At 36.7% G+C, this 59,277-nt stretch overlaps 7 protein-coding genes, 6 non-coding genes and 1 pseudogene across 17 annotated transcripts in view; 12 read left to right on the top strand and 2 right to left on the bottom strand.

The window, feature by feature from the left end:
- Positions 1 to 7,262: 7,262 nt before the first annotated feature.
- LOC141644397 (uncharacterized) lies at positions 7,263 to 8,430 on the top strand. The gene has a single exon (XM_074453922.1). It carries the CDS (start codon positions 7,370 to 7,372, stop codon positions 8,117 to 8,119), a length of 750 nt encoding a protein of 249 aa, XP_074310023.1. The 5' UTR covers positions 7,263 to 7,369; the 3' UTR covers positions 8,120 to 8,430.
- Positions 8,431 to 9,217: 787 nt separating this feature from the next.
- LOC141644396 (65-kDa microtubule-associated protein 8) lies at positions 9,218 to 14,699 on the bottom strand. The gene is made up of 11 exons (XM_074453921.1): positions 14,338 to 14,699; positions 13,429 to 13,632; positions 12,370 to 12,627; positions 12,080 to 12,292; positions 11,302 to 11,457; positions 11,062 to 11,221; positions 10,811 to 10,962; positions 10,625 to 10,712; positions 10,151 to 10,224; positions 9,965 to 10,039; positions 9,218 to 9,809 (listed from the first exon to the last, which is right to left on the bottom strand). Exons 1-11 carry the CDS (start codon positions 14,419 to 14,421, stop codon positions 9,456 to 9,458), a joined length of 1,818 nt encoding a protein of 605 aa, XP_074310022.1. The 5' UTR covers positions 14,422 to 14,699; the 3' UTR covers positions 9,218 to 9,455.
- A 5,501-nt stretch (positions 14,700 to 20,200) lies between these two features.
- Positions 20,201 to 25,365, top strand: LOC141644395 (large ribosomal subunit protein uL22y). Its single transcript, XM_074453920.1, has 7 exons — positions 20,201 to 20,289; positions 20,418 to 20,454; positions 20,548 to 20,588; positions 24,411 to 24,641; positions 24,723 to 24,825; positions 24,914 to 24,981; positions 25,069 to 25,365. The coding sequence occupies exons 1-7, from the start codon at positions 20,287 to 20,289 to the stop codon at positions 25,114 to 25,116; spliced, it is 531 nt and encodes a 176-aa protein (XP_074310021.1). The 5' UTR covers positions 20,201 to 20,286; the 3' UTR covers positions 25,117 to 25,365.
- LOC141645283 (small nucleolar RNA snoR74) lies at positions 20,802 to 20,906 on the top strand (annotated as a pseudogene).
- On the top strand, positions 21,031 to 21,160 carry LOC141645282 (small nucleolar RNA snoR74). Its single transcript, XR_012544864.1, has one exon. It is a non-coding gene; the product is annotated as a small nucleolar RNA snoR74 (small nucleolar RNA).
- LOC141645281 (small nucleolar RNA snoR74) lies at positions 21,463 to 21,594 on the top strand. Its single transcript, XR_012544863.1, has one exon. It is a non-coding gene; the product is annotated as a small nucleolar RNA snoR74 (small nucleolar RNA).
- On the top strand, positions 21,719 to 21,848 carry LOC141645277 (small nucleolar RNA snoR74). The gene has a single exon (XR_012544859.1). It is a non-coding gene; the product is annotated as a small nucleolar RNA snoR74 (small nucleolar RNA).
- LOC141645280 (small nucleolar RNA snoR74) lies at positions 22,528 to 22,657 on the top strand. The gene has a single exon (XR_012544862.1). It is a non-coding gene; the product is annotated as a small nucleolar RNA snoR74 (small nucleolar RNA).
- Positions 22,789 to 22,918, top strand: LOC141645278 (small nucleolar RNA snoR74). Its single transcript, XR_012544860.1, has one exon. It is a non-coding gene; the product is annotated as a small nucleolar RNA snoR74 (small nucleolar RNA).
- On the top strand, positions 23,587 to 23,716 carry LOC141645276 (small nucleolar RNA snoR74). The gene has a single exon (XR_012544858.1). It is a non-coding gene; the product is annotated as a small nucleolar RNA snoR74 (small nucleolar RNA).
- Positions 25,366 to 32,002: 6,637 nt separating the features above from the next.
- On the top strand, positions 32,003 to 34,773 carry LOC141644394 (signal peptidase complex subunit 1-like). 4 transcript variants are annotated; one of them, XM_074453917.1, is made up of 3 exons: positions 32,003 to 32,092; positions 32,193 to 32,559; positions 34,407 to 34,773. In XM_074453917.1, the coding sequence occupies exon 2, from the start codon at positions 32,257 to 32,259 to the stop codon at positions 32,536 to 32,538; it is 282 nt and encodes a 93-aa protein (XP_074310018.1). In that variant the 5' UTR covers positions 32,003 to 32,092; positions 32,193 to 32,256; the 3' UTR covers positions 32,539 to 32,559; positions 34,407 to 34,773. The 4 variants fall into 4 exon arrangements, with proteins under 4 accessions (XP_074310018.1, XP_074310017.1, XP_074310020.1 ...); XM_074453919.1 differs by having other exon boundaries at positions 32,008 to 32,092; positions 32,228 to 32,559; XM_074453916.1 differs by lacking the exon at positions 34,407 to 34,773 and having other exon boundaries at positions 32,193 to 32,694.
- Positions 34,774 to 34,924: 151 nt separating this feature from the next.
- On the top strand, positions 34,925 to 47,965 carry LOC141644393 (F-box/kelch-repeat protein At1g67480). 2 transcript variants are annotated; one of them, XM_074453915.1, is made up of 4 exons: positions 34,925 to 34,977; positions 45,075 to 45,448; positions 46,139 to 46,959; positions 47,072 to 47,965. In XM_074453915.1, the coding sequence occupies exons 3-4, from the start codon at positions 46,427 to 46,429 to the stop codon at positions 47,697 to 47,699; spliced, it is 1,161 nt and encodes a 386-aa protein (XP_074310016.1). In that variant the 5' UTR covers positions 34,925 to 34,977; positions 45,075 to 45,448; positions 46,139 to 46,426; the 3' UTR covers positions 47,700 to 47,965. The 2 variants fall into 2 exon arrangements, with proteins under 2 accessions (XP_074310016.1, XP_074310015.1); XM_074453914.1 differs by lacking the exon at positions 34,925 to 34,977 and adding an exon at positions 42,022 to 42,116 and having other exon boundaries at positions 45,358 to 45,448.
- A 6,766-nt stretch (positions 47,966 to 54,731) lies between these two features.
- On the top strand, positions 54,732 to 56,857 carry LOC141644401 (uncharacterized). Its single transcript, XM_074453926.1, has 3 exons — positions 54,732 to 55,184; positions 55,465 to 55,542; positions 56,409 to 56,857. Exons 1-3 carry the CDS (start codon positions 55,010 to 55,012, stop codon positions 56,690 to 56,692), a joined length of 537 nt encoding a protein of 178 aa, XP_074310027.1. The 5' UTR covers positions 54,732 to 55,009; the 3' UTR covers positions 56,693 to 56,857.
- Positions 56,858 to 57,333: 476 nt separating this feature from the next.
- The window catches only part of LOC141644400 (uncharacterized), a 2,875-nt gene continuing 931 nt past the window's right edge, over positions 57,334 to 59,277 (bottom strand). The window contains exons 4-5 of the mRNA XM_074453925.1: positions 58,045 to 58,079; positions 57,334 to 57,829 (exon numbers count right to left, since the gene is read on the bottom strand). Coding sequence (XP_074310026.1) covers positions 57,762 to 57,829; positions 58,045 to 58,079 — 103 coding nt within the window. The 3' untranslated portion in view covers positions 57,334 to 57,761. The remainder of the gene's footprint in view (positions 57,830 to 58,044; positions 58,080 to 59,277) is intronic.

Here is a 59,277-nt window from a genome sequence, read left to right as displayed (position 1 = left end):
CCCTAAACCTATAACGTACAACTAATCCGGTACCATCACATAAACCATGTAACCGATCAATAATGTTCATAAGAAGCATCCCAATATCAAAGACATTCAATCTCAATTGATGGTTCGAAAGGCCAAAATATCTGATACTGGAAAGTATTTTTGAAAAGCATAGATCAGACTCGCCTATAGTTGTGTAATCTTTACTAACTTCATCGTAACTTAGATATAATTTATCCTCCACAAGAATAAGTGACAACACGTAGTCGTTAAATCTCCCTCAAATACTACCATTTTGCCGCCAAATGACTTGGTGACATTCCTCTTGTTTAAAGCACGCATCACATCTTTCAGACTTCTAACAAGAGCCTTAAGGCTATGTTTACGAGTCATCACACATCACCTTAATTATATTATGAGTTTGCCATTATCAAAAGTTTAGTTAAATTACTACAGGTTTTATTCGAGGGAAAGTGAAGTTCTCGGTCACATTGATCAAGATGCCAAATCTATAGTGGGTTGTTCTACATCTTTCGAGTCCTACCTTGGCTATATACAAAGAATACCGTAATAGTCCCCCTCTATGTTATTTAAAGCACCTTCCATAATTTTATTATACATCGACCTCTGTTCATCAGTCAGTAAAGATAATCGATTCTCGTGTCCTTCAGACAATGACTCTCTCTCATAAGATAACTCATCTATTATTAATGTGTTTAAATGATGTGACGTTGCATGCTAAGGTACGGAAAGGGCATGCCTTCAAAACTACTTTTCAAAGAGATGTTTCGATCCATCACTGCCTAATATTTTAACACTCAATTGGTTAGCGGTTAGCTTGAGAAATGTAATGTATTTCTCAAATATTAGGTATCGTTTGGTTACCCCATACAAAACGTAAGAAAATAAAAATCTCATGAATTGCAAAATTGAAGGTTGTTTGGTTACTCCTCTTTTTTGGCAAAATGTAGGAGTTTGAAAATCACATGATGATACGAAAGTTAAGAACTTTCGTTAATACGCGGAAGCAATATTAATAACGTGAACAAGAACGAACGAAAAGGGGGGGGGGATATTTGCTCAAAACAGACCTATGCTTTGAACAATGGTGACCGATGTAGCAAAGCGCGTGCTAATCGATCTAGTTTAAGCCTGAAAGCGCGTCAGACAGAAACCGTTTTGGAACGAAAACGCGTCGATCCGAGATAACAATTGCAAGGCAAAAGCTTAGGTTTTTATTATAACTTGAATGAATTAAAAACCATACATAAGATCCTTATTTATAGTATTAGAATCCTACCTATTGCTAGCTATTGCTAGCTATCACACGCCTAAAACAATAAGGAAATAGTACTCTTATTTTCCTAAAACCGACCTTCCTAAATATAATCTAATTACCTTGCCTTATTTGTAATTAAGCTAATTTCCATAAACTAAATAACGATATACCAAGGACATTAAGCTATTCCGAGATTTATTAGAACTCCTCGAGCTCTACTGTAACCCACGCCCAAGTATGTGACGTGAGCAGCTCCTCGTTCCTCGACCAACGTTGCATCTTCAAGCCCTTTTACATCCAACACGACCTCATCACTTAAGTTTGCTATTTTCGGATCATCCCCTCCCCCTTTGAAAGGAATTGTCCTCAATTCAGCAATACCATCATCGTCAAGATAAGGAGACAAATCCCCTACATTAAATGTAGCATGAACACCATAATCCCCAGGTAACTCGACTTTGTAGGCATTGTCGTTTATTCGAGCTACAATCTTGTAAGGTCCTTCCGCTCGAGGCATCAGCTTATTCTTACGCTTACTCGGGAATCGTTCCTTCCTCAAATGCAACCAAACTAAGTCGCCTGGTTCAAATATTTTAGGCCTTCTATGCTTGTTTGATTTCTTCTTGTAAGATTCATTAACGGACTTAATTCGTTCCCGAACTTGTTCATGTAACTTAATCATCGATTTAAGCTTAGCCTCGGCATCTTTATGTACTAACTCGTCCTTTGGCAATGGAATCAAGTCCAACGGCAGATATGGATTCAAACCGTATACAACTTCAAATGGGGAGTGCGTAGTAGCGAAGGTAGGAGAACGATTATAAGCAAACTCGGCATGCGCAAGCTTTAAGTCCCAATCTTTCTGAGTTTTGCTTACCAATCCACGCAATATAGTACCCAAGATACGATTTGTTACTTCTGTTTGCCCATCGGTTCGAGGGTGATGCGATGTACTAAACAAAAGCTTGGTTCCCACCTTTCTCCATAATGTATTCCAGAAATAGCTTAGGAACTTCGAGTCACGATCAGAAACAATCGTTTTGGGCACTCCATGTAATCGAACTATTTCACGGTAATATAAATCAGCCACATTACTCGCATCATCGGTCTTATGACAAGCCACAAAATGCGCCATTTTTGAAAATCGATCAACGACCACCATAATAGCATCCTTACCTCGTTGAGTGCGAGGCAAAGCAACGATAAAATCCATCGACACATCCTCCCATGGCCTGCTTGGTATTGGTAACGGAATATACTCGCCTGGTTTAAAAGTACTTTTTGCAAGGTGACAAGTGACACACTTGCTCACGACATTATGCACATCGCCTTGCATCTTCGGCCAATAGAAATGCTCTCGGAGAACATCCAATGTCTTCTGAACACCGAAATGGCCAGCCAAGCCTCCTCCATGTGCTTCTCTAACTAGCAATTCTCGAATTGAATGTTTAGGAACACAAAGACAATTACCTTTAAATAGAAAGCCATCTTGTAACACGAAATCCTTGAATGCACCCGTCTCGCACTCGGCATATATCTTATGGAAATCCCCGTCCTCCACATAATAATCCTTCAAAGTTTCGAAACCAAGCAACCGAATATCGAGTGTAGAAATCAACGAATAACGGCGAGATAGAGCATCAGCAACAACGTTACTCTTACCATCCTTATACCTTGAAGAAAAATGAAACGATTGCAAAAACTCAACCCATTTAGCATGCCTCGGGTTTAGTTTCTGCTGTCCGTTTATATGCTTCAAAGATTCATGGTCCGAATGCAAAATAAAATGACTCGGACGAAGATAATGACTCCAATGATCAAGAGCTCTCACAATAGCATAGAATTCCTTATCGTATGTTGAATAATTAAGTCTCGCTCCTCCCAACTTTTCAGAAAAGTAAGCAATGGGACGTTTACCTTGTATAAGCACGGCTCCAATTCCAACACCGCTAGCATCACATTCAACTTCAAAAGGTTGTGTAAAATCAGGTAAGGCCAATACAGGAGCCTCACAAAGCCGCTTCTTGATCTCCTCAAACGCTCCTTGGGCTGCTTCACTCCAAACGAATGCTCCTTTCTTCAAACACTCCGTGATAGGACTGGTTATGGTGCTAAAATCCCGAATAAACCTTCGATAAAACGAAGCAAGACCATGAAATGATCTCACCTCAGTCACGGACTTAGGACAGGGCCAAGACTTGATTGCCTCGATCTTTGATTGATCGACTGAAACTCCTTCTTTTGAAACGACATAGCCAAGAAATACCACGCTATCCACCAGAAACGTACACTTCTCCATTTTCCCGTAGAGTTGTTGTGCTCTAAGGGTCTCGAATACTTGTCTAAGATGGACGAGATGATCCTCCAAGCTTCTACTGTAAATAAGAATGTCATCTAGATAAACAACAACGAATCTGCCCAAGAATGGTTTAAGCACCTCGTTCATTAACCTCATAAAAGTACTCGGAGCATTTGTAAGACCGAAAGGCATGACGGTCCACTCATATAATCCATGTTTAGTCTTAAAAGCCGTTTTCCATTCATCACCTTCCCTCATTCGAATCTGATGGTACCCGCTTCTTAAATCAATCTTGGAGAAAATAACGGACCCATGGAGCTCATCTAACATGTCGTCCAAATTTCGGAATTGGGAATCGATACTTGATTGTAATGTTATTCACGGCCCTACTATCGATGCACATTCTCCAAGTTCCGTCTTTCTTTGGTACAAGTAATGCCGGAACAGCACATGGGCTTAAACTTTCACGGACATAGCCCCGACTCATGAGCTCATCAAGTTGCCTTTGCAACTCCTTTGTCTCCTCGGGATTACTCCTATAGGCTGCTCTATTAGGAAGCGACGCACCTGGAATTAAATCGATTTGGTGTTCGATTCCTCGAATTGGCGGCAACCCCGGTGGCAAATCATCTGGAAATACGTCTTTGAACTCGTGTAATAACTCTTTGACGGGTCCTTCATTTACAATTGTTGCAGCGACATCCCTTTTCTCATCAGCAATTAACGCATATACGGGCTCACCATCGTCTAGAGCTTGCTCAATTTCTCGTTCACTAGCAAAAACAGATAAGCTAGGTTTCTTAGCTCGCTTGGCACTCATAACTCGAACCTCTTTAGGTGACATTGGTCGTAGCACAATCTTCTTACCTTTGTCATGTAGCTCATACTCGTTACTCCGACCATGGTGCACTACATCTCGATCAAACTGCCATGGACGCCCCAAAAGGATATGGCACGCGTCCATTGGAATAACATCGCAAAGAACATCATCACTGTATGAACCCATTGCCAACCCAACTCGGACCTGTCTGGTTACCTTTACTTTATTACCGTCATCGAGCCAATGCAAAGAATAAGGCTTAGGGTGAGCCGTTGTCTCTAACCCAAGCTTAGTAACCATCTCTGTTGATGCGACATTCGTACAGCTACCACCGTCTATAATCAAGCTACACCACTTGTCTTTCACCTGGCACTTAGTGTGGAATATTTGATCTCGTTGTTCCGTCACGATGGGCTCGGATTTAGTTTGCAAGGAACGAAGTACCAACGTGTCATAAATAGGAGCATCATAGGACTCAACGTCCCCTTCTTCTTCGTCCTGTATACTGAGATTAAACACGCCTCCCAATGTCTCATCTTCTTGCTCAAATAACTCGTCCCTAACAGCCATGGCTTCTCTTAAGGTTATGTTTCGTTTATTCGGACAAGAATTCTGAAGGTGGCCAAATCCTTGGCATTTAAAACAACGAACCCTAGAAAGGCTTGTTTCCCTCGGAGGTGGAGTAGCCTTAGGAGTCACGGTCATTGCAGGGGTATTCACGGCCGTCACCACCGTATTAGAATTTGAGCCCGAAGTCATAGCTTTGGATGGGTCAGACTTGCTCCAATTGTTCGACCTACTTACTTCACTCGTCCCATACTTGTTCTTTCCTTGTGCCTCAAGTTTCAAGCACAAACCACATAATGTATCGAAATCTGCATACGGATACATCTCAACGGAACTAGCAATATTTCGATTCAAACCACGAACAAATCGTGCCATCTTTTGCTCCTGATTTTCCTCTATCTCTCCCATTAAAGAAAGCTTCTCAAATTCGTCAATATATTCATTAATACTCATCCTACCCTGTAACAAATCAGCAATTTTCTTGTATAGGGTAAGTCTATGCGTTGCCGGTACATACCTCTTCCTTAGTTTTCGTTTCAACGTATCCCACGAAGCAAGTTTCTCCTTTCCAGTCCGTGCTCTTTGAGCCTTCAAATTCTCATACCACAATGAAGCCCCTCGAGCAAGTTTGAGAATTGCATACTTACAACGTTTATTGTCATCAAGATCCTTGAAATCGAACAACCTATCGATCTTTCGTTCCCATTCCAAGTAATCTTCAGGATCGGTCCCACCAACGAATTCCGGCAACTCCGTGATTTTGAACTCATCCACGGGTTTCTGTCTCGGTCCACTCCTGGGTCCCGTTGGCCTATTACGTAGGTAATCTCGCACTTCACCAAGATGGTGTCATCATCGAGCTCGAGCCATCGAAATAGAATCAGTAACCTTTGCTCTGATTACCACTAATGATACGAAAGTTAAGAACTTTCGTTAATACGCGGAAGCAATATTAATAACGTGAACAAGAACGAACGAAAAGGGGGGGGATATTTGCTCAAAACAGACCTATGCTTTGAACAATGGTGACCGATGTAGCAAAGCGCGTGCTAATCGATCTAGTTTAAGCCTGAAAGCGCGTCAGACAGAAACCGTTTTGGAACGAAAACGCGTCGATCCGAGATAACAATTGCAAGGCAAAAGCTTAGGTTTTTATTATAACTTGAATGAATTAAAAACCATACATAAGATCCTTATTTATAGTATTAGAATCCTACCTATTGCTAGCTATTGCTAGCTATCACACGCCTAAAACAATAAGGAAATAGTACTCTTATTTTCCTAAAACCGACCTTCCTAAATATAATCTAATTACCTTGCCTTATTTGTAATTAAGCTAATTTCCATAAACTAAATAAACTAAATAACGATATACCAAGGACATTAAGCTATTCCGAGATTTATTAGAACTCCTCGAGCTCTACTGTAACCCACGCCCAAGTATGTGACGTGAGCAGCTCCTCGTTCCTCGACCAACGTTGCATCTTCAAGCCCTTTTACATCCAACACGACCTCATCACTTAAGTTTGCTATTTTCGGATCACATGATTTTCCAACTCCCCCATAATGAAGGAGTTGAATTACCTAGCCCCTCCCAGGTAGTTCTAAACTCCTGTGTTAATTAAATTCCTATGTAGGTAACCAAACGGATTTGCTAAATTCACGTGAATTTCATGCTGGAACTTAATTCCCATGAATTCGATATTTCTATGGAGTTGTATTCCCGCGGGCAACCAAACGAGGCCTTAGATATTGCAACGGTAAATGGAATAAACGGATGCATACAAAATATAACGATACAAAATTTGAACAACTTTTTTTAACTAGATGCGCTAAAATCGAAAATATAGACGATATTATAATTCCCATTAAGAAAACATAGGATCCATTTATGCCTTAAGAAATAATTTCTTAAACAGTTTCGACTGCAGATACGATGTGTGTCCGACAATATTATCAAACGGCCATTTTATTGTCAGCTCGCGGATGTCATATATCCCTTTGAACAACCGAAATACCACAATTCAAAACATTGACAAACAATCATAAAGGGCATTTATTCATACTTGAAAGAAATTGTCTCACATAAATATAGGAGAATGATAACGCTAAAGAGTAGATATATTATGATTTATGCAGTCATTGCGAGAAGTCAATAACATTATATCAATATTTTAACTTTTGAAAAGTATTTTTATGAGTGAAAATATAAAGTACATTATTGAGTGACGTTATAATTACCCGAAATATTTGTCATCTTAAAAAATTTGAGCTTTATATCAACACATGGGCTAAATGGTCTTTTACAACACATAGAAAACCAATCTCCCGCCCTTTTACCACCCCCAAAATCCAAATCCCCCAAATTCCGAAACCCTATAATCACTCTTTCTCCAATTTCCAAGCTCACACAAAAATGGCGGGAGAAGAAACCACCGCCGATACAACCTTCAATCCGTCGTTTCCAGTTTCTAGAGTAAAGAAAATCGTTAAATTCGACAAAGATATCTCCAGAGTAACCTCCGAAGCACTCTTTCTCGTTTCTGGAGCCGCCGAACTCTTCCTTCACTTTCTCGCCGAGAAATCGTCCGACATCGTTACGGCGAAGAAGCGAAAGACTATCAAACTTGAAGATCTCAGAATCGCCGTAAAACGTCACCAACCGGCTCGCGAGTTTTTGCTCGACTCGCTTCCGATGCCGACTGTCTCTCAGCCGGTGGATCGTCCTCGTGCTGATCGTATGGTTAAGGAGAAGCCTGTTCCGGCTCATACGCGTCGTATTGATAGCTTTTTCAAGAAGCCTGTGAGTGAGAAAGGTTCAATTGGTGGTAATGGCGTGGATGATGTAATTCAGGAGCGTGTTGAGGACGTGGATGATGTAATTTTGGAGCGTGCTGAGAATAATGAAATTCCGGAGGGTGCTGAGGATGTGGATGATCTAATTCCTGAGCGTGTTGAGGATGTGGATGATGTTATTCCGGAGTGTGTTGAGGATGATTTAATTGTGGAGCGTGTTGATGATGTAATTCTGGAGCGTGTTGAGGATGTGGATGATGTAATTCTGGAGCATGTCGAGGATGTGGATGATGTAATTCCGGAGCATGTCGGGGAAGTGGATGAAGTAATTCCGGATGCGGATGACGTAATTCTTGTTGATGAAGCTTAGTGTGAGGAATTTTTGTTTTGTTGTATTATTTATTATGTTGAAGATCTATCTTCTGTGTTGTCTGTTGATGATTATGTTTTAATTTGATGATGACTAATTTGCATTTTAGATAAGCTGATATGTTTGTTGCTTTTCCGAAGATTATACTTTCTATGCAAGTGGCTTGCGTTGGTCAAAGCGTAACATTAGCTTCTAATCTTAATAATTATGATCACGAAGTATGTTGATTGTGGTCTGTATGGATGATAATGTTCTGTTGTTGAGGCTAAAATTGTGGAATTTGTTGTGTAACTTGTGTTAGCACTTAGCATTCACATGGTGTGATGTTTGCAGACGGTTAAGTTTAAGTCTGACAGATGATTATATTGATTGTGTTCATTTTATTGGCTGAACATGTCTGTCAGTTTGAACCTTCTGGTTTGTGTACCTTATAAGAGGCTATGTATCGCTATCTTGCGATTTCAATACATGTGAGAGTGCAGGGAAGTTTATGGATTTCAATTGTAAGGGGGGCAACTTTGCTTCAAACTAGAGAAGTTGATATATTAGAACTCAGATGCTATGGTACTTGAGTGGGTATGATCGGTATATTCTATGATCTATATTCAGATTCTGCATTTGTAACTACGCGTGTTTGATTTCTGAGCATTTAGCAACTTGATGCTAGATGGTGTCTTGAACTCTTGATGCACCTTCACTGCTTCACATTTGTGTGATCATAAAGTGCACTGTTTTGCTACCTGTTCCAGTCCAATTCAGACGGTCTGTTATATCTGTTAGTGTTAATCCTGTCAGTAGTCTTGTGGCAAACTTTGTTATGATGCTATATTTCATATATATGAGCAGCTTCCGCTTCACAAAAGAGAAATAGAAAGCACTCATTAATTATACTAAATGGCTCTGTTTTACTCCGAGTTAGTTGGGGTAGCCCTTGTTTGACATGTATATAACATTGTAATTTAAGGGTCTTCTTAGTTGCTTGCATTGAAACTACATGCTCTCGACGACATTTGGAGTGTCTGGGGGTAATGTTTCATATACCGGCTCGAATTATTTACAATGGTCTATGGATGAAGAGTTAAGTAGCCTAGACATATATTGTCTCGCAAACTAACACACTGAAACTTATCATACATTTCTGAAAAATGTCGGTAACTTTACAAACCAGTAATTTACAAGGAGGGGAGAGAGAGAGAGAAAAGAAAAGGAAGGGGGGGCGGGGGGTATCAGAATATCTGATTTTATTCTGTGCAGAAGTCTCAAATCTATTCTATTTCACAAACTCCAGATGTCTCAAATCTATCCTATTTCACAAACTCCTAGCTGTTTAGTAGGGTCAAATCTCAGGAGATAACGGCCCAGAAGAAAAGGTGGAAACAACTGAAGCTGTTTCGTCTCTGAGGTGAGAACCAAATTCCGATTGAGTATACATTTGTTGTCTCAGTGTTCTTGTTCCGTCCTTCATAAATGAGGTGCCTAGACTTCGTGGACTGAAGCTGTTTGATCCTATTTGTTGTGCACCCAACGAGGATCTTCTGTTTGCAGGATTTCCACTTAGGTTCCTATGTGTAGGAGAACCACAGCTGAAACTGTCATTTAAGTTCCTGTTTGGGGCTCGTCGAGCGCTTGTTCCTGGTCTTGGGCTTAATGACAAGTTTCGCTGTACAGCAACTGGTTTTTTCTTTTCCAGCTGAAATTTGGAAATAGAGATCATTAGCAGGCTAGCATCTATTCGGTCTGTAGATTATATCCCTATTTTGTCCATATATCTCTAATCGTTGCTAATTCTTTTCATTTCCAATGTAGATGTTTTTTATACACCATTGCATATTGTATGAAACTTACTCTTTGTCTCTGCTTCTCCTCTTCCTTTTCTTGCCTTAGTGCTACGTACTCTTCCAACATGGCTAGTAGAGGCACCTGAAGCAACATATACAATGAACCTTAGCATGAAGTTCTGAAGCAATTTTATCTAATGTTTGCTAATGTTCTCTGACTGTTGACCTGAATCACCTCTGGATGAAGTCTTACCTCATCATACAGAAAATTTTTCCTTCTTTGTTCTTCCCAATCCTTTGTCAATGAGATTATCATATGCACCAAAGCTGTAATTAAAACATTGCGTGAGATGCCTTTTTTTTTGAGTAGTAGTGTTTATTATTTCTGATAAGTTTGATAAAAGACAGAGAAAAGATGCTCTTAAAATTGTAATATGATTCTGTTAAACGAGGCATATCTAGAAACCAGCTATTAGAGTGGGTAGAAACTCAAGTAAATTCAGTTCTACAATAGGGTAGGGTGAAGTTTCATGCTTTTGAAGTGAGTTTTAACACTTCAAGTTGAAATCTCACCCAACGCCTTTCATGCTCACCACTTCCTGCCATAGGATGGAATTATCCAAACTTTTTGAAGAAACCGTGAGCAATTTATGTGTACTTGGTGACTACTATGTTTTGGGATTTTGCGTGTGTGTATTTTGTCTGTTAGAACAATTAAATACGTTACCTGGGATTTTGGTGACTGTTGCACGGGCTCGTTCTGCACGTTTTAGGTTCCTGTGAGCAGTTCTGCTTACTGAATATCGATTTTCATCCTGGACACACAAATAGATATATTTTTGTGTAATGAGATAGATGTCTAGGGGTAATTATATAATCTATGAAGTTTCTGTTGGTGTGTATGATAAGTTACCCTGTTATATTCTTCTAACCAGCGTTCTTCATCACATGCCACCATCCATTTCTCCACTTTCTCCATAATTGCCTTCCTGCTATAAGCTTCATCTTTTGCTCTATCAATGTGTTCATCCATGCTCTTTAGTAATTGGACGAGGTCTATGTCCCCTGCTATGTGCGTGACCAAATTTGAGGTCAGTGAAGTTAGTTTTGGATTTTTGCAAGTTAGCTTTCTTAAAACACTGAACAGTATGCAACATGTCTGACCTGTGTCGACAAGATGTGTAATGTTTTCTATCTCAGGTGGTGTAGTAATTTCCATGTGGGAGTAACGACATATTTCTTGAAGCTCAAACTGTTTCCCAAGAAAAAGTTCTTTCATCTTGCTCACTTTCAAATGATCCAGTCTCTTTACTTCTGTCTCAGCCTTAAAATAAACATTCAGACATTTGCATTCGGTAATACTGTAATAATAATGCTTTTCGAACAATCTAATCATGCGCTGACCTGTTCGATGATGCTGGAATTAAGGGCGCCGGGTTTTGTTATTTCTTCATGTGAGAGTGCCAATAAATTAGTAACATCAAAGAACTGATGGCGTTGTCGTTCAGGTATGTCCATAAGCTTCCACATGTCTATCAGTTCTTTTCCTAATTGATGTAACTGCAATGACAAAGACAGCAGTCATTAGCCTTTTCTGATAAATTGGCTGATTATAAAATCACCATTTCGACTGATAATCAAATTTGCTCTTATTTTTTCTTCAGGAATCTTTGGATAAACCAGCTTAGTTCAGAGATTAATGGGTGATGCAGGACCCCTGAAACTGGCTCCACGTAGTTGAGCTCATGCGCTGGCTGGCACTGCAGAGGTCTTGTCCAATTTGTGAATTGCTACTCGACTAGGTCATCTTAGTTTCATTGTTACTCCTATTTCCTTGCACTAGGCAGATCCATTCTAAAACCTTCACTTATTAGTGTAACGTTCTATTTTTACTAGTGTTTTCCTAAGTAGGTGTGCTTAAAAACAACACTTTAAATTAGTCTCTTGCGTTGTTACATTGACCCATTAGCAGTTCGAGTGTCAGATACGGCTATTTGTGAAAAAAAAAGAGTTTGATGTTTTCGAGTGTCCTTTTTAATATTTCATTACAAGTCTACAACAGTTACTATATGAATTTTTGGCTTGTTTTTGAGAGGAAAGTCAGAAGAAAGCTATGAATAAGATTATTGACTCCCATGACCAAAGCTGCCCCTAATATAATATCAAAGGAGTTATATCTCACCTTTTCAATGCGCTTCTGCTTTTCTTCCTCAAGAGATTTCACAGTGTCATTAAGTTTATCCAAAATGCTATCACTAATGTTTTTTGCTATGCCGCACAACTCGTTCAAGCTTGGATGAATCTTCGTAACTGTCCTTGAGGACTCCATTCCAAGCAACGCAGCCAAGTCATGTATTTGTCTAGTATACATCTCCACCTTCTGGATTCTATTGCTCTTCATATTGAATGACAAGAGAAATTTAGTTCCACGACTTTGGCTATGTTGTAATTCATATTTGATTTCTACATTACCTTTTCATTCTGGAGTTTTTGCAGGTCAGCTTGGTATTCCTCTAGTTTCTTCATTGAAAGGTCATTCTCATTTACTATGTAAGCTGATGCCGAGTCGTCATACTCTGATAGGCCTGCAATTTCTGCTTTGATTTTCTGTATTTGCCCTTGAACTGCTAGAAATTGGTTCATTCTTTCTCGTTTCCGTTGCCTCATTTCTCTTAATGCCGGTGCAATTGAATCAATCTGCTGCCTTAGAGTTCCTGCCTTCTTTTCTGGCTGTGTTTCCAATATGAGGAAGAGTTGGTTTAGAAGAATTTTTTTTATTTAATTTCATATGTCAAGGATAATACTTCAACCATATTTATTATAAACTACTCCCTCCGATTCACTATGATCTTCCACATTACCTTTTGGGGAGTTTTTAAGAGGAAGGAGATTTGTGGTGGAAAATAGAGGAAAATGAAAATAAGAGAGAGAATGTGGGGTCACAAGTCATTTTAACCACAAATAATAGATTAATAAGGAAAGTGGAAGAACTTAGTGAATTTGCCATTTTCGGAATTGTGGAACATCTTAGTGAATAGGAGTGAGTATAATTTTGCGAGTTTTTTTGATAGCAAATGCAAATAGTTTAATACGCCATTCTTAATTGTTAGAAAATATATTAATGGTTAATGTTTTGAAGATATGCCCTTGAAAAGTTTAATGGGAAGTTTAGTGTGACACAGACTGACAGAGTATTGCATATTGTATATGGTAGATTGTGCCAAGGTCACCACAACAATTGTCATGATATTCATGCAATTTGTGTATAACGGGAATGCTTAGCTACGCCTAATTGCCTACTAGCCAATCCCAAGTCCTTTTCGGGACTAAAGTCTTGTTGTTGTTGTTGTTGTTGTTGTTGTTGTTGCTGTTGCTGTTGCTACAGTTGTTAGGAATACATCACTACCTGCCCTGATAACAGCTTTCTTATAATTACAAAGTAATTAATTTGAGTTAACTAATTGTTTATTTTCAAGCAAGTTACCAAATAACAGCTTATGACGAGTTCAAGTCAATTGAAGTGTAACATACCCTTTCTGGCAGAGAGCGCTCGCCCAGTGACAAAAGAAGGCGTGTGAATTCAGATTCCGATTCAGCCAATTCTTGATGGAGGCGTGATCTTGCCATGTTAGCATAGTCCACTTTCTTGCGGTACACCTCCATGCACTCCTGCTCAATGTCTACCAAAACCTTCTCCCTTTGGTATGGATCTTCTCCTACTTCATCCCATATTTTCTGTTCTCATGTAAAATAAATACAAAATACACCAATAGTTGTCAGAATTCTCGAAGGGTGGTAATTGGTAAATAATAAACTGGTGCATAATTTTTGAAACAGTTTTAACATACAATAATATTTTTTAGGTAGTACCCCAAGGAATTGAATTGCCTGGAATTGGTGTAGTTGTTATGAGCTAATAGAGAGCAGAAAAAAGGAAAATAGGGAAAGTGGTGGTAGTTGACGGTGGCTTTGAGGAAAGTGGTGGTAGTTGATGGTGGAAATGAGGAAGGAAGCATAGTAGTTAGTTAGTTACTCCTCTAAAGTAGAGTAAAAATCATCCATCTCTCCGTCGGATAATGCAATACTCCCACCTACGAGTAATAGCTCCTTAATTACCCTTTACTACCACCACTTACAACTGTTTTTCTTCAATTCACCTCTATTTTGTGCTCTACTAATTCCAATAACAGTTAACCTCTTCCCTAGGACCGTACATGCTGAACGAACACTAGCGGTGCTAGAATATAAGATTAACAGAGAAGACAAGGTTCAAGTTTGGGTTAGGAAACTACGAGTGTAAACACAAAGAAAACTAATTACTAAAAACAAAATTACAAGTAATAACACGTGTTCAAAGTTGAGGATGCAGGGTGCCCCTGTTACCCCTCACTCCATTGCTGAAAATTTTACAAGTAATGTTTCATCGTAAAATAAACTTGCCTGCAGCTCTTGAAGCAGATACCCACATGAATTTTCGAGTAGGGCTGAGCTTCTGACAGTGATCGGAGCCTGAAACGACCCCATTGTATTTTCTTTAGATGGTGATCAATGGAGCTCAACTAGGAACTTTAATACTGTCGGTACTAGAAAATGGAGGCAAAATTAAGGGGTAAGTGTTATCTTTCTCTACAGTGCAGGTTTCATTTTCCTGATGGTATGGTTTGAGTTGTGAGTGTTTTTTTTTCGCTTAAAAGAAAAGGTTGAGGTGAAGTAGGTGTAACGGAAGCTTTTTGTTCAAGGGTGGTTCAAAGTTGTGCTTTCCTTTTTTATTTTTTTATGGTGATCGTCCAGCTGTGTCTTTCATGTTATATACTCCTACTATATATTACAAATATATTACCCGTGTCCCTATTGCCAATTTGCCATGAAGGTTTTACAAGGGGTTAGATGTACGCAACTTTATCCTATGTTAAATAAACATTATGCTCTAAATGTCTAATAATGAAATGTGCCGAAAATTGTATTGACCGACTCAACTTCGTAACCTAAGAAGTAGCTATTGTCATGAAGGCTTGATAAAGGGGTTAGATGTACGCAACCTTACCCTATGTTAAATGTAAATTATGTTCTAAAGTGACTAATAATGAAATGTGTCGAAATTGTACTGACCGACTCAACTTCGTGACACAAGAAGTGCACTATTAATGAACCATTTGCTTTAGTAAGGTTTACACAATTTAGTGGTGTATTTGACTCTTTTGGAAATGGAACATAATCATCCTACTGTATTCTATAATAAATTAACTTTAATTTATTGAAATAGGGAAATATATTAAAGTATAATGTCTCTTTCCCTTAACAGCACCTGCTTTTACACGCCCATAATTTGTTCTTATTATATGATGTTTGTTTTATGTATTGGTTTGGTTGCTATGCTTTATACAGCATACAGGGACTTGATACTAAAGCAATGCCTATAACCAAGTAAGGAATCTGCTTCAGCTACAAGCCTACACGCGCCTACAAACTTTGACCGTGTCAGCACTTGCGCAATCAAGGTTCTCTTCTAGTCCCTACAAATGTCTCATTTAATCGATAACTTAAATTTAACACAAATTCTTGTTTGTGACCAAACATATCCGTCATTTTTGAGTGACGGATACCATTTTACCTCACAAAATACACACTTTTTCTCTCTCTGCAACACTATTTATGTGGTCCCTTTTCTCCACTAACCCATTTTGTTACCATTTTAACTCACAAAATATCCGCCACAAATGGTAACCCGTCACAAGGGAGACCAATTGTAAATTTAATATCATGATTTTCTGAAGTACACATTTCTTTACAAAAAAAGGACGATTAATTCTAATCCTGAAATGATGTGAAGTCGGCTAATAAATCGTTATATGTAACTGTGGCCTGTGGATGTCTCTCGGCGATTAATTCTCCACTGAAATTCAATTAACAATTGGTCTCTCTTGTGACGGGTTACCATTTGTGACGGATATTTTGTGAGATAAAATGGTAACAAAATGGGTTAATGGAGAAAGGGGACCACATGAATAGTGTTGCAGAGAGAGAAAAAGTGGGTACATTGTGAGGTAAAATGGTATCCGTCTTCAGCTTGTGACGGATATGTCATGTCTTCAATGAGAATTTGTGTTCAATTAATCATTGGTGTTTTACTGTTTTTGTAATAATTGGTTGATCATAAATTCTTGTTTAAGAGGAGCATATCAGTCTTGAGCTTAAGACATGTCAAATAGTATGAATAATGAAAAAGCAAAAGATTCGTCTGATATGCTTAAATGGGATGATTTTGACCCATTTTAATGTTAAGATGGATATCTCCGTCTTAAGGAATACTAACTGGTGTTCGATTATGTCGGCCTAAACTAGAGGGGAAGAATCTGAAAGCAGGTTTAGAGCAGGAGACTTTAGAGATTACATGATTGGGTATTAGGAGAATTTATGTAGATATTAAGCTAATTATGAAGTGGATGTTCTTCGTAAATGATTTGAGGGCATTATTACTTTAAGTCTGGATAAGTATCCTGTGTGGTGGGTGGGATCCATTTAATTATTGTTTGGCTTAAAAGTAGATGTTTATTTGGATTATTTGAAACTAGTGGATGATGGAATAAATTTACAGTAATAGTATTAACCAGATTTCCCTTAATCAATTGGTCTCCCTTGTGACGGGTTACCATTTGTGGCGGATATTTTGTGAGTTAAAATGGTAACAAAATGGGTTAGTGGAGAAAGGGGACCACATGAATAGTGTTGCAGAGAGAGAAAAAGTGGGTACTTTGTGAGGTAAAATGGTATCCGTCACTCTTCACTCAAGAGTGACGGATATGTGCCGTCACAAACAAGAATTTGTGTTCCTTAATTAATCTATGGCCCTTGCCCCATTTTCAGGGTCTAATGTCCAACTGAAACTCTTATTTTTTGCACGGCACATCTTATTAGTTGGTAGTGTTAGCATTATTTTTTGTTTCAATAATGTCTCTAATCTTACCATTAATAGAAAACAAATAATTGAGACGAAGGAAGTATTTTTATTCTCTTTTCAGAATGCGAAACATTTTTTTAGTGTAAAGGGAGCCATAAGGGCGATTTTGCTGTTGACGGGTTTTGAACCCAAGTCACGAGCATCACCTCTCATGAGTCCTGACTTTCGCAACTAAACTAATTAATTAATATCTGCTCAGAATGCGAAATATTAAGGTGTTTAAGTCCATAGTAGAGGGCGTATTTTCATTATTGGTGTATTTAGGCGCCAATTTGTAGGAGTATTTGATACTTTGTAGTTTGCATGTTTACTTAACATCATCTGATTTGGTACGAGTATTTTTCTTTGCAATATAAGAATCGATAGTTTGATGGTGAAGTATGAATGTATGATATGATATACAACCTTCTAAATCTTGCTGAATTGAACCAACAACTAACACCTCGCTTCATGCAAATAAACACTAATTAATTTGTTGATTAAAGTTGGGTTTGAGTGCTTTTCTTTTTCTACTAACATACGCTCACCACCACATAATTAATATAATAATTAAAGTAGTAATATTAGTGCTTGATGATTAGTACATGATAAGGTCGTCTCACCTATACGGCTATACCTAAAATTAATCAAGATGCCAACCAAGTCACCTTTCTATCGCTATTTATATACAGTGTTACTACTTTACTAGTAGCTTTGTTGTATTGTGATTTGCATATCATTAACACACGGGTTAGGTAAGATAATTAGCTTATCTAGAGTGTTGATATACATTAGAAACTAAAATAATTTAGCCGAATTGTTAAATTATGTTCTGAAATCCCTAGTGGGTTTTTTTGTCATTAGATTGGTTTTCGATTATGCATATTCTTTGTAAGTGCATGAGTCGTTCTATTAATGAATCATTTTTTTCTTTAAAGAAAAAATATAATATAGATAGAAGTTTTACACATTTTTCTGGTCAACATTTTATTAATGGTCGATAATTGTTTTACATGCTAGAGTACATGTTAACGAGCAAAACTTGAGAGCCTACGAAAAATGACAATTTAATACAAAACAAATATGGTAAATGTGTAATGTATACTGCAGTAAACTAATTTGTGTGTATATTTTGTGACATTTAGCTTATGTAGTTTATTTTGGCAGTATGTAAATTTTATTTGACTAAACGACAATTCATTGATCGTGTATCTGAAAACATATTACATAGTACTAGCTTAGTTGATAAACTAGCTTATACTCATGACCCGGGTTTAAATTCCGTAGGCATCAAAATAAAATCAATTACTCTATGATCGTGTAATTTGAAGTACTTGTGAGTTATGATATCCACTCATTTAAACACTTAACACATAGTCTAAATAAAATCAATTACTCTATCAAATAAATCATCAGCAATAGTCTTTGATTGTTTAGCGAAATGATGGTAGTGATTAGAATTGTTTGGTGAAATGATGGTAGTGTTTTAGAGTTCTTGGCATTATTTGCGGAAGGAACAAAAACAGGGAAAATCGTACAGTTTGGAAGTGATGCCTTTCAATTGGCATTTCCTGGGATCCTGAAAAATGCCCGTTTAGGCTGCTTATTGGAAATTGTAGTGACGTTTTCTTGAACTTTGAAGCCCGAAAAAGGAGCCCAGATCCGTCATTTTAGCCAGCTCATATGGGTATTAAGTCATAGATAAGGCCCCGCCAGCCCGCCTTTCGGCCCTCCTCATCGACTAGTCTTCTCGTACACTTGATTGGTGACACAATATACTATTTCGGGTGGAGCTTTAACAAGGCCTTTGTTGATTTTGTGTAAAGCGATTTTATATGAAAATAGTGTCAGACGAAGTTAAATACTCCCTCCTATTCACAATAAACCTCCCATTTTATTTTGACACAAAAATTAAGAAAACACACTACCCCATCATATAAATAAATTTGGATCACACAAATACACTACCCTACCATACAATTAAATTTGGACCACACAAACACTTACCAAAAAAGGAAATAGGGAGGTTATTGTGAATAGACGGAAAAGAAAATAGGGAAGTTTATATTGAATAGGAGGGAGTATAATCATGGGTAAAAGTAATTATAAAAGGAACTTGTTTTACAATAAATTGAGTAAAACCGTCTTACAAAAATATTTGTGTTTTACCTTTTAGGTGAGTTTGGATAATTTGCATCATCTAATATGATTATGTGGAGATTTAGCCGGGCTTAGTTTAGTGAGTCATCGATTAAATATACTAAGGGCATTAGCAATAGATGAACCTCTAAGAGGATTGTTCTCATGCCACATAAGCTAATATACAAATCCATTTACCAACAAACTATATCCCAACAATAGATAAACCTTTATAAAGTTCATAACGTGGCCCACATTATTATTCCTCCCCTTACTCTCTCTCTACAAACCAGCATACAATCTAGTAACCCTTCTTAACTACAAACCTCAACACCTATGTCTAGCAATAGAAGGTTTATAGACAAACCTAAAAAATAGAGGACATATCATCATACAAACCCTTGACAAACCTTCTATTGCCAATGCCCTAACCAAAATGGCCTTAAATTAGAATAATCCCCCTTATACTAAAAGAATAAAAAATCTCCAAAATTTTTCCGCCTAAATGAATTTGATTATAATTGGACCTTCATTATATCATATCTATAATTGGGCTTTCATTATATTATATCTACAACTGGATTATAATGAACTTTCCCCTTTCCAATGAATAATACAAAATATTAATAATAATTAATTTTACAATTGAATTTCAAATTGAGTTAAATATCAGTTGTATAATTGTTATTTTCTTTAATATTCCTATTTAAAAAAGCCGCGCATTCACGCGGGATCTATACTAATTTACATTAAGTAAAGAACTCAAAATCGTTGTTGATAGAATGTTTGTTTCTATATTCTCTCTGTCCCGGTCATTTGTTTATCTTTTGGTTTTGGCACAACACAAAATCTCATTGAAGACGACACGTGGATTTTTGTAAAGAAATCGCGAGAAAAAGGTAGAAAAACCTAGGAAACTGCCTAGGGACGCACAACCCTCCCAAGGAAGAAACCCTAGAGGGAACACTTTTGTTTAGTGTTACACAAAAGGACTTCATAACTCTTCATGTCATTATTTTTTTTTTACAACAATAAACTTTATAGAAATTAAAAACATGTCCAAGGGTCCAACTAAAATACAAACGAAGGGGGCATTGTAAACTAACAGAACTAGAACACGTAGTCACAACTCTTCATGTCATAAATCAGCCCACATTGTAAACTATAAAGTAAGCCCAAATAAAAGCCCAAGATGGGTCTTAGGGCTGATTCAACAACATTCAACAACTTTATTTAAAACCCTAACTCTATAATCAATCACAGCCTCCTCTTCTTTCGCATTGTCACTAATCCTTAAACCCTATCAATCGAAAATGGTGATTTCTCTTTATTCTTCTTCTTCTCAATTTGCAATGCTTCGTTTTATTCATTCTTCTGCTTAATTCTCTGATTATTTACCGTCTAATTTATGCTAATTATCTTCCTCATGTTTTTTTTTTTTCAGGTGAAGTACTCTCAAGAACCGGATAATCCTACCAAATGTACGTAATTACTCTCGCATCTTTATCTTAAATTAGTTTGATTTTTTGATTTGATTTTCGTAGTTTCTGATGTTTTTTTTGCGTTAATTTCAGCATGCAAGGCTAGGGGATCAGATCTTCGAGTGCATTTCAAGGTATATACATGATTTATCCAATTTTTGTTAATTTATTCGGATTTCTGGAGCTTGATGTTTTAGTAATGCTTTGTTAATTTATGATCGTTTAGTTAATTAGTCTTAACGATGTGTTATCGTACTTTTGATCAAGTAGTAGTAGAGTTTATTGCAATGGATTTCATTTAAATTGATTGTTTGATGAAATATTGGAGTTTATGTTCTGAATTCGTGAATAAAGCAGGGGTCTATTGCCTACTGTGAATAGGTTCCCATTGTTATTAGGTGAACCTCTTGAGTGTTCCAATGATGTGAGGTTCAGTAAACGATGCTACATTTCTGATTTGTCTAATGTTGTGCTTAAATTAACGCTAGTTCCGTTTAGGATTGACTGAAATATGTACTTAGGAGCTATAAATATTGTATTGGTTCTTATAGTGTTGAGCAAATAATTAAACCTGATGAAAAAGCAAGGCTTTGTTTTTATTTATGGACAAGGCTTTCGTAAACTTCAGGGACAGTAAGTTTCATTGTTCTTGGGTGAACCTCTGTTGTGTTTAGTGGCTGATGGTTCAGTAAATGATGTGACAACCAGTTACTTGGGTCAAATTGTGTGCTGTATTGTGTTATATTTTAATTTGGTATATCTGGTCTTCGAGATTATAACCCGATGAAAAACAATAACTTGTCTTATGTACACTTGATGCATTTTTCTTGGGTGAGCTTCTGGTGTGCAACTGTGCATTGGTTTTTAATGTATGACTGTATAAAGTATGACGAGTTTTTTGATGAAGGAATTTGTTTGAGTTTATTTGCATTGGTTTTTTAATGAGAATCGAAATGTTTGTCAAAAAGATGTATGTGCTGCATTTGTAATTTCACATGTAGCCTGATAAAAAAAGCAGGGGTCTATTACCTACTGTGAATAGGTCTCTCGTAAACTTCAGGGAAATTTAAGTCTCATTGTTATTGGGTGAACCGCTTGAGTGTTACAATGATGGGAGGTTCAGTAAACGGTGCTACATTTCTGATTTCTCTACTGTTGTGCTTTAAATTAACGCTAGTTGCACTTAGGATTGATGAAATATATACATTTGAGTTAGATTATTGTATTAGTTCTTATGGTGTTGAGGAAACAATTCAACCTGATGAAAAAAGCAAGGCTTTGTTTTTATTTCTGAACAAGGCTTTCGTAAACTTCAGGGATATTAAGATGCATTGTTCTTGGGTGAACCTCTGTTGTGTTTAGTGGCTGATGGTTCAGTAAATGATGTGACAACTAGTTACTTGTGTTAGATTTCTCTGCAATTTCATATTAGATTTTATCTGTTATGCACGGTCTTAAAGATAAGTATGTATGCGTGATGCATTGTTTGTGAGTGAGCTTCTGGTGGGCTTAGTGGCTTAAAGTTCAGCAAATGATGATACACTCTATTAATGCTGTAATAGTTCTCTGTACATTTCTTTGCCTTTGTTCAAGTTTCTTATATCAGTGACTGTGTTGCTCACTGAGTTGATTTGCCTGATATGTTGAGGTTTCTTTTTTTCCTCTTGTAATGGCTCCATAAGAACTACCACCTCCTACCTATTCCAAACTACCCATTCGACTTTTTGCAGTATATGAGACTACATTTTGACCCCGTTTTTCTTCATTTTTATAGTATTTTTTTGTGTTGAAATTATTATTTTCCGAAACCTCCTTTTATAAATTATAAAAAAGGTAAATTTGTCAAGTTTATATTTAATTTTTTAAATTTTGAATAAATATAATTGGGGTCAATATTAGCAAGTTTGACTTTGAAAAGTGGATGGGTAGTTTAGAATGGGTAGGACTTAGGAGGGAGTTCTTGTGACAAAATTCTGCAAATTCTTTGTATCCATTTGGATAGATTTGAGGAGACTATTATGGTTGTAGGCTCCCTATTTGTTAAGTCTTTATCTGTAAGTCTGAAACCTGATGAAAAAAGCAAGGCTTTATTTTTATTTCTGAACAAGGCTTTCGTAAACTTCAGGGACATTAAGATGCATTGTTCTTGGGTGAACCTCTGTTGTGTTTAGTGGCTGATGGTTCAGTAAATGATGTGACAATTAGTTGTTAGATTTTTCTGCAATTTCATATTAGATTTTAATCTGTTATACCTGGTCTTAAGATTTGAGGAGACTATTATGGTTGTAGGCTCTCTATTTGTCAAGTCTTTATCTGTAAGTCTGAAACCTGATGAAAAAAGCAAGGCTTTGTTTTTATTTCTGAACAAGGCTTTCGTAAACTTCAGGGACATTAAGATGCATTGTTCTTGGGTGAACCTCTGTTGTGTTTAGTGGCTGATGGTTCAGTAAATGATGTGACAACTAGTTGTTAGATTTTTCTGCAATTTCATATTAGATTTTAATCTGTTATACCCGGTCTTAAAGATAGTATGTACACGTGATGCATTGTTTGTGAGTGATCTTCTGGTGGGCTTAGTGGCTTAACGTTCTGCAAATTATGATACACTCTATTAATGCTTTAATAGTTCTCTGTACATTTCTTTGCCTTTGTTCAAGTTTCTTATATCAATGACTGTTGCTCATTGGGTTGATTTCCTTGATATGTTGAGGTTTCTTTTTTCCTCTTGTAATGGCTCCTTGAGTACCACCTCCTACCTATTCCAAACTACCCATTTGACTTTTTGCAGTATATGAAACGACATTATTTTGACCGCATTTTTCTTCATTTTTATAGTATTTTTTGTGTTGAAATTATAATTTTCCGAAACCTCCTTTTATAAATTATAAAAAAAGTAAATTTGTAAGTTTATATTTGAATTTTTAAATTTTGAATAAATATAATTGGGGTCAATATTAGCAAGTTTGACTTTGAAAAGTGGATGGGTAGTTTGGAATGGGTAGCACTTAGGAGGGAGTTCTTGTGACAAAATTCTGCAAGTTCTTCGTATCCATCTGGATAGATTTGAAGAGACTATTATGGTTGTAGGCTCTCTATTTGTTAAGTCTTTATCTGTAAGTCTGAAACCTGATGAAAAAAGCAAGGCTTTGTTTTTATTTCTGAACAAGGCTTTCGTAAACTTCAGGGACATTAAGATGCATCGTTCTTGGGTGAACCTCTGTTGTGTTTAGTGGCTGATGGTTCAGTAAATGATGGAACATTCCATTTGTCTGTATCAGAGACAATTTATTTGTTTTAGTATTTTATTGCTTTGCTGTTGTAATATTCTATTAGTTCAATTAAAAATGAGCTTAGAATATATGACTCTTCCCTATAATTGAATTAGCCCGATGGACACAGTTTTCTCCTCACTAAAAGTAGGCCTTTGGGGTAATACAATACTAGTATAGATCCCGCGCGAATGCGCGGTTTTTTAGATAGGAATATTAAAGAAAATAACAATTATACAACTCATATTTAACGCAATTTAAAATTTAATTGTAAAATTTATTATTATTATTATTATTATGTTTTGTATTAATCCAGCTGTAGATATAATATAATGAAAGCCCAATTACAGATATGATATGATGAAAGCCCAATTACAGATATGATATAATGAAAGCCCAATTACAGCAAAATTCATTTAGGCGGGAAATTTTTTAAGATCTCTTATTCTTTTAGTATAAGGGGGACTAGGGAGGGATTAGTAATTTAGTATATACGCATGGTGTTTGCGTTGTTGTGTTATCTATAGATTTGTGGATAAAGATGAATATGTTGGAAATTAGTATGTTTCCGTCGTGTAAATACTCTCTGTTTTGATGGTGAATGAAGTTTCCATTTTATTATTTTACTTAAGGCAACATAAATGTGTAGCATGTACAATTCTCATATGTTTCTTTCAATGTCTGCAGAACACCAGGGAGACTGCATTTTCTCTCCGTAAGATGCCTTTGGTCAAGGCCAAAAGGTACTTGGAGGATGTGCTGGCTCACAAGCAGGCTATTCCTTTCCGCCGTTTCTGTGGTGGTGTTGGTAGAACTGCCCAAGCCAAGAGCCGACACTCCAACGGTCAAGGACGTTGGCCGGCTAAGTCAGCCAAATTCATCCTTGATTTGTTGAAGAATGCTGAAAGCAATGCAGAGGTAGACCTCTTCCCCCCTTGATCAATGTTTGTATGTTTTGTAGATGCTCTATGATGCACTTATACTTGGAACTAATTGCAGATGAAAGGTTTGGACGTCGACTCACTTTACATCTCTCACATCCAAGTGAACCAAGCCCAGAAACAAAGGAGGCGTACATACCGTGCTCACGGAAGGATTAACCGTAAGTTTGTTCTCAAACTCGTTTTGTGCTTTTGATTACATGATTAATGTATGTAACCTAATGCCTGATCGTATGCTTGTCACGACAGCTTACATGTCGCACCCTTGCCATATTGAGTTGGTTTTGTCTGAAAAGGAAGAGCCAGTTAAGAAAGAGGTATGCTATATTTTGTAGCAACATGATCTATATTTGATAGTACATGTCCTGCGTCCTGCCTTGTTAATTGCTATTTGTTTTTTTCAGGCCGAGACGCAGTTGGCTCCAAGCAAATCTAAGAGGTCGCAAGCTTAAGCACTACGAGGTAGCAAATCAAGGACATCAGCCCAAGCATACCTAGGCAATTGATATCATTGCTAGATTTGAGACAAGTTTTGATGTTTATCATGTCGTGAGCTTGATTTTGTGAACACTACAATCTTCATCCCAAACTAATTAATTGTCTTTTTGGTGTTTCCGACAACACTGTAGATTCCTTCAAGTGTTGGCTTTCTGTTCATGTTTGCAAGATTATAGTATATGCTCTTGCAATGTACTCAGTTATATCTTCGTGTTTAAATTTAGTATCTATTGACGAAACAGAGACCGATCAACATTACAATTTACAAGGCTAATCTATTCTTTCTCGCATCCATAATCTAGGCTTGGAGCTGAGCTGAATTATTATATATACTCTCTCTTAACGACACCTTGCTGGTACAAGTTTTTGGACTATTGGAGTACCAATGTACCATCTTTGCGACAAGTCCCAATAATCTACTACTCTTCCTTGACGTTTTTCTGCATCCACGCCAATTTTTTTAAGCAAGTGCTTTCTTTATGATACTTTTAATTTGAATTCTCTTTCGGAACCCGGGATCGTGAGTTATGTATAGTCAAATGCTTTTCTGTTAAAATTGAGGTTACCACGTAGAAAACAAAAAAAATACGGAATGACTGTAGAATATCCCATTATTAAATCACAATTGTCATCAAAATACCAATCGTTGGTTGGCGCAGTGGTAACATGGGGTTGCGCTTGGTAGGGAGGTCTGCGGATCGATCCCCCACAACTGCGATTGGGAGGGGTTTAAATACCGTAATCCTTGGACACGCCCCGAAATCCGGATTAGTCGGCCCAATGTGGTTCGGATTACCGGATGGTTTAGACCAAAAAAAAAAAAATCACAATTGTCATCAAAATTCCAATTGATACTTATTCATCACAAACTCACAAAGTCATCAAACGTCCAATTTAGTGCTTGTTTGGTTCATCCAGACATTGAATTCCCGAATTAATTTGCAACTCACGGGATTTTAACTCCCTTGTACAATTCACATGAAATAGCAAAAATATGTTTGGTTCTAATATTGTGTTTGTTCGGGGTTCGTCCCCTCTATTGTAAAAAAAGAAAAAAAAAAAACTCTGTATTTACCTTTGTTGGCTTTGTATAACTTGGTTCATTAAGTAGGCGATTTTACATTAAACTAGTTTTCTTGCCCGTGCGTTGCACGGATATTAAAATAATGTGTGATAAATTTCACAATAAATGGAATATAGACATATAGTACATCGTTCATGTCTAAGATTTTATGTATGCCGCATGACCAATAAATAATTCCCGTGTTAACATAATATTGACATAAGAATAAAAGAGTGTTTGATTAATAAAATACTTTTTTTTAGGAAAATAAAACCAAAATCAAGTTTATATATATGATACTTGGACTGATAGTTTTTAGAATTTGTTCATTAATAGTTTGTTTTTCAATTGGTCAAGGAAAACAATAATATCTACTCTGCATAATCAACTCAATGATGCAACAATTCTCCTTCTTTCGAATAACAACCATAATTTAATCATTGCTTAATCAAATTGTAATTATGTAAAATCATTTAGAGGTAGGTAGAATGTTATATATCCCGGTCAAACTATACAAGTACGTTTGAATGTGAATCAAATTCCAACACAATATTACACCCCCTCCCCCCTTTTTCTCTCTATAGCAATAGTTTTGGACCTCATCTTCTCATTTGAAACAAAATTTTTCACGCAGACCTCTATTTTTGTTCCCTATTCACACACATGATCTAAAACAATCTCATCCCTTGAAAGATCGATCCTTGTCTCCGAAACTTATCTCAAATTTATCCAACCAAGCGAAAAACTAAACCCCTACTTCTAGAAAAATCCACCATCCAATGGAAACTAACCCTTTCTCTCGACAATGTTTTTTTTTAGGAAAATAAAACCAATATGAAGTTTATATATATGATACTTGGGACTGATGAGTTTTTAGATTTTGTTCATTAATACCTATTTGTTTTTTAACTGGTCAAGGAAAACAATAATATCTACTTTACTTAATCAACTCAATGATGCAACAAATCTCCTTCTTTAGAATAACAACCATAATTTAATCATTGTTGGATCAAATGGTAGTTACGTAAAAACATTTACAGGTAGTTAAATGTTATATCTCCCGGTCAAACTATTGACGTACCTTTGAATGTGAACCAAATTCCAACGCAATACTACATGACTGGGGTTGCTTATGACACATCACTATAACAATAGTCTTGCCCCACATCTTCTCATTTGAAACAAAATCCTTCACGCAGACCCTTATTTTTCTTCCTTATTCACACACATGATCTAAAACAATCCCATCCCTTGAAAAATGGATCTTTGTCTTCGAAACTTCTCTCAAATTTATCCAACCAAGTGAAAAACTAAACCCTTACTTCTAGAAAAATCTACAATACAATGGAAACTAACCCTTGCTCTCGACAATGTTGTTAGAATTAAGATTTTACTTTAATTTGGATTGATGGGGGTCAAGATTAAGTTTATCAGTATGATCTTTTGAGGTTTCTTGTTATTATTCATGTTACCTATATGTTTTAATGCAAGCGATATTTTGCTGATAAATAACCTTATTTATTATCACTATCCTCGTTAAACTCATCACCCTCCACAAATGCACCCTCCCTCCACCCCACTAATTTACTCGCAAAATAAAACATCAGCCACTGTGATTAGTTCTAACTACTTGAAACAACCTCCAATCCACTACCACTATCACTACCTTTCTGCCACATTTTACATCTAAGAAGTCATAAATCACATTCAGCTTCATGAAACACCAATCTTTACTCTAGATAATATGGATCCTCGTCTCCCTTATCGAAGACAATTTATTTCTCCTTCAACAAAGAAAAGTTTAAGAAGCAATCTTCCCTCTTATCCCTCTCCCTTTCCCTTCCTAATCTTTTTCTCGTCCCCTCCCCGACCTCCATTCCAGATACTCAAACAAAGTGTTTGGGTACTATGTTTGTAAACTAAATAAGTTTGAATATTTTATATATACACGAACTTTGCTATTTATTTCATTTTGTATAAATAAATCTTACTACCTCCATCTCATTTTTATTGTCCTTTTTTTCTTCAAATTTTATTTTCTCATAATTATTATCTCCTTTCTAGATCTACTAAGGAAAAACTTTAGTCAATCAACCTCATTCCCACTCGAAACAACCTTTAGCCCACTACTTAATCCCCTCGGTTCACACATAAAACGGTCTAAAATGCAAAGCTTTCATCTTTCTCTTGAAAAGTCCATCTAACTAACAGAAAACTATCCGCTACTTTCTGAACTTCATCACATTTACATCCCGTAAAGATCAAGTTGAACATGAGAAAAAAAATGCAGAAACTCAGGTTTTCTTTGATAACGACAGATTGAACATTTTTTTTAGCATTTTGAGAGTTTTTACACTATTTAAATAACAAATGTGCTATTTTGAGTGTTGATCATCGACATATTGAAATAGTAGACTGTGGTGTAATTTCCTGTTTTACATTATGACCTTTAATTAGTATATTATAAGAAAATAAAAAATTGAGTTTTTTTTTATCTCCGACGAAATTAAAGATCAAACTTTATCTTTATCATATTTATAGTTAATATTCTTCACTTAAAATATATAAATTTAAGCAAGTTCAAATAAGTTAGCTAAAAGTTATAAATCACAAATTGTACGAAGCAGTAAAATCATTTTTTTCATTAATATGAAATAAATGCCATAAACTTCATGAGAATATTAATGCGGTAGAGAACTATAGAAGAGTTGACAAGTACGTGACCCCCTTTTAGGTTTAAATTTTTTCATTTATTTTTATATTTTTGCCTAAAGGTGGTTAAAACATCGTATTATGCATGACGAATATGTCTCACCCTTCCCCAATTCGTATCTCTCCCGAAATTATAGTGATGATGTTCTCAATTTACACCCAAAAAAAATTATAGCATCAACAATAATTAGTTTGTTCCATATAATTGAATAATACCGTTTTTTATGCATGTAAATTTGTCAGAAGAAAAGCTTGAGAGAGACGGTCTTCACTATGTTAGGGAAAGAATACTCTTACGGTCTTACCCTTTTATGTGTTTATCATGACGTTTTTTTTAATGTTGATCGTTGCTTGAATTGAATCTTAACCTTATACATATTTCTATAATAAGTGTATCTAATTTACCTTCAAGCCTCATTCAAATCTATCTTATTACTCGTGGTACCATTTTTACTTTAAATTGTAAAACAATCGCACAATAAAGTTTTTCAAAACATTTACTCATTTGTCATAATATGATATTTCGATTCGCATATTAGCAGCAACTTTCTTTATCTTTTAATACTCCTTGAAAAATATGTTCCGGGTGTAATTCCGAAGCAAGTATTGTTACCACTCGTGGCTTATAGAATGATGTCTTTGATCGAGTCATCCTTTGGCCTCTCCTGAAACAGTGAACAAACTGAGGGCTCGGCTTTTGCCGAGCGTACTCACTCCGACGCTCAAGTCAGTAAACTTAAGAGGATTAAGTTTATGTATTACTTGGCTAAATATATTGTAGAGAGATAAGGAAGATATTACCAGATTATGAGGTGTTTAGGTTCTTTTTTGGGATCCTCTCCTCAATGAGGGTTGAGGAGTATTTATAGACTTTCACCTTTTGTCACGTAGTGGCCAAGTGGCCAAGTGGCTAGCAGGTGGATAGACCGTTCTACCCTCGGCTGAGGGACCCATGGCAGGCCGGCGGGCCCCGTTGACTCGCCGCCGAGGGGCCTTGGATATGAGTACGCGGATATGTTCCCCGGCTGGCTAGTTGTCCCAGCCGAGACCCAAGTGACAGGCCGACAGGTTGCGTCGGCTAGTCTGTCTAAGTCGTTGACTTGCTGTGGATATCTTTGACCTTGCTCAATATGTTGACTCGGTCAGCGGATGCAGAATATGCCCCATCAAAATAGATATCAAACTTTGTACTTATCAATAATTTGTGAATATCTTATTTAATTTTTGATTAATATACTTTTATATAATGACAAATGAATGTAAATAATATAATAATAAATTATATCAATAGAAGTTGAAGTGTATTGTGAGGGAAATAACTTTAAAATTAGTAGGAGAAATACATATGACATTTGAAAAATAAACTTCGTATTATGTATAATTAAATATGACATTAGCAATAACAAAAGACGTAGGGGCATATTTCAGCGTTCATTTTACTCTTTACACGAGTAAATTACATGTAGTACGTATTATGCATGCACATTTGTCACAACCCAGTTCGGCCTAGGGCCTTTTAGCCTCATAATACCTCATTTTTTTAATCGGAAGTTGTCATAAAATTGGATATTATAAATATATTAAAGGTTTTTTTTCCTTCTAATTTAATAAAAAGTGAACAAATACTAATGAATAATTTTTTAGTATTAATAAATTGTAGATAATTAATTTATTTCCTGTTTCTAATAATAAAATTGTAAAATAATTAATTAATTCTCATTTCTAATAGGAAAATCATATTCCTAATTATAATAGAAAATTTTTAAATAATTATTATCTCCTAATTCTAATAGTATAATTAGGAAAAAAAGTCTTAATAAATTGTTAATTTATTTCCTATTTCTAATAGGAAAATTGTAAAATAATTAATTTATTTCCTATTTCTAATAGGAAAATTCTATTCCTAATTATAATAGAAAAATTTTAAATAATTAATTTCTCCTAATTCTAATGCTAATAGTATAATTAGGAAAAAAAAGCCTCATTTAGTTATATACTAGATTTAATTCCCGTGCGATGCACGGGCCTAAATGTAATACCCATGTCTTCCTCAACTTTTTGAAAAAACCCAGAATAACATATGCAATAAAGAAAAGATAAGCGATTTGGCAGGCATATATGAAGCCATATGAATTTTAATTTGTTATGAAAAACTAAAATGAATCAAAAGTACTTAAAATACTTCACATAAACTTTTGTAGTTCACCTCTTAGAGTTGGCCATTAGCACGAGCTGATCCGGCCCGGCCCGGCCCAGACCCGTCTTGGCACGTTATTTTATGCAACTTGACCTGACCCAGCCCGGTCGGTCTTGGCCTCTCCTGGCCCCGGGCCTGGTCATGGTCATAAAATTCCATCCCGGGCCGGCCTTGGCCCGTCATTTTAGCAAAAATAATAAGAAATAAAAATAAATTGGTAAGAGCCGACAGCCTGGCCCGTCCTTGGCCTGCCTCGGGCATGGTCCGGGTCAAGCATATCCCAGCCCAGCCCGCCCCTCCCCCTGGCCTGGCCCGGGTCTGACCAGGAGAACTCGGCCCGCCCCCTGGCCAGCCAAACCCGGCCCGAGTACAGGTTTATCATCTCATACCAAAAGATCGTACAAAGTTTTCCTTCCCACTGAATTGTCACATTGACGTATAATTATCTATTAGAACAATATTGAAAATTGAAACTTAATCTAAGTCGCCAATTTATATTAATTTTATGAAGAAAACGAAAATCTTATAAAAGGTTGTGATTACAACCGGATGTAAATTACTTAAAAAAATACGATAACGATTAAAATAAACCAAAAATTAAAAGATCACATCGTAACTAAAAATAATCTAGAGAATAATATAAAATAAATAGCAGTATTAATCTCTAATCATAATAGGATTAAGAGCAGTTTGTATATACAAAATAAAAGAATGAAATTGCTCAACATGAATTGATCTAATTTTTACAAAGCGTCAAAGCATATATATATACACAAATTGTAGCGGTTAATGTCTTATATGCAAATAAGACTCTCGGTAGAGTTATTGTATGTTGATACCTCCTCTAACTGTTAAAAAAAATTGATTGATTAAAACCGTTTTAATTTGTGTCAAAACTCGGTGTGCCAATATTCACAGTTCTCTCGCTCCATCTCTAACACAGTTGCGGTACTCGCCGGTAACTCTTTCTCTCTTCTTCATTTTTCATTACTTTTATTTACAATACTCAATTAATCCTAAGATTCCTAACAGTATGATCTAAATTCTAAATATTGCAGTAACAATCATAACAACAATTACACTAATTTTCTAGGGTTTCATCATCTACAATCAAATCAAACTATGGATTGGCAAGGTCAGAAATTAGCTGAACAATTAATGCAAATAATGCTGTTACTCAGCGCAGCAGCAGCATTCCTAACTGGTTATGTACTTGCATCTTTCCAAATGATGATCATCATCTATGTATCCGGCGTCGTTTTGACTGCTTTCATGATTATCCCTAATTGGCCTTGGTTTAATCGTCATCCTCTTAATTGGCTTGATTCTGCTGATGCCGAACGCTATCCTAAGCCGCAATCTGCTGCTGTTTCTTCTAAGAAGAAATCTAATAAGAATAAGTGAATGTTTTGGAATTAAAATTAGGTATATACTTTATGATGAAATTATCAATTTGCACTTTTATATGGTTTTTGTAATGTTCTTGTTAAATGTTGGTAGAATTGTGATGGATTTGTTCTGGATTTTGACTCGAGCTTGAATTTATACTCCCTTTGTCCCCGTCATTTGTTTACCTTCTTTTGTTTTTTTTATTTGGGTGGGTGTTTTAACCAAAGGTAAACTCGGCTTGTTCGAGGATAGTATTAGGTTTTATTTGGTTTATGGATATGTCATGATTTAATGCTGGAGGAAGAATGTTAGTGCCTGAGCTAGCGTCAGAGCTCTATGATTCTATGCGGAAATGTAACTACTTTGCTGGCCGTTTTGCTTATAACTTATCCAGTGAAGGTGTTAGGGTTAGGGTTAGGGTTAGGGTGTTTTACGAATAGGGATTGCTTTGGAGTGTTGTGACACAATTGAGCTTCTTTGTATGGGGTAATGTGCGTAGAATGGCGTAGATATTGTTGGATTGAGTTTGTATCGGAACATCTCATATCCCTTGATCATTACCTTTTGAGTTATGATCTAAACCATGTTCTGCTGTAGGCATTAAGCAGTAAAATTGAGTTCATGCTGAATACCTTTTAAACACTAGGAATTTTGAAATCTTCTCACGTTTCAGAAGTCAGCTGCATTTTTAGCTGTTCCATTGTTCGATTTCTGGAGCGGTTAGTTTGTGTTCTCGTTTTCAATAAAGTCAAATGATTCACTATATTTTGAATCTGGATTATGGTGGAATAAAGGAAAATGGTTAACTAAATTTACGGACATGCAACCCCCCTTGACCCTCATTTGAATGAGCTCATGAGGCACTGTGGTACTGTGAAGGATCTAATTTGATGGTTAGTTTGTGCTATGGTGACTATGGAATTGTTCTAAGATCAATTGTAGTTCACTTCTTTAGCTATCATCATTACATGATCTGAGAATGAGTGGGATCTAAGTGTGTAAATAATCCATATTGAGGTAGCGCTGTAGAATTGATGGTGAGAGAACTTAGAGATTCATTGGTGGCTACTTCTGTTGCTATTGTTGCTGTAAGATTGTAGTATGAATAGGATCTAAGTTTGTAGTTAATCTCGAATCACTGTTGATAGATGACTTCTGAATTTCTTTGTTATCTCCCGTTTTTCTGAAGGTATATTTGAGGTGGAGGAACTAAGATGAACTTCTATAAAGTAATGCCGGCCCCTTCTAATGTGGTAATCAAAGTAAACAAATGATTGGAACTGAGGGAGTATAGCGGTGTCATAGTAAATTCATAGGACGATAGACCTTTTATGCTACATTCTTCTCTTGGTGAATGGTGAGGTATTAGTGGTGTTTATGTTTGTGTTTTCGGATTTATGACCTTAATACTGAAGGATGAAAGTTAGTGCCTGAGCCAGTGTGAGAGTTCTGTGATCCTATGAGGAAACATCACTACTTTGCTGGCTTTTTTTGCTTGTAACTTATCTAGTGAAGGTGCTTAACGTGCTAGTGTTGGGATGTATTACGAATCGGGTAGGAGTGTTGCGACACAATTGAGCTTCTTTGTATGGGACAATGTGCGTAGAATGACGTAGATATTGTTGGATTGAGTTTGTAGCGGAACATTTCATATCCCTTGATCATTACCTTTTGAGTTACGGTCTAAACCAAGTTCTGCTGTAGGCATTAGGCAGTAAAATTGAGTTTATGCTGGATCTTTTGCTGTTCCATTATTAGATATTTGAATTGGTTAGTCTGTGTTTCTATTTTCAATGAAGTTAAATGATTCACTATATTTTTGAATCTGGATTATGGTGGAATAAAGGAAAATGGTTTACTAAATTTACGGACATGCGATGCAGGAGCTCATGAGGCACTGTGATATTGTGAAGGATCTAATTTGGTGGTTAGTTTGTGCTGGGGCGACCATTTAATTGTTGTTAATGAAATTTAAGATCAATTGTTGTCCGCTTCTTTAGCTATTGTCATAAGATCTAAGAATGAGTAGGATCTATGTTTTTAAATACCGTGTATTGTGGTGGACCGGTGGTGCTGTAGAATTGTTGGTGAGAGAACTTAGAGGTCCAATGGTTGCTACTTCTGTCGCTCGTGTTGCTGTATTATGAGTAGAATCGAAGTTTATAGTTAGTCTATAAACATTGTTGGTAGATGACTTCTGAATTTCTTTGCTATCCCCTTTTTTTTCTGAAGGAATAGTTGAGGTGGAGGAACTAAGATGGACTTCTATTAACTAGTGCCGGTCCCTTCATTACTCTCTCTATCATTTCATTTCCATGCGTTTGTTTGAGAAATATTTTCAACAAATTGAACAAACGCAAGGAATTGAGATTTTGAAGATCTGATTTTGTGAGAGGGTTACTATCCGTCTATAACTATAGACGGATAGTGACCGTCTATAATGAGAATACAAATGCCTTGATTGGTGTCACATTTATCATTATTGTGTGGCCTTGGTGAACTCTGTGTAATTGCATTACTACTATTTACAACTCACTTGGTGTTGTGGTTGATGAGATATTTTCTGCGGCTTTGTTAGCAAATGACTAGTACCTGAACTGTGTGTGATGGCGGTGGTCCAAAAAGTTTTTTCCCCGGGTCTGGATGAGAATATTATGGCTATTTTCAGTATTAAAATTCACAGATTTTATTTTATGGGCTCAAGTACAAGTGTACAACCCATGTGAGGTAGATAAGACAAAAGCAGAGTGCCTAGGGAGTAGTAATCTGTTTTGTCTTATCTACCAATATGGGTATTATTTGATCCGTCGTAAGCTTGTGACGGATATGTCCGTCACAAGAGAGACTTGTTATTTTATATGGCTTAAAGATTAGACAATACACAAAAGTTTTCCCGTGTATTTGGAGCCTGATTCTTATACATCGATAAGCCTTGACCATTTTGCGAACACTACTTGCCTCCTTACATACGACTTTGCACGACATTACTAGTATCTATGTTACGCTTAAATGGCACGTTAACTGGATCAGTGGCAACTGGCAAGCTTTTAACAGTTCAATAAACATTCTGTCCTTGTTTAGATAATGATACATTTGATTTACTGTTCTTTTTTAAAATCAGTTAGTCAGAAGATTTTTTCGATATATTGGTAGTAAATTGCTTGAAAGTCTGCTATGAAATCATCTTAAGTTCATACTACTATTGACTTGATCCAAGGTTACCGAGTCCTTTAATTAAGATGTCCGTATCATTTGTGTACAATCTGTACATGTATTTGGAAAAGTCCGCCATTACAAGAATGGATTTAATCAAAAGACGAAAAATCAAACGAGTTTTAGAGAGTAAGTCAATTTTTTATTTTGTGTCTTAATATTTTTCCTTTGTAACACATCATTAGCTTAATATCGATGTATAAATTGTCACGACGATGGCGTGTCACATGGTTTTTTAGATGATCAATTAAAATGGTGAAAAAAAAAAAGAATTGGAATAATTGGAATTGGTGGATGGCATGCTTTTGGATAAGATTTTGTCACAACTCTTTTCATGGTTGTGCGAATTTAAAATCCTCAGAAAAAAAAAGAGATGAGAAAACAAATAATTACGATGAATTTGCCACATTGTTCTTGACAAGGGCAATCTCGTATTTCCATCTCGTTTAATAATTCTATAATTTTGATGCAACCTTTCTCCTTGCTCCTTTCCCGACCACATTATATATAGTACTCGGCGTAAAAGATAAGGACTTAATTAAGGATTGTGATTTTGTAAGCTTCCATATTACAGAAAATAATACTCCCTCCTATTCATTTTAACTCTCTCCTTTCAAAAGGACACGCAAATTAAGGGGAGAATTATTTTATTGTAAAGTATTGTGGTGGTGTAAGGTAATTGGAGAGAGGGGAGATATTATTGTGAGGTAAGATGATTAAAATAAGTATTGTTGTGGGATAAGGTGATTAAAATAAGATAAAGTATGAGTATTGTGGGGTATTGTTGTGGGGTAAGATGATTATAATAAGTAAAAAACTTTACTAAATAAGGAAAAGGGGAGAGTTATATGAATAGATGAAAAAGGAAAGGGGAAGAGTTAAAATGAATAGGAGGGAGTAATAGAAAATAATCGCGAGGAGGGTAATTATGTGCTAAAACAATTAATTTGTTTTTTTTTGTGTGTAAAGGGAGTAATAAGAGCAAGTCCAATGGTAAGCGGATACCTTTTAGCTTGACAAATCCACATCATATTTTAAGCTATAATCATTTTAAGCAACTAGACTATTCCAATGGTTTAGTTACCTTTTATATTAGCTTGACATGAATCACAAATCCTAGAAATCAAAAATTAAAAATAAATCAAATAAACCTAATTTATGGAACTAATTTTCCTATTGGTTGTTTTGTATGGTGGGTCATTTAAGCGAAGAACAATGAAACGGTTTAATTCTTGGCGCAGCCCATCCTGAAGGTGTTCTCCATGGTGTAGAAGATTAATGCAAAGTTATGCGCCCCTAAACCGCACTTGGACTTGCTCTAAGGGCGAATGAGAGATTTTGATGCTTGTGGGCATAAAAATATCACCGTTTATGATTATAACAAATAAACTAGTTGACATCTGCATAATACAATCAATCTATTTAATGATAAGATTAATGCATAATTACATGAATTCTGCAGTATCTTTAAAAATAATAATCAATTAGATTAAATTAATACGGACGATGATGTAATGATGTATACAAATCCCGATCATCAAGCTGATGAATCAACGCTATCGACTTCTCATATTTTTGTAATGCATGAGAATTAGGAAGGAAGACATTTACTCTGTACTTGCATAACTCTAGTCTGTACCTAAATTATACTGTAGTATTTAAATAATAGACGGATCAGATCGATGACAATTAACAAGTAGTGTATTAATATGGTTAATTAACGCAATACGTATAATTGTGCGTGTAAGTTGTGGAACACAAATAGAAAATGGTACTAGTATAATAGTAATATAGTATGTATGTAGTTGAATACAGAGTAGCAGAAAAAACAAATACTACGCTTTCCAAGAGGTAAGGTCTTCCACTCTTCCCATATCTTTCTTTATTGTATTCCTGAGGCCTTAGCCTCTGCAATTTCGGTTATCCCGTCTCTCTTAATACCGTCTTAAATTTATAAAGTATTTAAAAGAAATCATTTGCTGTAATTAATGTTCATTACTAATCGGGTATGTAGTCATATAGATTGCTTTAGATATGTTTCATTTTTATTAATAATCCTAAATAATCAGTCTTTTTAAGACCGTCTTAAGTTTGCACCATATCTAAAAGAAATCACTTGTTACTCATTATTAATTGGATATATAAATTGCTTTAGATCAGTTTCGTGCTTATAACTTATGATAGATTGTCACATTAAAATTCCAAATAAATCATCTCTTAATTTTTACTTATGTAACAATTACGTGGCATTTAATAACACCACCACAAGTTTCAAAACCTAATCACGAACCAAAGATGTCTTAGTCTAGTGGTTAAGACGGAGGTATTGTGGACATTAGGTCCCGCGGTTCAATCCCCTCCCCTCTATCAGAATGCCACTAAGACGCGCGATTGACCCAAAAAAAAAAAAAAAAAAAAAAAAAAAAAAAAAACCTAATCACGAATACCTCTTAGAAGAGGTGAAATCCTAATAACCGATTCAACAACGCAAATACATCATTAGAAACAAATTGTTGGTACATCAAAATTAATCAATACCGTCCGTCATTATATTGTTAGAACAATTCAATAATCAAACGTGAGTCTTGACTAATTCAATAGGATTATCTGTTACAAAACCGTCCAAACAAATATTAACACTAAAATAATAATATGAAGGGTGAAGTAGCTAAAGGTTGTTGTTGCAATCCAATCCAATGCAACAAGTAGCACATTTAAAGGAAGGCCAGGTACGCTTGAAAATTCCATCCCATGAAGTTCTACTTATTGGTGACATCCTCATATTTGTACAATTGTACAAATATTTGGTAGTGATCGGTTGAGTGAGAATATATACTTTGTTCTAGCAACTTGATACATAATAAAGTGGGCATATGAATATTCTTTTCCCCGATGAGGAAACCTACAACCGTTATTTTTAGTGCGTATTGAGTAAATTCCCGAGCAGATTTAAAAGTCTGCAAATTACGTATATCAAGTTAATGACTTGAGGGTGAAAGAGTAGAAATTCTTTCTATATTGTCCTTTTTTTCTGGAATTAATTGTGCACTTTCTATCGAAGATAAAGAAAAGGAATGAAAATCCAATATTGGCCTTAGAATTCACTTTTTTTCTCCATCTTGATTAAATTATCACTATTTAATTTAAGGTTGCACAAACTAGTTATTTCATCAACTTTTTCTTAAAAAAATCCTAGAAAAGGATGATATAGGTTATGTTTCATTCACTCGTTTTTTTTCTAAAGTCGCTTAAAAAAGTACCCTATCCAATTTCAAGGCCAAACAACAAATATACATCGCTATTACACCATTATCCGATTTTCAGCCGAGACTGGTTCATCGCATACCAGTAGCCTCATATGTCCTCCGTTGCTCCACAAAATTTGTGCACCCGCTTTATCTGACACGAGGAACCGTCCGTGCAATTTTCGGACATTTTTGCTTCGCGCCCCGGGATACCGAAAAACGTGTATTATACACTTCAATTTGAGCCGTGCGGGAGATTGTACTGAACCACATTTTTTTTGCTCCCAGTTTTTCTACCACGTGTCCGAGGTCGCTTCATATGATAACCGATTCAATTTCAGCCCCAAATAAAAAGTATACAATCCTTTTTTCATGATTATCCGATTTTCGACCAAGGTTGGTTTAACGCATACCGAGACCCTCAAATGTTCTAGTTTCTCCTCAAAACTTGCATGTCCGCTTTATCTGACCTTAGAAAGCGTGTGTGCCATATATGGACATTTACTCTCCGGAACCTTGGAATCCTGAAAATCATGTATTATACATTTCAATTTGAACTGTTTGGGAGATTGTACTAGACCGCATTTCTTTCTATCCAAATTTTTCTACCACGTATCCGGGGTCATTTCAGGAGGTACCTTATCTGATTTCATGCCCAAAAACAAGTATGCCTCGCTTTTCCTCGATTATCCAATTTTCAGTGCGAGGCTGGTTTAGCATACCGACACCCTCAAATAACCATCGTTGCTCCTCAAAATTAATGTAGCCTCTTTATTTCACCCCGGAATCTCTAAAAACCGTGTATTTAGAAAATTGAAGTTGAGCCGTTTAGGAGGTCGTACCAGACCACTTTTCTTTTTCTCCAGGTTTTTCTACCCCGCGTCTGTGGTCGTTTCAGAAGGTAACTTATTTAATTTTAGCCCCAAATGACTAGTATTAATCCATTTTCAAGATTATTCGAGTTTCACCCAAGGCTGGTTTATCGTAAACTGGCACTCTCAAATGCCGTCCATTGCTCTTCAAAATTTTTGCGGTCGCTTTATCTGATTAGAGAAACCATCTGTGTGATTGCCAGACATTTTCATTACAGGACCTTAGAATTCTGAAAAAATTTGAGCCATTCAGAAAGTCGTATCGGAAATATTTAGCATTATGTTGTTATCCACGTAGGATACTTTGTCATATGATGAAATGAACGTATATTTCAACAACATTTGCAAGACATTCAAAATATTGTATCGATAATTCGTTACATTGAGGTGATGGGGATTTGGGAGGCCATTGTTCGCAAAAAGATAAGATAACGTAATCATCAATATATTCTTTTTGGTATATTAAAGTTTAAGTTCAAGAGTAGGTTTTACTCATCAGTTAATTATAATAGGGCAGATCATCGGCCTTTTTGAGGAGTTATGGTGTATTTACAGATCGGCTGTTAACATGGGCTATATTTTAATCCAATCTGAATCGAATCTCTGACTTTATGGTCAAAAGGTGGACTTTTTATCACTGAAGTTAACCCTTATTAATACTTAATCATCAAATATATTCAAAACATCATTTTTCCTCGGTATGGAATATATTGATGTATGTGGATAAGAAGCATTTATGAATGTATACCATACAAACTTAGATACATTATATTCCACAACGCTTGGAACTTTGATCGAAAATGAAAGGGTGTATTTAGCACGTTAGGGACTACCTAAAACAATGACACATTTAATTTAGCAATTTGTGAATTCGTCATAAATATCATTCTTTGACGTTAAGAACACCTATAAACTCTTACGAGACAGTTTTTCACTAATATTTATGATATAAGTCGCCTATAGAAATCAACTAATTAAAAGAAGAAAAAGACACCGAGATGAACACTTAATCAATTCTTATACCATACACCCAGGTGTATGGTACATCATACTCCTACTCTATTTTAATTTTTAAAAATTTCATAACTTAAATTTGATAAGTTGAAAAAACCAAGATGCAGTTTATTATTCTACTCGATATGCGTGAAAATTCTTATCCAGAATAAGCAGAATATGTAGAATGGTAAGATCGAATAAGGCTATCTAAAGTTTGCGTGATTTTTTTTTGATTGATTCAACGTATTAAAACTTTGCTACATTTAATTGGATTCAGACCAAAAAACATAAAGAAAAATCGCAAGTAGTTTTGAGCTTTTGCCTTAGATGGATAACGAGGGAATTCACAATCATTAGCATCTCACGAGTGTTGTGTGGAAGCGTGTCGATACCTTTTGTTTGGACTAAGTCCTTACGAATTTATTTTTGGGCTCATTTCTAAAGGTTTCGTACTATTATATTTTGTGAACAACTTATAAAAATACTTCACTTTTACACTACCGATGTGAGATATGAGTTTGCACCCTAGCAATGTGCATGTTAGGTTAACCATCAGGTATATATTTCGTATGTGATGGCATTAAACCACGAATAAGCTCATCGTATATGTGATAGCAATTACCATCTAAACCCCGAATAACTAGGTTATTGAGGGTGATGGACTCGTAGTCAAGAAAACAAATAGCCTTATTATGCTACAAATATATAACCCTATAAGATCGTTCCTAAAAAAATCAAGTGGTGTTAGTAACGATGGTAATTTGGTTAAACGGAAGGCTGCGAAAACAAACGATCCCCGAAAGGGGTGACTTTACATGTCCCATGTGGTGGTGCGGGAATCGTGGGGGGACCGTCATCAAAAAAAAATCGTTCCTAAAAAGCAAAAAAATAATTATTAATAATTAGTGAGACACAAGATATAACACGAAAATAGAACAAGGATCGAGATTCGACCTTGATAAATTGACATTCACCGCATGTAGTACAACATGGTTTGATATTACTGATGGAAGTTTAATTAGTGTACTATTAATGTGACTAAAATAGTAAAATTGTGGGGGAAAAGTATAGTACTGAAATACTAACAAGCTGACTAAAGACTGACGTGTCGGTTGATATGGTTTATCTTCCGAACAATGAGGTCCTATAAATACACGACCTCCCCTCATTTCATTATTTCATTACATTCTCTATTTCCATTTCCATTTCTCTTTCCTAATCTCTTCCTTTTTTTGAGCCCTTCATTTAATCAATATATATATTCAAGGTAACTATTTTATTTTTATTGTTATTATTATTATTATGCAACTCTTGACTCTTAATTTTCTTGCTTAGTTCATTCTATTTTTGAACATTTTCAAATTGAAATGTCTTTTGATATATTAGTTAAGTCGAGTTATCTAATACGATAAAGTCGATAGGTCATAGGTTCGAATCCCTGATATATTAGTTAAGATGATGAGTTATCTAATACAATAGGTCATAGGTTCGAATCCCAGATATTTTAGTTAAGATAGTTATCTAATACGGAGTATGATAGATCATAAGTTCGAATTCCCCTGCACATTTTGTTGCTTCATATTGGTGGGTGCTTGATTGAATAAGTTTGTTTCATTCTAATGTCGGAAATTCTTAGAATCTCTGATCAATCTGATATGTTGTTATTCATAGCTAAATTGTTTGACAATTTCTGTTTGACCTGCAAGTTGTCTTCTTTATTTGATATGAGTTGCTTTTCTGGGATTATTATTTGTTGTGTAGTTAAAATGTGTATTATTATACTATTCACTTTCATGCAAGACTTTTTATCTTGTTTTGTGTTATCTGTATTTTAAAAAGTTCGATTTAGATCTCTTTTCTACCTTCTCCGATCACAATTGATTAAAATATCCTTATTTTGCTTCATCCACTTGCCTTTTGACTCCACACGATATATACTAAATTAATTGATTGTGAGAGGCAGGGGCGTTTCTAGGATCTTAGGTATGAGGGTTAAAAAAAATAAGAAATAGAAGAAATTTTGAGAAAAAAACAAGCAAAAAATAAAAATAGAAGAAATTGTTTTAAAAAAAAACAAGCAAAAATGGATAATGGGTTAAAAAATTGATAACATGAAGGTTTAAACCCCCAACTACAAGTACCACATGCAATCAGCTCTCCTATCATTTTTATCACTGAACCAAGGCCTTCTTATTGAAATATGTTGCTCTATATATTACCCGTGAGGATCCCCTGTCCCACTTTTGTGTCTCATTCTGTGTCCCACTTTATACACATCTTGACACATCACTTGTTCCAAATAAAAAATATACAAGAAATATGCTAATGTGTTGATGTGTCAAGATGTGTATGAAGTGAGACACAAAATGGGACAGAGGATCCTCACTGATATATTACTCCCTCCATTCAATTCCAAATGGTATGTTTCTCTTTTGTACACTATTCACAAGTAAGAAGAATCTTCTCATTTCCTCCCAATATAGAAGATAAAATATATTTATGTGGGATTTTGTTTTATTCCTCTTTAGGAGTACGTTAAAAATATCAAATTTTTATAATTTTTAAAACAGTGTAGCTAAAGATATTTACGATGTTAAACGTGCGTAGGCAAATGTGAAAAAAGAAATAAACCATTTGGAGTTGAATGGAGGGAGTATAAGTTTTTGATCAGTGGGGGTTCAATTGAACCCCATGAACCCCCACTGAAAACGCCACTGGTGAGAGGATAAGGGAGAAGTGGGAGAGAAGGTGCATAGCAATTGGTGACAAGATTTCATTTGGGGACGATCCAACGATTCGGGTTTTATCACGATAAGTAAAGGTAAAAGCTGGTAAAGAGGAGAGTGCAATATAATATTACATTGTGAGAGGGAAATTGACTCTCCATTTCTTTTCCATTTCTTTTAGGAAATGGAGAGGATACATACTCATTAGCAACCCTCTTAAAAATATGTTACCCTGTTATTTTCCCCATTGATATACTCACTCGATCTCTAATTAAGATCCACACCTCTTATGGTATAAGAATTACGAAGTATAAATGTCAATTAACTTAGTTGATAAAGTCATAACCATTGACACTCATGACCTATGACCTGGGTTCAAACTTTGTCAACATCAAAATCGCCATACAGCTCCCTTTATAAAAAAAAATGTTTACTTTGAATACTCATTAAGGATTATATGAATGTGTAGACTAAAAATGTAAGCTGAGAGATATGTGGGGTCACAAATCACATGAACCAGGTACAATAGACAAAAAATAAATAAAATAAAGTGTGAATCTTATTGTGAGACCACTTGAAAAGGAAAGCGTGAATCTTATTCCGAAACGACTTGAAGAGGAAAGTGTGAAACAGAATATAAAATGGGAAAACAAGATACAAATTTTTTTGGTGAGAAAAGTGATAGGGCACAGAAATAGTAAAATATGTCAATTATTTGATATGGAAGATGGTAACTTGTCTTGCATATGCAATGCTCTTTTATGTCTCTAGTTAGGTAGGTAGCAACTGGGTAGGTAAGGAGCCTCCTTGAGATTTATGCTTCTGTTTACTTTTATGGTTTTATTGGTGGGTTGTTGTGGATCAATACCTTTGTGGCTTTGTATGAGACGATCATACATGTAAGACCAACTCCGAATATTAATCTATTCCTCATTTAGTTACTTGCATATGATCAATGGGTAAGTCCCACGTATAAGACGTACAAGTTGTTGAATCATGTTCATACAATAGCACTAAAATAATTAATTATCAATATTTCGTGGATAAATATTGATAAATCAGTTTTTTGACCTTTGATTATATATGTTTTTATCAAATAAAATACTATATTTAGTGAATTTGTAGAATCTTACGATTCTACGATCCGATTCTACCGATTCGATCCTAACCTCCCCATCGATTCAAAGTAGAATTACGATCCTAACAACATTGGTGATCATTGACTGAAACTTCATGTCCTGCTTATATGTGTGTGCTGATACTCATGATTTAGATCGAGATTCCCGATATTTTAGTTTGGCGTGACCATATTAATGTGCAAATCGATTGCTTGAAGCTCAACGGCGAGCATAGGGCTTTTGAAGAGCATAATGGATGACAATAATATCCCCACACAACTTAGATACTCCGTAGTTATTAAAAGTAGTTACTGAAGGTTTACTCGAATTAATTGATCAATGGTATATTACGCTAACTTGTGTAAAACCGTTTTACACAAGTATATTAACAATAATAATAGGGAGGCAATCTCTTGCAGCAATAAATTCCTGCCATACTATGTGACTCTTTTGAATTGCTTCAAGATATGGATAAGATAACATTAAAAAAGATGAACATATCATACATGGACGATTTGGTGTATTGTACTAATAAGTGAGACGGTCTTACGCGTGAGACCATTTCATTTGAGAATATGCACTTGACTGAAATGAGGGGGTTTTGATTGAGCTTTGTGAAATTCCCTCTTTTGTTGGCTAAATAATAATTTTGTTATCTTGGCAGATTGCGACGTGCTTGGTCATATAACAGTTATTTTCCAGGCATAATGGATGTCACTGCAGGATAAACTCTCTGCGTTCCATGGCAGTGACCGGTATTGATTCTGGATACTCCCTGATTATGATTGTCTGTGTCCTTTCTTCCTTTAGTCCATACGAAAGGCTCATAATTTCGTTTTGTCGAAATAGACTGTTTTTAGTATCAGTGACTGCAAACATTAGTGCATCAGTCCAGGGCTGTCAATGATATGAGCCGGCTCGTTGAGCCCTCGGAATCGGTTCGGTCAAAGCTCGGCTCGTGCTCGGTCAAAACGAGCTCGAGCTCGAGCCGAGCTTGGCTAAATACGAGCCGAGCCCGAGCTCAGCAAGGCTCGGCTCGGCTCGGAAGCTCGTTTGGGCTCATTTATAAAAAAATTTTGTATAATCTTTATGTTGTAGTATTATGTATATTTCAAATTATATGTTATTTAGACATTTATATAAGTATATTATGATATGGAATTTTTTTAGTATTTTATAATTTAGTTGTTTTTCAAAAATATTTATAATTAATTAGATTTAAAAAGTGAGAAATTGAAAATATATAATGACAAAACGAGCTCGATTCGAACTCGAGCCGAGCTCGAGCTTTTCCCGAGCCGAGCTCGAGCCTCAATTTTTTAGGCTCGACAAGCTTCGAGCCGAGCCCGAGCTCGAGCTAAAAAATTCGAGCCGAGCCCGAGCCCGCTCGTTTACACCCCTAGGCCCCGTGCATGCATATAATGTTGTTATGGAACATATTATAGGTGATTGGGCAATGCGCGGAGAAAGATTAAGCTCAAAAGCACTAGAACTTGGCTCCGATCTCTTTGGAATAGCAACGGAACATCTTAAGAGCAGAATTTTTGGAATGGCCTATGGAGTTGATTGTACAAAGCAAAAAAACTCATCCATACATAAACTGCAATTGATTTCACCTTCTTCCGTTTTCATTCATTGGTCGCTTAAAATCCCTATATCTGATGGATATCATGAACTTCTTTAGCTGTAGATTTGTTAGTAGTTATTGAATTTTTAGATTTTCTCGAGTGAAAATGCCTGGTTTTAATAGTGAAAAGAAAAGGTTAATAGAATCGGCTATGTGCTGCTCCGTTTTGGTCCAACAACGTGTGCCAAGTAACATAAAAGGCACACCATTTAGTACTCGATATCGAGTTTCTGATGATCGGTATGTCCCCATTCTGCCGGGGCTTTCTGATGATGTGGCAAAGTTATGCCTTGCACTCGTCCCCCGATCAAATTTCCCTGCAATGGGTGCCGTGTCTAAGGGATGGCGATCATTCATACGAAGTAATGAATTGATTACCATCCGGAAACAAGCCGGGATGTTAGAGGAGTGGCTATACGTGTTGACCATCGACGAGGGGAAGAAAGAGAGTCACTGGGAGGTCTTGGATTGTTTTGGAAACAAGCATCAAGTGCTTCCGTCTATGCCGGGTGAATTTAAAGTAGGATCAGGAGTGGTGGTTCTTCATGGAAAACTGCTAGTGATGGCAGGATGTTCTGTCTCTCAGGGGGCTGCATCTGCTTCATCCGACGTTTATCAGTATGATTCCTGCCTCAACTGGTATGTCACTATTTCCTTCCATTTCTTTGATTCCCTCACCCCGCCACTCGTTATAGTAGAGTTAATTCTGCTAGATTAGTAAACCTCATTGTTATTTTGATGGTTGGAACAGCTGGAGCAAGCTGTCAAACATGAATGTGGCTCGCTTTGATTTCGCCTCAGCTGAAGTTGATGGTATGATCTATGTAGCCGGGGGTTATGGAGTAGAAGGTGAGCCACTATCTAGTGCCGAGGTCTACGATCCTGACACCGATAAGTGGACAGAAATCGAGTCCCTCCGCCGCCCGAGATGGGGTTGCTTCGCCTTTGGGTTCCAAGGGAAGCTTTACGTCATGGGTGGGAGGTCGAGCTTCACCATCGGGAACTCAAAGTTTGTTGATGTGTACAATCCCGAGACACATACTTGGTGTGAAATGAAGAATGGTTGTGTTATGGTCACGGCTCACGCTGTTCTCGGGAAGAAACTATTTTGTATCCAATGGAAAGATCAAAGGAAACTAGCCATCTTTAATCCGGAAGACAATTCATGGAAGATGGTCCCTGTCCCTGTTACCGGCAGCTCCAGCATTGGGTTCAGGTTCGGTATACTTGATGGGAAGCTTTTGCTCTTTTCTTTGAACAAGGAGCCTGGTTATCGAACGCTGTTGTATGATCCCGAGGCAGCCCCTGGCTCCGAGTGGAAGACCACCAACATCAAGCCCTCAGGTTCGTGCTTGTGTACCGTGACGATCAAGGCATAAAGGGAGAAGATGGAGCCATAATATACTCATGTTGTATTTCTGTTTATTTGATTGTTTTGTTGATACTGTTTCGATTTATCAACCTGTACCATGCGCGCAACTTAGCCCTTTTGGTTCGTTTTGTTTTTTTCTTTTTTCCCGGTGACTTCTGATTTTGACTAGTGTTCTAGTCACTGATGTGTGGGTAGTTTGTACATACATTTGTATTACTGTTATAAAAAAAAGATCAATAATGAAATGTATTCAACGACTCGTTGCTTCAGTTTCACGATTGTGCTAGTCCATACGCCTCCTTCGGGTGAGTATACAAAAGCTTGTTTAATTTGTTCCACTATTGGTCCCATTGTTTTCTACTTTGATTAGAAGTTAGAACAAAGGAAGACAGATGCGCGTTTTGATATACAGCATTTGCTATTCAGTGTGACGGAACCTCAATTAGAGATAGAGGCTGCTGGTATATCAGACGCGCGAGTTCCTGCGTTTGCTGTTTGTAGAATACTTGGTGCTTTATTGCATTGTCAATGCAATGTGTATTTGAGTCGTGTATTCTACACCTTCTTCCGTTTTCATTCATTGGTGCTTTATTGCATTAGGGCTTGATGTTGACGGCTCTTAGAACCGCGAAGAGCTTTTAAGCCGAGTTTCTGAGAATGACAGAAGGGGAAACTAAAACATATTTCTGCAACTGATAGTAGTTCACCAAATAGGAGACACTGCAAAAATTTTGGAAATTCTGGTTGTCTCTTTTTACAGATATAATTGCGAATTCAGGAAATTCTGTTTGTTGTGACAATTTTCTTAAACCAAATCCTTTTTGACAACAGCAGTTTTAGCATATAACATGCACACCTTTTAGCTAGAAACTGGAAAATATGCCAAATTTCCAAGTAATTGGACAGTTACATACAGTGGTGGAGCTGGGGGTAGCAAGGGTCCTCGATCTGGCGGTTGAGATTTTCTAAGTTTTTAGTTAGATTTTTTGAATTTTTTTCGAGGGTACCTTATATTATTACTCATCTGTCCCCTCCTAAAATCTCCCCTCCCCCACCCCATCCCAAGCTCAAATCCTGACTCCGCCACTGGTTACATAAATATTGTATTTGTAGTTTCGTACTCTAATTTTGCTTGATTGCGAGTTTATTATACCGTTTGAGTTTTGACTAATCTGAACACTTCACTGAGAGTCTATATGGTTTGAGGTTTACGATACCAACTCACTTAAAAATAACTATACTCCGTACAATATATAGAACTCTGTTCGACAGAATCAAAATAAGAGATTTTTTCACTCCTTGCAATCATTTTATTAGGTTACAAACAAATTACTCTATACAATCTAAGTATTTGAACCACAAAAAATGGAGTGTCACATTCAAAATCCAAAGAAAATAAATAAAGAAGATTATGTTATAGAAGGTGGTTAACTCATATAAGTGTCAGCATGAGAAAGACTTGACCCGAATACGGCAATTTGGTGAGAGGTCCACATTCACATAATTAATCACATTTAATGGAGGGGCCATCCCCAACACTATGTATTGTTAGACTAATTAGGTAAGATGCTGAATTAGTAGTAGCACCACTCAGCAATCAGAATCTGAATATCTTATAATTAACTCTAAATTACATGTATCTGTTGCCATTTTGAAATTTATGTACAATATGTTTGGTTAAAATTGGCCCACATTATTATATTTTCAACTTTAATCCCACTCTTATTATAAAGGGGAAATGACTGGAATATGTCGATATTACATCGGTTGTTTGCGCGTAAAACTCGTGACCAAAGCCGTGTTGGCTCGGCTAGGACCCTCCATCCGAGCTTAGTTAAAAAGGCCGCATTTACTTGCCTCGCTGAAACAATCCCTAGGCCACCAATAGATTTTGGCTTTTGTAAATTCTCCCAAGACACAAGATGGATCGATCTCTTGCTATCATCTCCGCCCCATAAAAATCTTCGAGTTTTCTTATCAATAGTGTCACATATAGAGCGTGGGATTTTAGCCGATTGCATACTATAATTGGCAATTGTATTTAAGGTAGATTGTACGAGAGTAGAACGTCCCGCTAATGATAACCGCTTGGTGGCCCATCCCGCCAGTCTCTTGTTAATTTTTTCCTCGGGATTTTGTCTCACTAACTTTTTCTCCCGATGCCCGACAAAAATTATCAAGCACGTACCTTAAAACAAGAGCTTGATCCTCTGTGGCTTCGGCAAATAGTACCATGTCATCGGCAAAGAACAAATTAGTTATGCTTGGTCCATTGCGACAGAAAGTAAACGGTCTCCAGTTGTTATTACGTACTTCCTGGTCGATAGCTTGTTGAAGCTTCTCCAAGCACATGACGAATAAATACGATGACAAGGGGTCGCCTTGCCGGACTCCCCTCGTTGGGATAAATTGATCAGTTGGTTCTCCGTCCCAAAGAATCCTCATTCGAGTAGAGGATACACACTCCATAATAACATCTATCATTAATTGAGGAAAGCCCATATCCTTGAGAGTGTCGTAAATAAAACCCCAACGAAGCCGATCGTACGCTTTCTCGAGGTCGATTTTAATGGCCATATAACCTTTTCTTCCCTTGTTTTTTCGCATTGTATGAATCGCTTCCTGGAAAATAACTATATTGTCCGTTATTTGTCGCCCCGGAACAAACCCACTTTGCGTTTCTGAAATAACGTGTGGAAGAACACGTTTTACTCTATTTGCCAGTGATTTACTAATGATTTTGTAGGCTACATTACATAAGCTGATCGGGCGGAATTGGGTGACTAAATCCGGGTTATTCACTTTTGGAATAAGAACCAAATGCGTGTCGTTGAGTCCCTCGGGCATGCCTTTTCCTTCTAGTGCTTTTATAACCATGTCACATAAAGAGGAAGAAATAAGATTCCAATTCTTTTGATAAAAAAGAGCTTGAAAACCGTCTGGACCCGGAGCCTTAAGTGAACCCATATGATTAATAACCTGCTCTATTTCAGCGATAGAAAATGGTTTATTTAGCCACTCCCAATCATCATTATTCCAGCCAAAAAATGGTATGTCCAACGTATGGGCAGGAATAACAGAGCAATCTAAGACCATAATTCGAGGTACAGCTAATGCAGTCGGTAATGGAAGGCGTACTTCATTTTGGAACCACGCATGGGTTGACGGAATACGTCCGTCTGATTATATTTTAACACCTATACCTGAACAGATTCAAGACGTAACCGTGAGCGATATGTGGTGCGAAAACAATGGTTGGAAGTGGGACGATTTCTCTAATTACCTGCCGCAAGATGTTCTTCAAAAAATGGCCTCTATTCATTTAGAACCCGACCCCGAACTCGAATATACCTTGTACTGGTCAGGTACTACATCTGGGAAGTTTTCTATTAAGTCTGCATTGGGTTTCCTAAAGGGCGATGAACCTTCACTCTTACCCGAGTCTCCGGCATGGCGAATGATATGGCGATTACCAGTCCAACAACGCATCCGAATGTTTCTCTGGCTTGCGGCCCATGGCCGTCTTATGGTAAATGTTAACCGTGTGATAAGAAACATGGGTGATAACCCATTATGCCCCCGCTGCGGTAATGAGGAGGAGACCACATAACACTTGTTAAGGTCTTGTCCCGTGTCTAGGCAAATTTGGAGCCTGATAGGTGTTCGAAATTCAAACACGATCTTTTATAATTCCCATTTCCCGGCTTGGATTGATAAGAATGCTAGCAATGAAGTTCTAAGGTCCGAAGAAGATTGGCCGATGCAATTCGCTATTTCGTGTTGGTGGATTTGGAGATGGAGGAACAACATTGTGTTTGGAAGGGACAACGAAAATCCAACAGCCCGCATGCATTTCTTGGCCCAGCAATTTGCGACTTCGAAACATGCTTTCGATTTTTATGACATTTTCATTCCTAAGCCTAGAAGCCCGAATGTCGAAATATTTATTCGATGGCTCCCTCCTCCACATGGTTGGGTTCAATTGAATACAGACGGAGCTTCCAAAGGTAATCCCGGTCCAGCAGGAGGTGGTGGTATTTTTCGCGATGAGACGGGTAATTATATCAATGCCTTCTATTTTTCCTGTGGCACGTGTTCGTCAATGAAGGCGGAGTTACTGGCGCTTTTGGCCGGATTGAAGAGAGCTAAATTAATTGGGATAAATAAGCTATTAATCCATATGGATAATTCGCCTTGCGTAAAGATCGTGTTAGAAGACCAACTCGTGAGTAATAGCCTTAAATTTATAGTACAAAGCTGTAAGAAGCTTATAGCCGAGCCTCAATGGGAGGTAAAATTAGAGCACACTTATCGGGAAGCGAATAAAGCAGCTGATCTTCTTGCTAACCGAGGAGTACAAGCCAGCACGATAGTACAATTTTTAGATTATCCGTACTCGGACCTGCGTAACATTCTTAGAGAAGATGTCCTTGGGGTAGCTATTCCCCGTGTAATAGCTAGTAGTTAGTTATCAGGGCTTTGCCCCTCTTACGTACCAAAAAAAAAACTATAAAGGGGAAATGAATGGAGAACCAGTTAGTCTTACACTCTTATTTAAGACCGTCTTAATTTAAGATATCTCATCTCAATTCTTTTATTTTTGTTTTATTTAAATCGGTTGTGAATACCGTTTTAACTTAAGACGGTCTTAAATAAGAATTTGTAATGGAGCAATGGTTTGTATGATAACTTGTAGTATAATTAAAGTATATACACGGTTTTCGAGGGTTAGGATCCCGAAACGAAAATGTATGTATATCACATGGACGATTACTCGAGTCAGATAAAATGGCCATACAAATTTTGAGGAGCAACAGAGGACATTTGAGGGTGTTGGTAATTTGGTATGCGATAAACCAACCTCGGGCAAAACTCGGATAATCGTTAAATATAGATTTTTAATTGTTATTTGGGGTTGAAATCAAAGAGGGTAACTCCTGAAGCGACCCCAGACACGTGGTAGAAAATCCGAGAGAAAAAGAAACGTGATCCCGTACAACCTCACAAACGGCTCAAATTGAAGTGTATAATACACGATTTTCGGAGATTACAGGGTCCCGGAACAAAAACGTCCGGAAATCGAATGGAGGATTCCTCGGGTAAGATAAAGAGGCCACATAAATTTTGAAGAGCAACGATGATTATTTGAGGGTAAGCGAGAAACCTGTCTTTGTCGAAAATCGAATTTCGTGTAACAGCGATGTATACTTGTTTTCTGGGCGTGAAATCAGATAAGGTAAATCTTGAAGTGACCCTGAACACGTGATCGAAAATCGGGAGGAAAAGAAACTTGACCCTGTACGACCTCCCCGAACAGCTCAAATTGAAGTGATTAATAATAATATACGGTTTTCGGGATTACAAGGTCCCGGAACAAAAATGTCTGTAAATCACATGGACGGTTACTCAGGTCAGATAAAGCGGGGATACAAATTTTGAGAAGCAACGGAGGAAATTTAAGGGTGCTATAGTATGCGATAAACCAGCCTCGGTCGAAACTCGGATAATTGTGAAAAAGGGATTAATAATTGTTATTTGGGGTTGAAATCAAATATGGTAACTCCTGAAACAACCCCCGACACATGGTAGAAAAACCTAGAGAAAAACAAACGTGATCCAGTACGACCTCACGAACGGCTCAAGATGAATTGTATAATACACGATTTTCGGAGATTTCAGGTCCCAGAACAAAAATGTTCGGAAATCGAATGGAGGATTCCTCGGGACAGATAAAGAGGCTACATAAATTTTGAGAAGCAACGATGGTTATTTGAGGGTGCCGGTAAGCGAGAAACCATTCTTTGTCGAAAATCGAATTTCGTGTAAAAGCGATGTATACTTGTTTTCTGGGCGTGAAATCAGATAACGTAAATCTTGAAGTGACCCTGAACACGTGATCGAAAATCGGGAGGAAAAGAAACTTGACCCTGTACGACCTCCCCGAACAACTCAAATTGAAGTGATTAATAATAATACACGGTTTTCGGGATTACAAGGTCCCTGAATAAAAATGTCTGTAAATCACATGGACGGTTCCTCGGGTCAGATAAAGCAGGCACACAAATTTTGAGAAGCAACGGAGGACATATCAGGGTGCTGGTATGCGATAAAGCAGCCTCGGACGAAACTCGGATAATCGTGAAAAATGGATTAATAATTGTTATTTGGGGTTGAACTCAAATAGGGTAACTCCTGAAGCGACCCTAGACACATGGTAGAAAAACCGGGAGAATAAGAAACGTGATCCAGTATGACCTCACGAACGGCTCAAATTGAAGTGTATAATAAACGATTTTCGAATATTCCAGGGCCTCGGAAAAAAAATGTCCGGAAATAGAATGGAGGATTCCTCGGGTCAGATAAAGAGGCCACATAAATTTTGGGAAGCAATGATTGTTATTTGAGGGTGCCGGTAAGCGAGAAATAAGTCTTTGTCGAAAATCGAATTTCGTGTAAAAGCGATGTATACTTGTTTTTTGGGCGTGAAATCGGATAAGGTAACTTTTGAAGTGACCCTTGACACGTGGTAGAAAAATCGGGAGGAAAAGAAACGTGACCCTATACAACGTCCCCGAACGGCTCAAATTGAAGTGTATAACACGGTTTTCGTGATTAAAGGGTCCCGGAACAAAAATGTCTGTAAATCACATGGACGGTTCCTCGGGTCAGATAAAACGGGCACACAAATTTTGAGAAGCAACAGAAGGCATTTGAGGGTGCTGGTATGCGATAAAGCAGCCTTGGGCGAAATTTGGATAATCGTGAAAAATGGATTGATAATTATTATTTGGGGTTGAAATCAAAATAGGGTTATTTCTGAAGCGACCATATACACGTGATAGACGATAACAAGTATCCCAACTTGAAACCCAAGGAATCCAATACCTCTAATCTTGAATGGTCATAATCTCATCACTAATTGTTATCAAGTTGAAATTTAAACAAAGTTCTAATGAAATGGTCCCAAGTGTTACAGTTATGTGGAGTGTATACTATTGAAAAATGCTATAATCAAGCATTTAACTTCACTTTCAAGACCACTCTACTCTTGCCTTCTCTCTACCCTTGGCTTCTCTCTTCCTTGCCTTTTAGTTGTGTCAATCATGGCATAAACACCCCACTATTTCCCTTCTTTAGCATAAAGCTATCTCAAATAATTTGTCTCCTTTTAAAAGCCAAAACCAACCAACCACATTATATGCAATAACAAACAAATTTCTAGTTATTTTTAAAGATATTATTTCATTGCTTTTGTTTTATTCTCTAATATCTTTACTCTTTGCTTTATTTTTCTCTTCTTATTATCAAAAAAAAAATATGAAGAGGGTGTTCTTGTATTTAGGCATGGGTTCATGTGTTTCTAAAAAAAGTTCTCCAAAACTTCCTCCTCCTCCTCCTCCTCCTCCGACAATTACTACTACTACTACGACTACTGCTGCTATGGAGAAGCCAGTGGTCAACCATGTTCAACCTTCAATATGGCAAGTTGCAGGTTGCTCCTTTCTTATATATTTTAACTTTGTTATTATAAATGAAATCTTGAATCATGTTCCAAGTTAGTGTACAGTTTGATATATTTTGATGCTATTTTCGGCTAGTAAAAAGTTTCTTATTTCAATGGAACGAAAAATTTGTTATTCTTTGATTCTGTATTGTGATGAAATGAAGCAAAATGACTTTCTTAAGTTTAAGTTTTGACCTATACCCACGAAAGACTTGAACAATGTTATTGTCTTAGTATTAAGCAGAGTATTGATAGTTTAGTGAAACAGGTAGTAAAGAAGAACAATTTTTTGATTCAAAGGCATGGCTAGAGTCGGACGATGAAGATTTCGTCAGTGTTAATGGTGGTAAGATTACTCTATCCTCCATTCCTCCCTATATTCAATTGCAGCTATTCTTCATGTTACCGTTTTTATCCTCGGGTCAAGTCAAATCGAACATAAGGGTCGAACATAACAATCATCATCAACCCAAGCCTTATCTACATGGTTTCGAAAAATAAGTACTCTGCAATAATTAGCATGGGTTGAGAGCTGAGACTGTCTACAACAATAAAACCAACGGTGCATTAAGTTGTAGATATGATGCATAACTGATTAACTGTATAAGACTGTGACGCGAATATATGTACCTGTACCGCAACCCCTACATGATGGGTGTGTTATTAGGCTCAACTACTAAATTTATGTATAGGTGCGCCTCGCACTTCTCTGACGGACCATTTAACCTTCATACTACAATAGATATATACGACTTCTGAACACTTCTTTAATGCACATAACTTATAAGATACTTCAATGTGATGATGAGCTTATGGTAGGGATTATACTATAAATGCGATACTTCAACCCGCTTGTCTTCTACTGTGGGGTAGAAGGGAGCGTCGATGGTAATTACCAACACGTACTACCGAGTGATACGATTAGGAAACAGGGAAGCTTTGATTAGTTTTCGGAAAATTTGACAATTTTCACCAACACTAACCTAACTTGTAAACACGAGTGAGGTTAGTCCGGTCTATGGGCCCTCTACACCGCCTGGCGAGTAACACGAGTATTTTTTCCCGTTCAGGGGAGTTGGGGTGCTACAAAATGTGTGTATACTTACCCTTTCGCGAATTTAACCATAACAGTATAAGAAGCGCACACATACAGTTTGAACCTTTACTTTGAATCATTCCTAATCTTATGAATTATCGATATAATATGGGCAGATGCCTCGCCGACAAAGCAACTAGACAAGGATGGTGAACATCAAGGAAGACGATTATCGGATTTATTCAAAGAAAGCAGCAGCTTTAGCAGTGACAACCAAACAAGCATTAAGGCAGCTCAAGTAGGTATTGAAAATAAGCAGAAATCAGCAACTACTACTACTACTAATAATAATAGTAGTATTAAATTAGAAAGGAAAAAGTCAGTAAAGCGTTGCTTACCAAGTTTGGTTAGAAGTTTAAGCTGTGGTAAGAGGCCAAGTCATGTTGCTGTTGCTGGGTAAATTATATTTTTAATCAGATTTTATTTGTAAAAAAGAGTGACAAATAAATTATCATAGCAAACTTGAGTGTTTACTTTTAAATCTTTCAATTACAGTAACAATATAGTTTGCGATGTTAAAGAAACATCATTGACGAGTGAAAAGTGAAGTTTATTTCTTTGTTTATTTACATTCTTGTTTAAGACAGACATATCCGTCTTAAACAATAAAGTGGGTCAAATAGATGGATGAGACAAAAAGACCTAAGCATGTCCATGCTCGAGTAACTTGTTCAAAATGAGTACATCAGTTCATAAGGAACATGCTTACATAGTTACATACCACAATTTGACATTAAGATCGTCCTTTCTTGTTATTAACGCACTTCGAAACTTTAAAAATGATCCTATACAAATACTCTGTGATCTAAACTTGATCAACTAAAAACTCTATTCATATAAGAAAATACAATCAGATCATAATGAGATTATGACTCATCAGTTGATTATGTTGTTTGAGCATACAACGTACTTCCCTCGTCTTGTTCAGTAGTTACGGTGTATTAACTAAAAATCCTATTTATATAAGTTACAGTATTTGTTAAGTTAAAAAGTTGCCAATGGGACGGGATTATTGTGCCAAGTCATTGAAGACAAGATGAAACAACTCGAGTGTGAGTTAATGCTCCGGTGATAAACCAGACTCGTAATATAAAGAAGAAAAGAAAGGTAAAAACCAGGGCTAACATTGTACCCGATACATTCAGCCAAATCACATAGTATAGAAAAGAAGAAAACATTGTACAAGAAAGCTTAAAATGTTGCGTAGTACCCTGGCAATTGTGCTAAACTGGGAGATTGGTCGTGTCAAAATACCTAGACAGGTTAAATGTCGATATGAACGTATCAATACAATATAGGTGAAAACCAGAGCTAACACTTACCACTAGCTATTCAAATCGGGTTCCCCAGAATATCATACAGTAGCCCAGATAGAAAAATGGGTTGTTTAAACGATAACATGGGTAAACCCAACTCCCATAAGTCCACAAGCAGCTTTCCACAAGAATAAAAAGGAACATCGAAGTCAATTAGAAAAAGATTATAGAGAAACCCATTGTAAAGCATCCAACCGCCACCCATGGACTCAACCGTTCACCTGATTCAACAAACACAACCTCAGATAGAATTTCATCTTGTTCTTAAAACTGTCCTCAGACGTGTGTGTGTGTAGAAAATTTTAGCAGGATATTGACCATTTTCTATGACTTCATTAAAAGGGTTCTTTTGCAAAACATGTCTATCCCATTAAAAGCTAAAATCATGAAATCGAAACAGCATTAACCAGTATTCAGTTTAAGTGGATAAGCTTACCAATCCTAGCAGCCTTCCAAAAGAACCCTCGAAATCTGCAACAAGCCAGCAAGACAGTAGAGAAAATGAGAAGAATATCAATCATATTCTCACTTTAGTAGCGTTTGATAGAGTAACTGCTACACCAATTTCCGGAAAAAGGGCACGACAGGGCAATATATGCCCACTGCATACATATGGAATCAAATAGAAAATACACTAGCTATAGTAAAATATTACTCCGTATTTACTTTGTAGGTAAGGATAATAGTAAGAGGATAGGATGTCTCATCCTCATTCCTTGTACTTAGCAGCAAAACAAGCCCATCAAATACAATATCTAGAAAAGAACAGGATGTCTCATCCTCGTCCCTTGTATTTTTATGCATTCTCTGATCGAATTTTTACCCATCTTATAAAGCTCACCTACATATAATATACTCCGTACTAGATAACAGTGAACCCAACATCAAATGAAGTTTGCACAATACTGACTACCATTTCCCTCCAACACAACAGAAATAAGTGATGGTTTCCAATAAGTGATAGACAAGGACAACTAATACTACGGAATAAGGCTAAATGAAGTGTGCTATAAGGAAGAACCATTTCCAACTAACATAAAATAAATGTAACAGGACATCAAGTTCACCCGAATAAAGAATAGCCTGGTCAGTGATCACAATTCACAAGGTCAAATTAGTAAGGGAAACAACATACACTTCTGAGATCATATTTAGGTCATAACATCTAATTTCACCGGTAAGAGGCGGCACCATCCCAGCCCAAAAAGACTCATGCAGGGTCTGAGTTTATAATAATGTAACTCCTCGTGGTCCAAGAAATTACCCATCCTATAACAGTAAAGGACATAAGACAATCTAAAAGGTCAATAAATTGAGTCCAGCACATTTTAAAGCACAGAAAGCTTGTTTTGTTTATAACTTTATATACCCTTACAGCCTTACATACCCAAAACAGCAAGGTTGTACATTGACCAAGCTTAACGGCTAAGTTCGTTTCTTAAAAGCTCTCGTTTATTGCAGGGTAGGGATAGATCATACGTATGTTCTTTCTATGACTGTTAACAAACGAGAGCGACTGCGATTTCTCAGATGACCACTAATGAAAATTAGTTCGAGGATTAATCCAATTGACCATTCCATGATACAGCTAGCTCAACAGTTATTACAAAGCCAAATGCACCCTACATTAGGACTGAAGGTCATGAATGCAAAGACGCATAAGTTCAAC

The sequence above is a fragment of the Silene latifolia genome, chromosome 2 (assembly GCF_048544455.1).
Source record: "Silene latifolia isolate original U9 population chromosome 2, ASM4854445v1, whole genome shotgun sequence".
NCBI classification, from domain to species: Eukaryota; Viridiplantae; Streptophyta; class Magnoliopsida; order Caryophyllales; family Caryophyllaceae; genus Silene; species Silene latifolia.
The sequence above is the reverse complement of the archived record's forward strand: the minus strand, read 5'-3'. Positions and strand labels throughout refer to the sequence as shown.

Bases quoted from the DNA above. Each gene is read 5' to 3' on its own strand.
- LOC141644397 (XM_074453922.1), top strand. From the start codon at position 7,370: ATGGCGGGAGAAGAAACCACCGCCGATACAACCTTCAATCCGTCGTTT.
- LOC141644396 (XM_074453921.1), bottom strand. From the start codon at position 14,421: ATGGGGTCGTTTCAGGCTCCGATCACTGTCAGAAGCTCAGCCCTACTC. The intron at 10,713-10,810 runs GTAACTTATCAT...TTGTGTGTCCAG, and splicing joins GGTTAGAAGAATATAACAGG to GATGAAAATCGATATTCAGT. The intron at 10,040-10,150 runs GTAAGACTTCAT...ATGTTGCTTCAG, and splicing joins AAAATTTTCTGTATGATGAG to GTGCCTCTACTAGCCATGTT.
- LOC141644395 (XM_074453920.1), top strand. The intron at 24,642-24,722 runs GTAGACCTCTTC...AACTAATTGCAG, and splicing joins ATGCTGAAAGCAATGCAGAG to ATGAAAGGTTTGGACGTCGA. The intron at 24,982-25,068 runs GTATGCTATATT...TGTTTTTTTCAG, and splicing joins AAGAGCCAGTTAAGAAAGAG to GCCGAGACGCAGTTGGCTCC.
- LOC141644394 (XM_074453917.1), top strand. From the start codon at position 32,257: ATGGATTGGCAAGGTCAGAAATTAGCTGAACAATTAATGCAAATAATG.
- LOC141644393 (XM_074453915.1), top strand. From the start codon at position 46,427: ATGCCTGGTTTTAATAGTGAAAAGAAAAGGTTAATAGAATCGGCTATG. The intron at 46,960-47,071 runs GTATGTCACTAT...TGGTTGGAACAG, and splicing joins TATGATTCCTGCCTCAACTG to CTGGAGCAAGCTGTCAAACA.
- LOC141644401 (XM_074453926.1), top strand. From the start codon at position 55,010: ATGAAGAGGGTGTTCTTGTATTTAGGCATGGGTTCATGTGTTTCTAAA. The intron at 55,185-55,464 runs GTTGCTCCTTTC...TTAGTGAAACAG, and splicing joins TTCAATATGGCAAGTTGCAG to GTAGTAAAGAAGAACAATTT. The intron at 55,543-56,408 runs GTAAGATTACTC...TAATATGGGCAG, and splicing joins TTTCGTCAGTGTTAATGGTG to ATGCCTCGCCGACAAAGCAA.